The sequence below is a fragment of the Carassius auratus genome, chromosome 48, assembly GCF_003368295.1.
Source record: "Carassius auratus strain Wakin chromosome 48, ASM336829v1, whole genome shotgun sequence".
In the NCBI taxonomy this organism is placed as follows: domain Eukaryota; kingdom Metazoa; phylum Chordata; class Actinopteri; order Cypriniformes; family Cyprinidae; genus Carassius; species Carassius auratus.
Genome location: NC_039290.1, coordinates 4,227,716 through 4,288,663, shown reverse-complemented (window position 1 = coordinate 4,288,663; position 60,948 = coordinate 4,227,716). Strand labels below are relative to the sequence as shown.

Genomic DNA, 60,948 nt, shown 5'->3' with positions numbered 1-60,948 from the left:
TAGATTTAGTTTTTTTCTATTAAATAATCTTAATTTTTGAGCTTGTCTGCTTTATAAAAAATAATATTGTGAAATGTTTTTTAGAATGCAAAATAACTTTTTTATTAGAATGTTTATTCAAATTTAGCTTATTGCTGTGATGCAAATGTGAATTTTCAGCATCATTACTGCAGTCTAAATGTCACATGATACTTTAGAGATCATTGTGAAATGCTGATTTGGTGCTCAAGGAACATTTCTGATCATCGATGTGGAAAACAGTTACACTACATATACAAGCATGCATATATTTTTGTGGAAACCAAGGTTTGGACTTGAAAAATTGATAAAACAAGGGCTTTTATTCAACTAGGACTCATTAAACTGACCAAAAGCTACAGTAAAGACATGCATAATGTTAGAAAATATTTTTGTTTTGGATAAATGCAGTTGATTTGAACTTTCCAATCATCAAAGTATCCTTAAAAAAATGTATCACCATTTCGCCAAAAAGCAACGTTGATAAGAAATGTCCCAAATATCATCAATTTAAATAAATTCAGGAAATATAAACAGACTGTAACACACTGTAGTTTCACCAAAGCTCCTTCAAATTCTCTCTCTCTATATAAATATACAATATAGAACATGTCACTACAGTTCTTTATGTATTCATATGTGTGTATTAAATGTGACTAGTGATTTTCAATGTTAATGAAAGCTTAAGCTCTTCATTAAGGCTTTGAAACTCCAGCCTCATAACAAACCTCATCACAGACATCAGCATCCCCCCACAACCTCCAGCAGAAGATAACAATAACCACACGCACCTTGTGAAAACTTCATCCCTTCGTTTATTTATTTACCTACTTTTCATCTCCCTTTGTCATGCAGTCTATCAGAGAAGCTCAGTGTGAGTAATCCAGTGTAGCGAGAGAGAGAGAGAGAAGAGAGTCGGTCTGGTAGCAGAGTCCTATCAGTAATTGTAATCTCAGTTCTGACATCGTCCTGCATGCAAAGTCATTAAGACTCCTGCGCTGTCTGAGCTCAAGCCAGGCCAGAGCTCAGGTAATTGCCAGCGGGGCCCGCGGCAGGCAGGTGGAGTGGATAGATGTTATCCGGTGCTCCCTGCACCGTTTCTTCCGTTCTAGCGTCCCTGTTCAAGCAGGAGTTTGGGATAAAAGGGAATTAGGTGCAGGATTAGGTCTTGTGTTGTCTCTGTGTTTGTAAGTGTTTCCTTATCACTCTGTCGAAAGGGCTTTTTTTGAGTGTGTCACAGGTTGTTCTGGTAAGCATCTTTGTGTCAGTTGAGAATGATTTTGTAGTTTCCATGTCAACCTCAAAATGAAAGTGTTTGAGCAGTGGGTTAAATTAAACTTACTTCTACTTTTTGTGACCTTCATTGAACAAACAATTAGAAAGTTATTTGTCGAGGAAGGGGCAGAGTTAAAATGGAACAAAACAAAGGCTGGATTCAAACCTGTGTTTCCTGTGCGGGCACCTAGCCTCAACATGAACCGAGAGCATTTTAATAGAAATGCTGAGATTTTTGGACTTTAATGACAGTGAAATTATCTTGTAATAGACAAATAATTTTAGCTGCTTTCAAATGTGCATGATCACCAAGGCTCTATGTGTCTGAAACGTACTAACACTAACTTTTTTTTAGACCGCCTGAAGGAGGACTAAAAAATTAGTTTGGGAGAGAAAGTCTTGACTCTTCTTGTCACATAAATTGAGTGCAAGGTTAGAAAAGAAACGGAACCAGAAATATTGAAGCAGAGAGAAAATAGGATTGTGGATGGATTTGTACCTTTATTTTATATACGAGCACCAAACCAACAAAGTTTGTCTCTTTTTAGACGTTTTGTCACCCTTATTGATGTCAGAATTTGAAATGGGCCTTATTTTGACACCATTATGGACAGTGAAATGAAAGACATAATCTTGCAAAAGTCAAATAAGTTTGTCTGCATTCAAACCTGTGTTTTCTTTATGAGCACCAAGGCTCATCAAGTCTGAAATGTGTGATAGCCACTAGGCCACAACTCCTTTTTTTCCAGGCTGCCTTTAAAAGAAATAGAAAATTAGTTTGAAAGATAAAGTTTTTTTTTGGACTTTCTTTGACTTTTATTGATTTAAGGATTAGAACGGAGACAGGTCAAGAAATTATTTGAGCAGAGGAAGGAAATAAGATTATTGCTGGATTTGAACCTTCATTTCCTATATGAGCACTAGGGCTGGTCCGAATACCAATTTTTGAACTTCGAAGCTTCGGTAGTAATCAACACAAAATATTCGAAGCTTCGGAAGAGAGGCTGAACATTTTTCTCTCTAATAAAGACAGGAATCTTTGTGTGTCTGTCTGTCTGTTTGCATTTTTATTATGTCGGGAACGTTCATCCAATTGACTTCCTATGTGCTGGGTGTATTGCTGCAGACCCAAGGGGTTTTATTAGGGGTGCTCCGATTGCGATCGGCCGATCGTTAATGCGCATCTCATTTGTAAAGCCGGTTCTCTAATCAGCGGTTAATTCCATCAGGTGCGTGATTTCACATAGAGCAGCTGTTACTACACAGAGCCGTTGTTAACTGAGAAGATGCGCCAATAAACGCTGAAAATGAAGTGGATTTGCGCATCTTCTCTATTAACAACGGCTTTGTGTAGTAAAAGCTGCTCTATGTGAAATTACGCACCTGATGGAATTAACCGCTGATTAGAGAACCGGCTTTACTGACGAGACGCGCATAACGATCGGCCGATCGTGATCGGAGCACCCCTAGGTTTTATCATGTGTAAAATTACTGATTAACATGGAGGATAAAAGCAGCTCGGTTTTTTTTTTTTACCAACGATAAACTATAGGTTTATTACTTAAGCCCCTTTCACTCTGCACGTCGGACCCGGCAAATTGCCGGAACATTGCCGGGTCGCCTTCTGTGTGAAAGCAAACTTTCCGGCATTGAACCTGGGGTCGGGGACCTAGTAACATTGACGGGTTCAATCCCGGGACGAGCGCTTTGTGAACAAAAGTCAGATCTAATGCCGAGTCGTAGTGATGACGCACGTTATCGCGTGACTCTTTTACCAGCTCTTTTGAAGGAAGATCAACGTTTGCTATAAAAAAATATGTGCAAACTGTAATGAAGCAGAGATCAGTTAGTTCCGCACTTTCCGTGCTGAAGCTGAGATCGTATAAGTATAACAAAGTATAACAAAGTATAACGTGCCTAATGTTTTCGACTCGTACACTACACGTTACGCCCTGATGACATGCGTCGTTACGGAACCTTTATAGGTTGTGTGTCATGGGATGCCATTCAAATCTCAAAATTGAAAATCGAATGCCAAACCACCAAACAAATATTTGAATAATCCAATATTCTGGTCCAGCCCTAATGAGCACCAAAATTTCACCTCATATGATAACCACTAGCCCACATCTCAGACTGTTTTCTTAAAGGTTATTTTGAGTATTTAAAAATAAATTTTCCACTATTTTGTATCTTTAATTGAACTGAAAATTTGAAATGGGAAGGAAATTATTTTGGGAGAGAGAGGAAATGGAACTTGGACTAAATATAAACCTACATTTCCCATGTGAACACGTGTGAACATGGCAATGACGTTCCTTGAGCTTTTTACAAAAAAAAAGGTGCCACTATGATAGATAATGGAGAACGGTATCATTTAGGGGCAGGTGATCCCTGAAGGCAGTCGGTATTATGGGTGCAAGCTATACACTTTACCTGCCATTCAGTAAAGGGTAGATGAGAATATAAATTTTTTATACCTCATGAGCACTTGTTCGTTTCGGGCTGACTCCTGTGTGTCTCCCTCTGGCACCGGACGAATCCCAACCCTCCGTCAAATAGTTTTTTTTTGATTTGTCTTGTTGCTCTAATCTCTTTTCCCTCATGTCCTCAATATCACGTTCGAGACCCTGCTGGAAAATGACATCGGCTCTCTCTGACACGGTGGTCGGATCAGGCTCAGATAAGAGGCGAAACGCCGGCAGAGAAATTATTCATGGCAACGGCACGAGAGAAGCAAGTGGCCCTTCCTTCCCCTCCCCAGACAACCGCAGCGGCGGGCACTCTGGGTAGTCAGTTTGAATATTAAGTGCTAATTTATTGCGTAGCCGGAAGCTACGTGTTAAATAAACGCAGACAAGTAAATAGACGAGGAAAGCGGGAGGGAAGCTGTGCCCAGATATCAGATGGTAACGCAGCACATCCAACCTAGAGGGGATGACGGAGTATAAACACACACTGCAGGACACAACAGATGCACTGTGTGTGTGTGTGTGTGTGTGTGTGTGTGTGTGTTTGCAAGAGACAAATCTGATAATATACAGCAACTGTTACTCATAGCGTGTTTCAGTCATATTTCCTCCAATAGTTGAAATAAATCAAATCAGTTTTTCATAAGACCCAGGTTAATCAATAGCCGTCTGGTAGGAATGTTATCTAAAGTTTCATACGGGGAGAGCATTTAATTGCGGATTATCATTACTAGAGGCAGTAATAAACAGAAATGAGCCATTTTAATTATGTTTCTGAATTATGTGGTGTCTGACTGAAACATCTTAACATCCAAATCTCATTTTAGTTCGAACTGGTAACATGTAATGCTGAAATTTGTAAGTGTAACTGAGATGCTGTAATGTTTCTACCCTATAATATATATATATATATATATATATATATATATATATATATATATATATATATATATATATATATATATATATATATATATATATATATATATATATATATATATATTAAGTTGGCATAACTGTAAAATTAAAAATTCATTATAAAAATGCCAATAAAGTTTGTATTCAATTTTATGACTTTCCCAACTTTAGAAATGAAGGTTACAACTAGTCGAACTTAAACAACTACACTTAAAACTGAAATAAAAATTTATAAAAACAATATAGACATAAGCTAATAAAATTTTATATTTTTTTTAACTAAAATTAAAACACTTACAAAAAACATAATTCAAAAGTCTTTGGGGTCTGAACAACATTAACTTTCATTGTTTGGACAAAATAACAAACAGACATTTTTCAAAATATAAATTTTTTTTTGTTCCACAGTTTAATTGGTAAGCAGTATGTCTTACTTAAAGATGTTTTTTTTTTTTTTGAAAAACATGATATTTGAGCTGTTTTAGCAACTTTGTTCAAACTACATGCTGAATCTTTGATGGAGAAAACAGTGATAATGTAGCCTGACTACGTCAGACTTCCGCTCAATTTCATTTCGCTTCTGTACTCAGTCTGATACAACGTCAGAGCTTTCTGTTCGCCACCGGTCTGGAAACAGCCAGGCCAATCAACGAACAGAGGGCGGGCTGAGAGCCGTGACGTAGATGCGTAGATTAACTTCCCATAATCTGCAAAAGTCGTTTACAGCCATGTTCACTCCGGTATTTCGCTCGCATCATCATGTGTTTACAACAGTGGAAGTTCAATCATAGATTTGAGTTCGATGCATGATGTCTGTGCTTCGATGCGGCTGTACAGGCGCATAACATACATCATAACTAAACGTATCTGATTGGCTTACGGGTAACCAATGATTTTAAACTTCAGACAAGCGCCCCCTAGCGAGAGAGAAAACACTTCTCTATTATGCCATTCCAGACTCTATCTACGAAGCAAAGTGAAGTAGCAGAGTCTGGTATTACCAGGCTAGTGATAATGCTCTATAGCTGATGTAATGTGTTCAGCAGCCTTCAGTTCATCATTCCTCCAGTCGCATCACTTCTTCTTGTGGGTATGGCCTGTCACTTTGCATCTATCCTGGCCTGGGTGCTGAGTTACAGCCTAACACACATGCATCCACCATTGTTTACGGTAAACCAACTCTAAGCAGGGCTCATTTCTAGACTTATCAGTGTAATTCATGCTTGCCTGAGTATTATCAGCCTGTTCCAGATTCCAACAGAGCGTAACATGAGTGCAGCACGCCCATCAGATTGGCTTTGTCACCACAGAGAATTTAAAGAGGATAAATAAAGAAATGACAAGGCGTGTGTGTAGGCAGGAGCTGTGTCTCTCTGTGTGTGTGTGTGTGTGTGTGTGTGTGTGTGGCTCTCAACAGGCTCTGTGAGTGATGAGTTTGCCGTCATCAGACCAGCAGGGAGCAAACTCTTGATTCTTCAGCTAAGAGTTGTAATAAAGTCTCTAAGTTCCTCGAGAGGCTATTTTAGGCAGTCTGCATTCTTTTGGCATCATGGTAACAACCTTTGTAGCTTTGTAAATTTACATTTCATAAATATGTAAAAAAAATAATAATAATAATTTTGTGTTTCAAAATAGCCAATATATTTATGCCCGTGACTGGACATCAGTTGAATTCTGTTTTAATGTGCCGGTTTATATTAATAGCCAACAGCTAGGCGGGCAAACTATATTACTTGTTTAACATAACATGTTTATTGATATGAATACATTTAATTATTTATTAAACATGGATGTCTCTTTTATCATATTGCCGTTTTGCTGTTTTAGAAAAGCGCAGCATCTGATCAAAATCTTATAAAGATTAAAAAAAGCAAAAACAGCGACATTTTCGTAATATGTTGCAGTTGAACAAGCACTTAAAATATAGACATTACAAATTAAATGCATTTCAGACACGTGCAAAAATGGTATGCAAACAGCAATTTCATCTTTAGTTTTAGCAATTGTAGTACTTAAAAAAATTATTTTAGGTAGATGCCGAAGCAATATAATTTTTTTACATTTTTTTATTCTTTTTACTTAAATAGTTTGTTAACCCAATTTTAATATTAGTTTTTATTTCAGCTTTATTTCAATTAAGGAAACGGCTTTTATTAGTCTTAGTTTTAGTTATCAACACTGATTTTCATAAATGCAGCAAAGAAATAAAATGGAAACTGAATGATTAATTAATTTGAAGTTGATTTCTGTTAACAGCATGTGCATCTCCTCATATGCTCAGCTCTAGGTTTTAACTCCGCCTTTTCTTTTGCTTATCGCTGTAGATCCATGTGAGCCCTGGCAGTGTTGAGCACTTGGCTTCAGCAAGCAGTCCAGATTACCCTCTCCTCCATCATCATTAAATACGTGTGAAACGCCCTGCTGCTGCTTCTATAATGAGGAGTGATTCCATACCACATCATACATTTGTTAGCACCCAGTTTACAGTTGCAGTTAGGATCCCTTGGAGATTTATGCTTGGCCTTTTACAGTCTCCTTTTCATGTTTGATATTTAACTGGTCAAGCACAAAAAATAGACATAAGATGTAAACCGTTTGTTGAAGTTGTCAAAGAGAATTCTGTCATATTTTAACTACATTTTACATTAAAGGTTTTGATTTAAAGTCCACATTAAATCAAAATTGACCCCATTTACTTAATGTCTGAAACAGATTTGTAGAGCTAAAATCGTTAACCAAAACGGTCATGTTTAGGAAGTAATTTTTCAGTAGCACGTTTTGACTATGTCAGTGTCTATTTAATGCAAACATCATGGATCATCTACAACTTGTCAGACAATATTTATTTCTCATTTTTAATTGATCTTCTTTCCAATGAACCAAGATATTTTAGTCTGTGTAGTTTTTTTGTTTTTGTTTTTTTTTTCATTTGACAGTTCATAAAAATTCACTTAACGCAGTTTGTAGTGCACCATCCAATAATCATAATAAGCTTTGTGCTTTGCCACTTGCGATATGAATGTAATTCTGAGCTTTCAAACTATTTTATAACAAAATTTAAGCAACAATAGTTTATATTCCAACAATGAATTGGAGTAGAAACATAATTACATCATTAAAAAGTTGATATAAACCTGCCTTATGTGCAGTTTAAATGTTTATATGCAACTCAAGTGATTAATTAATTGACTATTAAATAAAGTTTATTTTGGGTTTTCAGCTAAATGAAAATTGTCATATTGCATTTAGTATTTCTGAAAAAAATTAATTTGTTTAATCAATAGTTATAGAACTCTAACCTTAGTTCTAAGCAATAATAATGGAAAATTTGCCGGCCACCATTTTCCACCATTTTAGCCCTGTTTTTATATTGACTAGAAATATTAAAAACATACTGCTCTCCTAAAACGTCCAGTCAAGTCTCAATAGATACAAGTCCTGCACCTTAGTATTTCCCATTGAAAATAGAAAGAAATATATTATAATCGGCCCATAAATGTGCTTTCATGTCTTCTTTAAACGTAACATTTCAAATATGGATGTAAATTATTTCAAACATGATGTTACATGTTTTTCCTGTGAACCATTTTTTTTCCCCTGTGGCTAAGTGTTAAGTGATGTTTTCCTTTCTATTTCCCTCATTCTCTCTCTCTCATGCCTGCCTTTGAACTGGATGCCTGGGTAAGCATGACATATTCCACAGCCGTTGTCACATTTCTCTCATTCATTCGTTCTTTCTTCCTGTCTCTCCGCGTCTTGTTTGCTCTTCATTTGAACATGGGGTTTTGGTTTTCGTGCAATAAGCCCCGATTGTGAGCATGCAAACCGTATGGGCCTCCATGGCGGTTTCAGAGCTACCCAGCTAGAAAATTGCATATGATGCTCGTGCTGATGGAGGTGATTTACTGCTCACCCGAGACAGGAGGCAGAGGGAAGGGGGTGATTATGTATGCCCGTAATTTGGGGTTGTGCTTTGTTGTGCACTGTTGTCTGGCGGCTGCAGTACATGTGCCTCTTTCCCGGTCAGCGCCACGGGGCGTCTCTCCTCTACAGCATTCATGCACGTGTGTCTATGTGAGAAAGCACGTCTGTGTGAATGCTGTACCCTGCTGGGCTTAATGTATCTGTGCCACGTACATAGTTGCGGAATGAGGGAAGCTAATTACAGGGGAGATGCGTGCATGTGTGCTAGCGTGTCGCTTACTGCGTTCCCTTTGATCAAATATTGTTTGAATACTTAGTCTTTTTGCAGCTTTGAACAAATTTTAGTATATTTGCTTGTGCTTGTGTATCTCTCCGTGTTGTGAAAAGTAATCGCTGCTTTTGCTTTTCAGTGGCATAGATGTTTGCATGCTCACAAATAGTCTATATCATCTCAGAACGCCAGTTCAGAATCGGTGCCAAACAAGCCGATCGTGTTCAGATATTGCACTACTGTTTGAGCGTCACATGCATGGAGGAAATCACCTACGAATAAGTGTACATCGTTATCTTGCGTCCTCATTTTCTCTGTTTATTTTTGGAATCCCTCCGTGTTGCGAATCCCCCTCAGTGCTTTTTTCGAGGGCTGAAAATCTTACACCAGCTGTCCTTTTCCTGAAGTCTCTGGCAGAGTCCGCTGATCAGTTTTAAGAGCTTTGGTCCATGCTGTTTGAGTGAAGCTGTACTGTGCAATGTCCTGCATCTGGCCTCTCTTGTGTATGGCTTTGGTTTTGGACCAGTTTTGGACCAGTAGGGACATATGCTGCAAAAAAGCATTTGCTTATTCACTGCCCAAAAATCTTGAAAACCTTGACAAATCTTCTGAAAATGCCAACAGATAGTGAAATTCCAAAAATGACAGTTGGACTTTCAATGTCCTAAGCTTATAAGCCTTATGGTATAAAAATTATTAATATCACCCACTAGATCCCAGGGCTTGATTTTAGCCATTGTGTCACTTTCCGTTTTGCCACACATTTATTTCTAAGTAAGAAGTTCCATCAGCACATTCTGGGCTCTTCTTGATGTCCAGTCAGGCCAGTAGTTCAGATTTTTACATGTACTGGCAACATTTTCACTGGCTGCATCAAGATGAATTTGTAAAAAAAAAAATTGCTAGTAATATTAAAATGTAAAAGTTTTTTATTCACTAAATTGTTACTTTATTTATTTTTTTAAATCCTTAATGCTTAATTTTTTATTATTTGTTTTAATATATCTTTTTTTATATTTGTAATTTATTGTTATTTTTTCTATTTACAAACATTTTATTTATTTTGCAATAAGCGTCCTTATTTTTGGAATTGGTCAAGATTCGGGAACAATTGACTGACCACCCACTGACCGAAAATATTTTTTATTTTTGGCGGGTTGTTAAAACACATTACTTCATCAATACTGTCATAGTTATTTGTTGACTAAAGTGTTTACTTGTTATTTACTGATTTTATTTATTATTTATAATTTTACGTCTTTTTTATATTTTTTATTTACAAAAGGAAATTTTGCAGCTGCTCAGCTGTATGACACAAAACTCTTCATTTACTTCTTTCCAGGGGAAACAGCTGGAGAAGAAGGAGACGGAACTGAAGGCGCTGGAGGCTTTCTACAAGGAACAGATCACTCAACTAGAGAAGAAGGTTGGTGGCTTTCTGTCAGTTTAACCCAATTTATCTTTGATATTTTTCCCAGTTTCAGTTTTTTTTTTAAACCTGCTTAATGCTGATAGGCTTAAAGGGATATTCACACCAAAATGAAAATTTGGTCATTAATCACATACCCCCATGTCATTCCAAACCCGTAAAAGCTTTGCTTGTGACTGTCCCATAGACTGCTAAGTAAGTTAAATTGTCAAAGTCCAGAAAAGTATAAAATATGTCATCAGAACAGTCCATCTGCCTCAGTGGTTCAACTGTAATGTTACGAAGTGTTAAGAATACTTTTTGTAAGCGAAGAAAACAAAAACAACTTTATTCAACAATTCCTTTATCAGTCGTCTCCTCTGTGTCTCTCCACATCACTCAAACTGCCAACGCTCTTCTGTGTCAGCTGCCACAGAGTAGAATAGGCAGTAAAGTCGTTATTTTTGTTTTCTTCACTTACAACCAGTATTCTCTTGGCTTCATAACATTACAGTTGAAACACTGATGGCAGATAGACTATTCTGACAATGCTTTTCATACTTTTGTGGATCTTGGCATTGTATTTTACTTGGCAGTCTATAGGACAGTCATAAGCCTCCTGGTTTTAATCCAAAATATCTTAAATCATGTTTCGAAGGCGGACTATGCTTTATGGGTTTGGAACGACAAGGGGGTAATTGATTAATGACAATTTTCATTTTGGGTTGGAATATCCCTTTAAATAGCTCACAGCTACTAATGCTTTTAGTGTGTAAATGCACAAATACCATAGTACGGCATTTGTGGCATTTCTCTGAAGATCTTTGAAATGTTTGGCTTTTAAGTTCTCTCTTCCCATATAATTTTCACAGTTGATCCCTGACATTTTTGAGAAAAAAAATTATGCCGCAGAGCCTCAAGGAAAGGTATGCATAAGCAGACAGCAGCTTCAGGATCAGTGGGTGGTTAAGAACTTGTTTCCATGCTGTTGTCAGTTTTTCTGCTTAACGCAAGGTGCCTCTGTTTGTACACTACTCTCGTTACGCCATAATATTTGAGGATGAAAGCACCGGTTATCCTCTACTGCTGCATTCAGTCATTTTTAGAGAGAGATAATGCCCAAACGGGGCTATTTTCCACTGCCCTACCTTCAGCCATCTATCCTTCGTAAATGACCGGACAGAGATCATAATGGTTTATACAGCACTGAAGTGGGAATCTGAAGTGCATTGGCTCCATTTGGATGGGCAGGAACGCCGACTGCATTTATCTGCTGTGTTCACACCTTGATTGATGCCCAGTGGTATAAAAAAAAAATGAATAAAGTTACATTAAATGGAAAGAGCTTGCTCGGCGAGGTGAGGAGCAATGGTGCAGAAAGTGCTTTCGCCAAAGCCTCAAAACCATTCAACTATTGGCAAATGAAGTCAGTCGCTCTCCAAGATTGTGATTTTCCTCAGTCCCCACTCTTGTTCTCTCTCTCTCTCTCTCTCTCTCGCTCTCTGAGGTCTTATCGACTGCATGCAGCAGGCAAAAAAGTGAAAAAACTTCTTTCCCCTCTTTACCAACATGCCGTAGGAAAGCAGCCCTGCACGTAACAGTGGCCGTGTTGTATGGAAGTGGGTGTCCAAAAAAAGGCATTTTTCACGTGGTTGAGTTACCTTATTTCCCAGAATGCGAAGCAGAATTTGAATGACCACCAACAAAGGACCATTATAACCTAGTAGTGTAATAATGTCAAATGAATTTTGTCAACTTTAGGGGAGTCACACTATTTCCTAGAATGCAAAGCAATATTTGAAGAGTTTCTGATAAAGCGACATTGTAACCTAGTTGCTTAGTAATGTCAGATGAGTTTGGTTTAATACATTAAACAGATTTGACTGTCTATGATGATATTGATTTACTTTATTTCTTAGAATGCACAGCAATATTTGAAGAACCACTGCCACAGAAATGTTTAACGTACATGTTTGTTTATAGCAGTTAAGTCTTAAGTAACATTAAATGAATTTGCCTTATATGGATATATATACATATCAAATTTTAAAACATTTTTGAGGAAAGTCAACTAAATACGTCACAATGTCCTTTTTTCACGAGATTCTTAAAACACTGTTGTGCATTCTGGGATGTATCTCTGATGAACCAACATTGTAACATAACCATATTGTGTAGAATCATTGTATTTCAATGATTCATTGTATTTCCCAGAATGCGCAGCAATATTTAAATGACTGTCAAGGAAACATTTCATCCTAGTTGCATAGTAACACCAAATGAATTTGGTTGACCACTGTGTTTCCCAGAATGCACAGAAATATTTAAAGAACCTCAGTCAAAGAAAAATTCTAATCTAGTTACATGGTAATGTCAGACAAATTTGGTTGAATACAGTGCTTGGAACAAAACGTATGGCAAGGCTGTTCCTCCATTAATATTAATGTGAGGTGTCATTTTTATTTTCTGTGACTAAAGAAAGTCGCATTAAATGCAATATTTGTATTCTCTCTATCAAACGCTGTATTCAGAACAAGAGAGTAACCCAGCCACCTTGACAGCTTTAGAGAGATAAATCCTCTCTATTTGACTCCTCTTGCTTTGTTCATATAAGCTGTACTAAGAGGGTTGCTCACTCACTGGCTTGAAGAATTGCCTTTTTGTTTATTCACTTTGGGCCCAGTGATTCGGGGGAAGGGGATGAAGATGAATTTTTTTGGTACATGCTTCATTATGATGCAAAAACAAAGGATTGCAAAGGGAAATATTAACACTGGGACAGCATCCATGGTGGCTTTGCCGGGCTGATAATTTAACGCTTGTGTCTCTCAAAAGAGGGGATTTGTTCCACGGTGTACAGTTAACAATTTTCGCATGCAGCAGATTTACACCCCACTGTCTTTCAGACTTAATTCACATTTCATTTTGCTGCAGACTGAGTCATATTACACTTCCAAGCTCCGTTTTCCATTTGTCTGTTTATATTAAATCAGTGTTACTAATATTTCACCAGACGTTAACTGAGTCCTTGTATAGGAAGGTATGAAGTGAATACTGTTGGTATTGAATGAATACGAATAATTTCCACCACTTAATCAAGCCACTAATCTTTAAAACATCAAGTCTTATTTCACGTCATTTATTTGCGTTGGGCTCTCGTGTTGAGAAACTTTGTCCGCAACCATTAAAGTATTCAATTTCTACAGTGACTCATTTGGCACATATCATTCTCTTTCTATGAAACCTGTTACTACATTCACCTGTTCTAACTCTATAGCGACGCAAACTCTATTGCTTGGTTCGCCCGAGCATTGCAATTATTTCACATTTACAAGAATTTATTCAAATGGTTTTCCCCAACTTTCACCATCTGTCCTGTCTGTCTGTCTATCTTCCATTCATTCTGTCAATCTGTTGGTTGGACTGTCTGTCTGCTGTTTTTTTGTCTGTCTGTCTGTCATTTCTCACTCTGTCTGTCTATATTGACTTAAGATGTTTTTCTCATTATTTTCTCAATTTTAATTCTACTTCCTATTATTCAAATTCGACTTACAGATGCCTGCAGCTTGTTTGCTATCTCAATTCAAAGTCAATTCAGATTTAAGATTAATGGTGCACAGACTTGATTTACAGTCATTCTCAGACAGGCGGTATGGAAGCGGTTAACTACATTTATGCCACAAGAATTCCCTTCAGGACATGAGGGGGTGGTCCGCATAGTGTCAATCTCCGTCGCTGGCTCAGGGCAGACACAGGCTGTGAGGATTAATGGCGACCCAGTGCTAATTACTGTGCGATCATCATAAATAAACATTCTACATCGGGAGCCCCCCTCCCACCTACACATACACACACTTGCTGTCTCACAAGCATTGAGGTTACAGGCGAGATATCTTCTGTCATATAGCAAATAGGATCATCCCAGTGTGTCAGATGCCCCAGTATTTATATTTACCTCATTACAAGGAAGCGCCGTTTGCCAAAGGGATCAGAAGCTGGCAATAAAAGGCACACAGAGTGTTTGCAGTCAGGCTTTAGTTGCCGTGTGACACAGTCAGACCACGGGAGTGGGATAATGCAGGCTCTTGGCATGTCTGCTCACACTGCTGTTAACCCAGCAGGGGGGTTGGGATGGGTTCAGAAGGGGGGTATCTTCATGACAGACCCCTGAGAGGTGTGGCATATCCATCCCGCTTCTCCTGTTTCCCGTCGATGGCAGGTGCAGCTGAAGAAGTATATCTCAGCAGCGCAGACGAGCCACCACAGGAATGTTTTCCACGGCACAAGTGGCGAATGCCTTTTATCACAGCAAACGTTGCTTTTTTTCATCCCCTTCTTTTTGAAGGTGGCTCACATAATCGCCTAGCATCCATAAATTCTGCCAAAAGTGGTGAGTTAGTGCCACTGAAAGCAAAAGCTGTAAACAGCAGCATTCAGCTACCGTTTTGAATTAGCGCTGGCGCTCCCTAATCCTGCTAAAGCTTCTCCACTCATGTCTGCGTCCCGCTCTTAGCTGCTTCGCACTCTCTAGACAAGATTTTTTTTATTGCCCTGCCGTTTTAGTCCCCCCCGCTCCGCGTCGTTCTTTCTCCCCTGTCACTAGTTGCAAAGCACTTTGAAGCACTTGAGCGTGGGTACGAGATAATAATCCTCCTGAAAACCTGGCAGCCGGGCTGACATGCTGTCAACGGTAGCTCTTGTTCTAGAAATTCCCTAAACGGATACAGCGGGCTTCACCTGGACAGCATGGAGAGCAGCAGATCTATAGCACTCTCTGGCCTGGGACACCAGCACCAGCAAATCTGAAATTAATTTACTTCAAAGCATTTCAAATTTCAGTTGTTTTCTTTTATTTCTAAAGCACAATTATTCTTCAAAGATTTACCATTCTGTGTTGGGTGTACGTTGATGTCAGGGGCAGCAGGAGTGTAATAGCTCGCTGACTCTGTAATGGTGAGAAGCAAGGAGGTGGAGCAGCATTTCAATCAAGATGAGGGATGGTTTTGCATTGTTTTTTGCTATGTTGCATCTCTGTATGGTAGTGTTCAAAGTAAACGCTGATGTATGATGAATAAGTTGCATCTGCTTATTCAGCCTTTATAAAATTTTCATATTTATGTTTCTTGCTTGATCCGGTTCTTTAATTGCCCACAGGAAGTCTGGACATGGCTTTTACGTTGTAAAAAATGCCTTTTCTGACATATTAAATCAGTATTTTGCTGTTCTAAGAGAAGACCATCTCCTACATATTTATAGTTTGGCTAAAGTCAAACAAATTCTGGCGTGGTTGATTGTTTGTTACCCACAATCTTTTGCAATCAGTTGCACACACTCTTAAAAGCAGGTAGGGTTGCATTAGCTGTTCATTAAGACCTTACTTAAATTAGGAGATGAAGTTTATACTATGGGCTTAGTAACTCTTAATTCATAATTTCTGTATTATTCAATGTTTGGGATTTGTTCGATTTTTCTATGTTTTTAATAGAAGGCTCTTATGCTGTGTTCACACCAAATGCGAATAGAGCATCAGGCACGCATGAATTATTTTAATGTTAAGTCAATGTAAAGACGTGTTTACGTGCGTCAGGAGGTCTAGCAGCACGAATTCGCGCAAACTAGACGTGTGAATGAGGTGAATTCGCATCCACTGCACCGTGCTAAACGCATTTACAACTATTTTCCCCCTAATATACAGCTACTTTTTGCTAACAAGATAATGTGTTTATTAGAGCTGAAACAACTAATCGATTTAATCGATTAAAATCGATTATTAAAACAGTTGTCAACTAATTTAGTAATCGATTCGTCGCTAAATAAATTTTATTTGCCATAAGCGGCTCATTTCGTGCATATTTCAAATCTGCGGTGACCAAAGTGTGGCAGTAATGAGCCACCGGAGGTTTTACTCAGCCAGTACAGCAGGTGAAGTAGCGAATAGCCAATAGCTGGCCTCGTTTTATGTCACGTGCTTCCCGAACAGCGTCTCTGCAGCATTCAGCGGGAAGTGGGAGTACTTTACTTTGAGCCTTTAAAATGAAGAGTAACCTGTAAACTCTGCACTACTGAACTGTTTAAGGGGCCGTTCACATATCGTGTCTTTTGCGTGCTCAAGTTCGTTATTTCCTATGTAGGCGCACAGTATGCACTCTCATAATGGAAGCGACGCGGTCGCGACACGCACGCGGTGCGATGCGCCCGTTTTTCCAGGCGCGTCCACACCGCATCCATTTATCCTTTGCTGAAATTTCCGGGTCTTCATGGAGAGGGCACGTCATGGAGAGAGCACGTCATGGTTGCTTAGCAAAGGCAGACGCCTCAGGGGCACTTCTGCCCGAGCGCTTTGGAAAGAAGGAGAAAGCGGCGCGACTAGCGTTTTCCACGCGTTTTTAGGTGCGATATGTGAACGGCCCCTAAGAATTTTATTTGTGCAGATTCTCCAGTACAAGGTTGTTTGCAAATGTTTAGTCGTAAAAAGCTGATAACATTGCTTTTTAACAGTTAACATTTAAAGCTTTACAAACATGTTATGTGATCAGTTTGTCGTTTACCAGTTCATAATTCAGACTTGCAGCCTAATTATGACTGAATGAGAGAGGTAAATGTTTGAGTATATTTAAAATGCACTTCTTTTCTAAGTATTCACTGCTCTTTTTCACACAGCAGGTTTTTTTGTGTGTGTCCCATTTTTTTTTTCTGGACAACCTTCTGATGGATTTTACTTTAAATTGTGAGTTCCATTCAGGTTTCATGCCATTGGCACTTTTTTTCGAAGGATTGTTTACAATTTCACAGCATAAGCTATAAAGCTTTTTCCCAGTAAATAATAAAATACAATGCACTGCAATTTTATTCTGTTTTATCCTTATACTTCGTGAAAATATGTTCTCAAAGATTCCTTAAGCTTTTTTTTGGGATGTTAAACTACTTTAGGAGCTCTAAGGACTGCCATGGTGAAAACAATATTTGAAATCTCCTTGTGAATTTTGCTAGAGTATGGATCAGTGTTTTGATTGCAGAAGAGTTCGACAAAGGATTACTAACATAATAAAACAACTCCAGGTATATTTTTGATGAGGATATGACAATGCAAAATGGTTAAAATCTCTTAAAAATCTATGCTGAATGATAAATACCCTTTATTAATAATTTACTTGGGGAAAAAATGGAAAAAAACAAAAATATAAGTACATAAATCGATTAATCGTAAAAATGATCGACAGATTAATCGATTATCAAAATAATCGTTAGTTGCAGCCCTAGTGTTTATTCAGAAGACCTGTGCAGGAAAAAGTGGAAAAGCCTCGAATGCTCGATCAGCATCAGCCATCTTGCAAACAGACAACTGCCTAGCACAGTGGATTTCGCCTCGGAAGCATGTCAATTTCACTTCAAACTTTTGCTTTTTACACGCGTCAATTTCGCTCTAGATGCGTGAATGCATTCAAAATGTTCAAGCAGCAGACTAGACGCGGTAGACGCAAATTTGACGCTCTATTCGCGTTTGGTGTGAACGTTACAATTTAAATGTAACAACTATTTTATATTTTGATATATTCCAAATTGTAAAGTTAAAATGTAAATATGTTTTTTTTCTTTTAGTGCCACATGATCCTTTAGAAATAATCCTAATCAAATAAGATTTCTGTATGATTAATTTTGAAAACTAATGTTCTGCTAAATATTTTTATTTAAACCATGATCAATTCTAGATACTTTGATGATTAGAAAGTTTAAAAGAACAACGTTTATTTGATTAAAACTGAAATCTTTTGTAACTTTCGGCACTTTTGATCAAACTCTTGACTCTTATTTGATCAAACTATTAATGCAGCCTTTCTGGATAAAATTATTAATTTAACAAAATTCTTAGTGACCAAAAACCAAAATATTTAATAATATAGTCATGTTGTTCTAACATGTTAGCTTTACCGCCAGCCACATATCTTTGAAAAGCTTGTGATTCGATTGATGCAAATCATTTTAAGATGCATTCAACACAGCAGGTACAATCAGTGTCTTTGTCAGACCGCCAACAAGGCTTCATGCTGTGATCCCATTGTGTTTTCCAGCTATAGCCACTGCAGGCTTCGGTGTACAAAAAACAAAAAAAAACAAAAGAATTTAGGCCGAATATTTTTTTTCCTTTTTCAGTATGTTCTATTACTCACCAGTAATAATATATAATTCTTACAGTGAGGTGAATGGTAAACAATGGCATCAATATTGCCTTATAAATTTGAGCCTGAATCAGATACAGAGCATATTAGTGAAGAGGATCGAGCAAAACCTGTGCAAGCACTGCTCTTGCAGGATGTTGCATGGTTTATGTAAATTTCAGAGCTGGTGATGTAACAAACCCAAGAAGAAGCTCGTTGTAGTCCCTACCAGCAGTGTGTTGTAGGCCTTTAAACATGAATTCTGTAAAAGAAAAATATCGCCATAACAGAGTGTCTGAAAAATGTTCACTAACCGCATATGCCACGGCTCTAAAATTGACGTTTCATTTTTTTTTTTTCTAACACTGGTTACAGTCTAACATTGATTCCCCAGTGCTGATCCCTGTCTGTCACGGGAAGTGCTCGTCTTTGGGAGGAAGTCTTGCAGCAATTGCACCCTGTAGTGAAGCATAGCTGCCTGATACAGATTAAAATGCTGATTGGATTAGAAATGCAGCGGATGTGACAGAAAGGCGAGGGTGTCAGAGATGGGCAGTGCCAGGTAAAGTGGAGAATGACAAAGCAGTTGCCAGCTATGTGATTTTAATGAGAAAATCCCTTCCTGTTGCGATGCTACAGGAAGGGCCACCCAGCGCTAATGTATGAGAGGATGCGAGAGGTTTTTCATTCGGTAACCCTTATCTTTTCTCTCTGTGCTCTCGTTCATTTGTTCATTTCTAGCATAAATCCATCTGAATAGCAGCTGTGATGATGGTCAGATATCATTATCTTGCAATGAAGACTTGAAAAATGTCATAAAGGCTTTGAAAGTATTCAAAGGCCCCATGTAAATCTCAACAGTTGCTTCAGATCTGTATGCAAGTGTTTTTCATTTACAGAATTCGGGTCCTAAGCTCACTGGCCCCAGCAGGAGAGTGCTTGTTATTGAGGATTAGTTTTGTTTTACAGCATTAAGTGTTTCCTGCTGGCATGAAAATGACCCTGAATTGAAGATCTGTCAGGGATCGCTGCATGAAAGGATAAAGGGATTCAGGAAATGTATTTGGGTCAGTGTGTCATAATCCTGCAAGACTGCACCATAATACGAACAGTTTTCCCTCTTTATTTTGCATATGATAAAGGGTCCGCCCACATGGTATTTAACACTTTCTATAAGCTTCAAGATGCATGTAGAATGAGGTTCAGTCTTTTGAACCCGAGAAATTTGTTGAATACATTACCGCATAACCTCCCATATTCACATAGCAACAGTTTGGCTTTTTTTCTATTTCATTTTTTTTTCTAGGAGAGGGGAAATCAGAAATGTGACCACTGAGTTCTTGATAAGTGCAAATATCAAACATGAAAAGACAGGATAAATTGGTGCAACTTTTCAAAAGTGCCATTGTCTTATCTAGGGGTGTCACGATTTCGATTTTAAATCGAAATCGATCGAAATTAAGTCACAGTCTCGAACTTCGAATTAAAAAATGGAATCGTCGATGCTGCCACGCCCCCATGTTGTAAGACGGCAAATCAATGACAAAAATAACCGAGCATTCAACTGATGCTGGCGCGCGCGCTATATGGCTTCCGCGAGAGGAAAACTGAATCGGATGCGAAGAAACTGGAGCCCGCAAGCTCATTTCAAACTCTCGCACGCGCAGGTCATGTACTCTGCGCGCAATAAAAGCCCTCGCGCGCGCATGCTCATTCCCCATATCCTCGCGCTCGATCATCTCACCTCTGCTCGCGCGAACAATTTTATTTTTGTCAGTCGTGGGGTGGGGCTTGCTGTTTTAGTTGTTATCTCAAATGTCATTGGTTATTCCCCTTTTCCTAAAGTCAGTATTCGACGCCTGTTAGAAAATGAGTAATAATTCACTTGACTTGACCCATGACTTCATCAGTGGACCAGATACATGCGAGTAATCATTTCTTTTGCTTGTTTAATTAATTTTTGTCTTTAATGTAATTTAATGCATTGTTTATAGAGTAGATCTTTTGTAGATACTTGATTAACTGGAATTCTTCTGATTGCTAGTGATTGCAGTCTTGTAATAAGAGATACACATATTTTACAGACTGTAATGATGCACACACACACACACACACACACATACTGTACATACATATATATATATATATATATATATATATATATATATAAATCTAAATGAATGACAGTGAAGTGTTTAACAAGCGTTTTATCTTTAATCTTTTAAATAGATACATCGTAATATTTGAAGGTTAGTTTAGTCATTTTTTATTGTTTTTGTTTGTTTTGTTATGAACTGGAATGCCATCTTTTGTGACTGCACTTACAAAAGAGAAACTGGATTGCAGTTTATTTTAAGTTTTCAATTGACTAAAGATATAAGTTGTTACATTATATTGTTAATAAAAGTTTTAAATTTGACAGTGTAATGTGGTACATTGCAAACAAAGGTCAGATATTATATTACATAACAGTCTAGTTTGAAAAATGACAATCTGTGCTTTAAAGAGAATAAATGTAAAAATCGAGAATCGAATCGAACCGTGACCTTAGAATCGAAAATGCAATCGAATCGAGGATTTGGAGAATCGTGACACCCCTAGTCTTATCATGATGCATTTTAACAGCATTTTAAAAATATATACACTACAAATGTTTGGAATCACTGTGAAATCTTAATATTTTTAGAAAGAAATTAATCAAAGATTACAAAATAAGGTTGCCAATAATTGTAAAAAAAAAAAAAAAAAAAAGTCTATTCTATTCTATTCTATTCTATCAGCTCTATGGTCATTGTATAATCCCGTGCTTGCATTTTTGCAGTCTGTTTATTGAGATATTCAGGTGAAAGTTGGTCATAATCAGTATTTTTATTGTTTGTGTTTCAGAATGAGGAATGCTTCAAGACGTCTGCTGAACAGTTCCACACCGCTGCAACCAGGAGCGAAGCCAATATAAAGTAAGAGATTACAAAATTGTCCTTTAATTATAATACAAACATTTTTAAGAATAAAATGAGTTCTAACATCTACTTGAATTCAAGGCAGGATGTAGCATTGAAGAAGTACAAGCAAAAGTTTCTTGCAAGTGTTTCTTTTTTCTTTTTTTAATTTAATGATTAGCTAGGAAAATTGGTCACCAGAATTTGAAGACCTAAAAGAAACTTCTTTGGTTAAAAGTGAACTGAGTTTCTGCTTCCAAAAAAAGTTGATGCAAACCGTTACTAGACAAACATGGCTGAAAATAAAAGTGGTTCTTTTGTTCCGGTTGATCACAGCCTCATAATAACTTTGACTTTCTTGAAAAGAGATGAGATTTTTTAGTGCCTTGAAAATGTTTCATTAAATTAATGATGTTGGTGTCATGGTAAGCCTGTTTGCGGTCTTCTAGTTTACTTCATGAAATAGTCTATAACTGATGATAAGGTGAAAAGCAAGGTACTGTGGCAGGCGTGCTCTGGTGGTAGAATGAAAGTAAGTTCATGTGAAAGGAACAGGACATGCCAGGATTGACGGCTGGACTCTCATTATCTTAAATACAACATCCGAGAAGCCCCTGCCAAAACATTGATTATTATTCTTTGCGATCAGCTTCATGTTGTGGTTGCTGTCTGTCTTTCTCCCACCTCTCTGAAGCCAGGCGTGGAACTGGTGAGGTTGAATTGTATTTGAGATTCATTAGAGCAAGTTTCTTTTCTCCTCTGCTGGAGAGACAGGCATTTTGTTCTCTCTGGGTTCGAATGAATCTCCAGCTGCTGTACTTAATGCAGATTGTGTGTAGCTCGCCACGACCCCACCAGCGCCCAGAGCTGCTCGCCATTCACTGAGGCTGAGGATCTTTCACAATTTTTTTTAATCGCTTCTCTCTCCTTGCCCCTTTTTCTTTCATCTCCACCACAGTACTCTCTCTCTCTACCTCTTTCTGGCCACTCTTTCTATCTGTAGTTCAAAAGTGCCTGTTCACATTTCAGCTGTCTGGTTTCCGGATGTATTTTTCTCAATCATTTTCTCCTTAGGCATTTTAGTAAATTCATTGAGTTATTCAGTATCATGTAGTGATGCACAAAAAATGCCAATTTTGAATGCACTGCTTTAAAAACTCCTATCTGTTTCCAATATTTAAACACATTTTAAATATAAACTACAGTTTTAAAGTTTGGAGTTGATAAGATTTAAAAAAGAAGTGAATACTTTTATTTAGAAAAGATGCATTAAAGTGATCATTAGCAACAGTGAAGAGTTCTTCAGTGTTAACACATTTTTATGTGTCCAATTTTTTTTGATTTCAAGTAAGTAATGTTCTTTTGAACTTTCTATTTACCAAAGAATCCTGAGAAAAAGCTTTACATTTTCCTAAAAATATTGAGCAGCACAAGTGTTTTCAGTATTGATAATAATAAGAAATGTTTCTTTTGCCGAAAATTTGCATATTCAAATTATTTCTAAAGGATCATGGGACACCGAAGACTGGAGTAATGATGCTGAAAATTAAGCTTTGTATATAATAAATTTAATAAATTTATTACTTTGTATGTAATAAATTGCATAATAAAATATATTAAAATAGAAAACACTTATTTAAAATTGTATTCATATTTTGCAGTATTTTTGATCAAATAAATGCAGCTTTGATGTGCATAGGAGACGTCTTTCAAAAATATAAAAAAATACTGACCCCAAACTTTCAAACCTAGGGCACAATCTATCGTATACATTTTAAGTTATAAATATTATTCATATAATAATAATTAATATTTTTCAGGTGGTTGTGGACTTAAAGGAGACATAACACAATCATTGCCCATACAAGGAATTCCACCCTTTAGTATGTCATACAGGGCCACACTCTAAAAAAAATAACAACAAAAAACTTTTACAAAACCTGAAGGAGTGAATTTGGCATCGAAATACTCCATCAGATGTCCAGCTCATTGAAATTTTGTCTTTGTTTAGCATGAAAATCCAACTTTTTAATTGTAAATAAGTCAGAATGCATGAAATAGCATAGACCTTCCCTTTCAGAATATACAGCCAATTTAAACCACTGCAGCCTCTGCATTTCAAAGGCTAGATTGAATATTTTAATCACAGTATGCTTAAAGGCTTTTTATATAAATATATAGCAAGAATTTTGGCTGAATTTTTTTATATCTGAAATTTCTGTACATCCAGATTATATTACTTACCTACATCATTACTTCAGACTTATGTGCCCTCTAGAAGCTTGTGTTCTGCAAGTGAACATCGCTTGATTGTGCCATCCCAAAGAAGCAAAAAGTCACTTTTATGTACTTTTAAATTAAATGTTCCCTGCTGGTGGAAAGACCTGCCCAACTCAATCCGAGCTGCTAAGTCCTTAGCCATCTTCAAGAATTAGTTAAAAACACATCTTTTCCATCTTTATAGAGTGGCCTCTTAAATGGTGGCCAGCCTAAGGCACACCTGTGCAATAATCATGCTGTCTAATCAGCATCTTGATATGCCACACCTGTGAGGTGGATGGATTATCTCGGCAAAGGAGTGCTAACTAACACAGATTTAGACAGATTTGTGAACAATATTTGAGAGAAAGTCCTTTTATGTGCATAGAAAAAGTCTTAGATCTTTGAGTTCAGCTCACTCAAAATTGTTGCGTTTATAATTTTGTTCAGTGTGCATGTGTGTATTGTGTGTGTGTGTGTGTGTGTGTGTGTGTGTGTGTGTGTGTGTGTGTGTATATATATATATATATATATATATATATATATATATATATATATATATATATATATATATATATATATATATATATATATATATATATATTTATATATGTGGTTTGCATTGTCTTGTTGAAATATGCATGGACGTCCCTGGAAAAGATGTCTTCTTGAAGGCAGCATATTATGCTCCAAAATCTCTATGTACTTTTCAGCATTAATGGTGCCTTCACAGAAGTGGAAGTTACATTTGTCAAGGGCACTGACACAACCCCATACCATGACAGACCCTGGCTTTTGGACTTGTTGCTGGTAACAGTCTGGATGATCCCTTTCTTCTTTGGTCCGGAACACACGGTGTCCATTCCTCCCAAAAAATACCTGAAATACTGATTCATCTGACCACAGTACATGTTCCAGATGCCTCCGAGCCCAGAGAAGTCGACAGCGCTTCTGGACACTGTTAACATAGGCTTCCTTTTGGCACAGTACAGTTTTAAATGGCATTTGTGGATGTAACTATGTATTGTGGTACTTGACAAAGGTTTGCCAAAGTAGTCCTGAGCCCATGTGGTGATATCGCTTATAGATAAATGACGATTCATGACGCAGTGCCGCCAGAGGGATCGGAGATCACGGTTGTTCAGCTTAGGCTTGCGCCCTTGTCCTTTATGCAGTGAAAATCCTTTAGATTCCTTGAATCTTTTAATTATGTTATGCACTGTTGAATGTGAAATATCCAAATCTCTTCCTATCTTTCTTTGAGGAACATTGTTTTTAAACATTTCAATAATTTTCTCACGTATTTGTTGGCAAACTGGCGATCCTCGGCCCATCTTTGCTCCTAAAGGATTAGACCTTTCTTGGATGCTGCTTTTGTACCAAATCATAATTACAAATCACCTGTTGACATCACCTGTTTCAAATCACATCATTATTTAACCATTTTGCTTCATTACTAGCCCTAAATTGCTCCTGTCCCAACTTTTTTTTAAATGTGTTGCAGGTCTGAATGACAGGAAAGGATGCATATTTACAAATGACATGAAGTTGACCAGACCAAATATGAAATATTTTGTGTTCATGTTGTCTGCAACGAAATACAAGTCAAAGTAAATTTAGAAATCACTACTTTCTTATATATAAATATATATATATATATATATATATGTGTGTGTGTATGTGTATATATATATATATATATATATATATATATATATATATATATATATATATATATATATATATATATATTAGGGGTGTAACGGTTCACAAAATTCACGGTTCGGTTCGATACGATACACTGATGTCACGGTTCGGTTCGGTTCGGTTCGATACGTTTTAGATACAGCAAAATGTAAAAACATCTCAACTTTTCAGAATGCCGCAAGCGCACCGCGGGTCATGTGACAAGAACTAACCAATCAGCTTCATCCTTTCCCGTAACAACGTTGAGAGCTCAGCCAAGATGAAGGATCAGCTGATCATAGTTGTATATGGATTGCAATTTTGAAATAAATTTAGTAGCAGAGCTACTGCAAGCGATTTTTAGAGCTGCAAATCCATTTATCCTTCGCTGAAATTTCCGCGTCTCATGGAGAGAGCACGTCATTGTTGCTTAGCAAAGACAGACGCCTCATGAGCGCTTCTGCCCAAGCGCTTTGGAAAGGAGGAGAAAGACGCGCTTAGCGTTTTCCATGCGTTTTTAGGCACGATATGTGAACGGCCCCCTAAGGCGCTCGCTCACTCAGCACGCGCTGAAGGCTCGTTGCAAAATGTCGAATGCCTTTAACAGACCAGAAATATAAGATCCTAAAATAACCAACAGGTCTGGTGTTTGGGTTGGATTCCCTGTAAGCTATAGTTTCTAAATGCTGCAGGGATAGTTTGATGCGTGCATGTTTCTCCTTTTTTTCGTCTTTTCCCAGATAGTACTGACGCATATATCCCAGATATTCCCGCTGGTGTTTTTTTTTTTTTTTTTTTTTATTCCCGCTGGTGTACCCTGTCATGTTGCAGATGTGACATACCGTTGTTTTTTTATCCACCACTCTCTTGCCATCACCATTATAGCTTAAAGGGAATCCAAAGTGCACCCAAACACCAGACCTGTTGGTTATTGGAGGATCTTCTCATTTCTAGTCTGTTAAACGCATTGGCTATTTTGCAACGAGCCTTCAGCGCGTACTGAGTGAGCGAGCGCCTGCTGAGTAGCCTAACATAAACATATAAGATGGTGTTTTTTTCTTCTTCGGGAGTGTCAGGGGCGTTGCCTGTTACGTTGTTTGGGTTATTGGGCTACCTTGTTGAACGCATATCATTATATTTCTCTCTCTCTCTCTCTCTTTTTTTTCTTTTTCAAATATAATTAATTACTCCAACGAACCGTTCGGTATACATAATGCGTACCGCGTACCGAACCGAAAGCGTCGTACCGAACGGTTCAATACGAATACGCGTATCGTTACACCCCTAATATATATATATATATATATATATATATATATATATATATATATATATACATACACACACACACACACACACACACACACACACACACACACACACACACACACATACATATATATATATATATATATATATATATATATATATATATATATATATACTTGTAAACATATATATATATATATATATACTTATACATACATATATATATATATATATATATATATATACATATACATACATACACACACACACACACACACACACACACACACACACATATAATATACTATTTTTGATCAACTCCAGAGTGAGTGGTTGATCTGTTTTGAATTGCATGTACATAAAAATAATTTGCTTTATTGATATTTTTGAAAGTCATTTTTCTTTTGGAACCCTTCTGTTAATTCTGGCTTTTCATCCAAACCCCCCACAGAACAAAGCACTGTGGGTATGTGTGCGCTTGCTAATTTTTTTGAAAGAAGGGCAATCATTCAAAACATTAGAATCCTGAATTCACCAGACGACTCTTAAAAATACATTTTTGTTTGACAATACAAAACTAACACTTTTGACCATTAAACCTGCAGATGGCTTGTGACTAATTCTCTCCCAGCATGCTTTGTGTTAGATTTAAAGAGGGATTTGAAATGATAATCCCAGTGTGTGAGTGTGTGAGCATCGAGATCAGATCATCTGATTGAGTGTGTGTGATTTACGTGTGTAAGTGTTTGTGTTTGATTGTTTCCTCTTCTGTCCTCTTGAGTTTCACAGGTTTCGTAGCAGCTGTCGTTAAGTGCCAGTCGTAGGTGCAATGATGGCTAAGAGTCGAGTGCTTTGAGGTTATACAAATGATGTTGGGACTTGGGTAATGAGCTTCCCCCTGGGGATGTCTCATCTGCCAATCAGAGCACAGAAGAACATCTGTACATGACGACTTCAGTTTTTGTGTGTCTTTGTTGCTAGTGTATGACCTTATTCTTTTACTAAAACAGCTGAGCTGAAAGCACACTAAAGCATCTCTTTAAAGTCGACATGATATGGTGTTCGCAAACCTTTTTACTTTTGTAATGAGATTTTGTCTGTGTGTGTGTGTGTGTGTGAAACGTGGAAAAGTGGGCGTTTCATGACAGAATAGAGCCAGATGGCTGTTATTGAAAGGTTGACACTTAAAGGGTTAGTTCACCGAAAATTTTTTAGTCATTAATAACTCACCCTCATGTCGTTCCAAACCCCTAAACACAACAGTTTAAGATATTTTAGATTTAGTCCGAGAGCTCTCAGTCCCTCCATTGAAACTGTGTCCAGAAAGGTAAGAAAAACATCTTCAAAGTAGTCCTCGTTTCTGTCGGACGCGTCCGATTTGAGAACCGAGGAGCTGATGATAACTGCGCATGTGTGATTCAGTGTGAAGCAGACTGACGCACAGAGCGTGTTAACCGAACTGATTCTTTTGATAATTGATTCTGAACTGATTCTGTGCTAATTTTATGAGTGTGGGTAAACCGAAGGCTTGAATGAAGGGCAATCATCGCCAATGACTTCATTACGTCGAGGACAAAAGAACCGGTGAACCGTTTTCTTCAACCGGTTTATTGAATCGAATTGTCCGAAAGAACTGGTTCGTGGAAAAGAACCAAACTTCCCATCACTACTGGTGATCCGAAAACCAATGCAACCAGTTCTTGACTCGACTTGACTTCTTGACTCAATCTTTCGTTCGTTATCTGGCTCGGCTCAGTGTTCATCTTCAGTTCTCTCTTCACAGCAGTTCAGTCAGTGTACTGTTTGAGTACATGAATTACAATGGGATATTGGTTTATTTTGACTTGGAGGGAGTGTCCGCTACATTAAAAAAGTTAACAGCTTAAGTCATTTGTGGATTAATGCGTATTGGAGACGCGAACGGTTTCAAACGATTCAGTTCGATTTGGTGAACTGGTTCAAGAAGATCCGGTTACTTTGAGTGATTCGTTCGCGAACCGGATATGACAAACTGCTTTGTTTTGAACTCTCTCACAAAAGACACAGAAGTGAGGACAATGGTGAATAAAGTCGTAGTTTTTGCTATTTTTGGACCAAAATTTATTTTCGATGCTTCAAAAAATTCTAACTGACCCTCTGATGTCACATGGACTACTTTGAAAATGTGTTTATTACCTTTCTGGACATGGACAGTATACCGTACACACATTTTCAATGGAGGGACAGAAAGCTCTTGGACTAAATCTAAAATATCTTAAACTGTGTTCCAAAGTGAACGGAGGTTCACTATTTTATGTGCATTTCTGTTCACTCAATCCACTTGTTGGCAGTTATGTTTTGGGGAGCTTTAGCAAGCATTTTTTGCTTTTCTACCTGCGTGGAGTTGATGTTTTAATCCTGGTTTTAATCCTTGAGGTTATGGCAGCCTCCAGACCCCCGTCTCCTGGAGCATGACAAGGCTGCTGTTTAATCCCCAACCGCTTCACAAGCCTCGGGCAGTTCAGGATCTTTCTGTCATTCACCTCTTCAACACTCTGAGCTGTGCGACAACCACATTTTCGTGGCCATCCTGCCCTGTTCCCAAACGAGGAGTGCGCTGGATCTGATAATTCAAATTGAGAATTCCTGCTGAGGAACTGCGATCCAGCCAAGATGAACTACCGAACCTACAGGGCTGTTGAGAAACTGATTGGGTGCACTACAAGATGTTTGCTAATGCTGTTGTTGGTTATTCTATGTGAATGAATCCATCATCCATCTATCTGCCACTTTATTAGGTACACCTGTTTTGATGAAAATATCTAATCAGCCAATCACATAGCAGCAACTCAATGCATTTAGGCACATGGACATGGTCAAGACAGTCTGCTGAAGTTCAAACTGAGCATCAGGATGGTGAAAAAAGTTAATTTGAGTGACTTTGAGCGTGCCATGGTTGTTGGTTCCAGGCAGGCTGGTCTGACTATTTCAGATATTGATGATCTACTGGGATTGTAATGCATAACCACCTTTTGGATTCTCAGAGAATCGTATAAAAGGGAAAATATCTAGTGAGTGGCAGTTCATTGCGGGCGAAAATGTCTTCTTGATGTCTGAGAGGTTAGAGGAGAATGGCTTGACTGGGTTGAGCTTATAGAAAGGCTACAGTAACTCAAATAATAACCCGTTACAACTGAGTTATGCAGAAGGGCATCAGTTAACAAACAACAAAATAACCAAACCTTGAAGAAGACGGGCTACAGAAGAAGACCACACCTTGGCTCACTCTTGTCAGATAAGAACAGGCTGTAGCTGATCTTGAATTCCTCAGTTTATTTGTGTGTTCCACAGAAAACGTACAGTTTTGGAACAACTTGAGGGTGAGTAAATAGTCACACACACACATAGTTTTTAATTTTGGGTGAACTATCTCTTTAAGAATAAAATATTTTTGAAGTAAAGAAAAAGAACAGTAAGAAATGCATCTGGCCAGCATCGTGGTTGGTCTCCCTTCCCAGTAAACTTTCCTGCTCTATGGCAGCCAATTATATTGCCGTAGTCAGGCATTTGTTGATATTTTTCTTTCTCAATGGATGTTGTTTGGGGTCTCTCAAAAGAAAGGCCCTCATTAGAGGAGCTGTTGGCTGGAAGGGTGGGTGGAAGTGTGGGACGACTAGACTGTGGGGTCATGAGGTTTGCTTTAGCAAACAGTATATGTTCAACCCAACCCTTATAAAAGTAAAAACTTTTTTTTTCACACATGCTAGGTTTCTGGTTTGAATATTGATAATTATCCTGTAATATTCTCTTCTCACCATGCTCTCCTTGCTTTTGTTTACTCAAATGAGGAACTTTATTTGACCTTGATGAGCCATTGTCATCATGGGTAATTTCTGTATATTTTTTGCAGATGCTTTGCTTTGAAGGATTTGCATTGGGATTTTAGACTCTTATCTTAACTTTTCCTCTGTAATTGGGGGTAATGTGGCCTAGGAAGATCTGAATTTAAGAATTTAACTGAATGTTCCATCCCAAGAAAGAACGCTTGTGAAAGAATGTACATAGAAAAAATTGCTTCCTTGTGATCATGTAAACATTCAAATTCTTATTACCATACAGTCTTTTTACTGAAGACTTGTTTTAGTACCCATTATTCTCAGTGGTGATTCTCATTACAGAAATAAAGTAACTAATTGCTGTAAAAAAAAAAAAAAACTGTACTAAATTTTTCCTCAATTTAAAGAAGTATAAGTTAAACCACCCTGATCTAGAATACTAAGGCTGTCAATTTAACCCAGTCATTTTGTAAGACTTGTATTAGCATTAATTATTAGAGACCAACTGAAGTCAAATAAACAGTGGTCATAATTTGACTGTCCTTGCACAAGCAGACACACACACACACACACACACACACACACACATGAGAATAAGTGGAGAATTCCAGTTGGATTAAACTGACCTCCTGCCTTGATGACAAGTCAGATCATTCCCATACCCAACAAAACTCTCACTTTGTCAAACCAGAGTAACATCTCCTCTCTACCCCTGTCTCCACGCGTCCGGCCGAAGGTTACAGAAGCACGCGTGACTGTTGAGCTCCACGCACTGATTGACTAGAGGCAAGAGAAGTGACAACACAGCACTCCAGAGGCCGTTACCCCAGAGAGAGGTGCAGAACTGTGACCGGCCAGTTTAGCAAATGTGGACTCCGGCAATGGGAGTAATTATCAGCTTTGTCAGATCCCTCAGAGTGCCTCTCTTCTCTTTTCTCTCTCTCTCTTTATCTGTTTCTTCCTCCCATCCTCCTTTCGCCTTGTCAAGTTTAAGTGGGGCCCATCGCTGCAAAAAACCGCCGACCCCTACAGGTGAGATTGGACGGGAGGCTGGAGGGATGCGGTCGAGGAGGCTCAGTCAATTGTAAAGCTGTCAGAGTGCAAGCGAGCCACTGGAAGGAGAGTCGACGAGATAAGACGAGGTTCTCATCTACCAGCTGAGCTTGAGCAAGGTCAAGGCACCGGCGCTCTAATCTAGTTAATTTAAGACTCTAGACTCGGGAAAACATGTCATGCTGAACTCTTGAGCTGATAAAGCCTTGTGACCTATGTGTTATATCAAGTTTGATTTTGTGTTTTCTGTTCTCATCTAGCTATTATTTGTTTATCTTGCTTTCTCAAGAATTCAGATGCTAATCCAAGTTGGAGCCACGGCTTGCTGAGATTTCCATAGTGCGGTAATTCCAAAGTCGTGTTTTCTCTTATCAGCAAGAGCTGATTGGAAATAATTAATGAGCGAGCGGAAGCTAAACCTCTGTGTGGTCTTTGGTATCTACCAATTTTCAGCTAGCGCTGCTCCTTAGCTTCAGAATAATTAGCTTGTCTCTTCAAGTTTACGAGCACATGCTCCTACACGCAGAATGTGTTTTAAGCTAATTTAATCTTTTGTAGCTGCTTTTTTCTTTGCATTTCATTTTCATATTTTTGAATTGCGCTTTGTGCGTTTCCGCCTCGGAAAGGTTTCTGAAGTCGCGCTTTGTTCTGTAGTACTCTGCTCCGTTAAGGAGATTACAAATAATAGACTAAATTCTGATAATTAACATTTAATCTTTAAGCGCCGTGTTATTTATTTACAGATGTGAAATGAGGAAATGAGCATCCCTTAAACAGGCACGGCTTGTGCTCTTCAAACAGAGCAGTTAGTAAGCAGCTCGGCTAATATTTTTATTAAAGACCTCACCTTCAATTTGGTTCAATACAGTTCTGCCTGGGTTTGAGCAAGCCAATTTTCTGCTTCAGACTGCTTTAATAAACCCTCTGCTCTATCAGAAGCCTTTGCCGTTCCTGATGAAGGCAGTTTATTTTAAATTAGAGAGTTTCTTATCTGCCGGAGAAAAGAATTTGACTACAGTAGTCATTCTTCCTTTCGCAAGGTAATTAAAACAAAAAACGGTTTCGGCATTCTGAGACGTGGCAGCCCTCTATGTGCTATTGATGGAAGTTTTTTTTTTTTTACCTTCGCCCTTCTGCTTTCAGCCATGTCTGGTTTTTCCGAATGACGATAAGATGTACAACACAGCTTGAAAAGAGATCAACGGATTGAAGTATCTCTACCCTGCATCAGATTGATGGCAATTGTTGATGATTTAATTGAACGTGCAAGTGAAACCTAAGCCCGATTGAGCCTTTAAATCGCCTTTCAATTAAGCAGGATGTCAGTCGATATTTTGAAAGCCGCAATTGTGGTGAAGCTGGAGGTGGATGCATGGATTCACTTCGCTTAATCAGTCCAGTGATATTCAACATGACTCCTGAGTAGCCAAGCTTTCGTCAGCATGACCGCCAAAGTAATTATATTGGATAAATTACACTATAAAGCCTTGTTTTGTTTGTTTTAGGATATTATTGAACAAAGATACAGTTTTCCACAAACATTATCTATTTTATCAGTCAAGCCATCAGTAGTCAATACATTTTTGTGGTGTGAAGCCTAAGTATTGTAGCTCACTCTTTTTAAGTTTAAATTTAATGGTATTTCTTTAGATTATGTTTGCATTGACTACCCCATACATCTTACCTTTTGTGATAGTAGCTTGATTGGGTATTTATAATAAATATTAAAATAATAAATAATAAAATGAAACCCATTTTTTTCCGCCACTTTGCTTTCATTTTATCGCTTTAGAATTTTTTTTTCTTTTTGTAAAAAAAGTTGCACAAGTAAAACTTTATTTTTGTAAAAGACAAAAAAACAAACAGCAGACTGATTGCATGTCATAAATTTGTTGTGATGTAATTAAAGCCATTTCAAATTTGGTTTGTTAACTGTTAATTTGACTATGTAAATGTAATATTGTTACTTTAAGAAATAGTTATTTTAATTATTATTATTATTATTTAAAAATTATCATTTTATTTTTTACAAAGTTTTCATTTATATATATATATATATTTTAATTTTTTTTATTTTTATTTCACCACATACATTATCTGATTCAGTAATTGTAATAATTCTACAATAGCTGTTTGGTTGTGCATTATTAATTTGATGTCAGATCTAGCTAGTCGATCTTTTTGTTGACTTGACAACCAGATTGATTAGCTAGATGGATAAATCTCTTTATTAAACCTTTTGTTGTCGCTGTTTTATTTTAATAATTTAAAAAACATTTTGAGTGGCACATATATTATCCAAATCCATACTTGTATTAAAATTCTTTTAGCTTTTAAACTGACATTGAGAATGATTAGCATGATTGGGTAGATTGTTTTATAAACACTCATTTTTGTCTTTTAGTACAATTTTCTTGCACAGATTACATAATCTGAGTCAATAACTGTCATTTATACAATGGCCGTTCAGATTCGCATTATTAGTTTGAGTGAAGGTGTTTGTCTGAAGTGAAGATGAATGACTATTTTTTGCCTTAAGGATCTACTGTACAGATGTACCAAAGATCTTTTTTGTCTGTTCACCCCCTCCACCTCCTTCCTGCTCGCTGGGTTATTTATCATAGTTGTTCTAGTCACTGCCACTCTTGACACTGGTGTTATTAATGAATATCCACTCTGCCAGTAATTCAGTTTAACCTGTCTCCCCGCATTCATTTATTCTACTAAACCATTCACAGGAAGAGCGGAATTGAGGGAGTGGTGGGAGAGAGAGAGAGAGAGAGAGAGAGAGAGAGAGAGAGAGAGAGGGAGGAAGGAAAGGAAATGAGTGAGTGAGTGAGTCATGCGACAGTATTTTACAGCTGAGTCTGTTTTTTGGTTGTGCTTCATATAAAATATTTACTGTCACTGCATGTACGATCCTGCCAGGATGTGTACAGCAATATCTCTCTGCAGTTAGATAAAGTTAGATAAACACTTATGCCCTCATGACCCGCCTCTCTCAGACCTCTGACCTTTTCACAGGCAACGTAATGTGGATCCGGTGTGTCCTGAACTGCTATCAAGAGAACCGTGAGCAGACGCTTCAGTGCTCAGACCTGGCCAAAGAGTACATGCAGTGCATCAATGCAGCTAAGAAGGTAAGAAACCATGAAGATTTAGCTGGACTCTATGGTAACATTTTTGTTAAGAAGCATTTGTAACCTCAGTTGAACTCTTAGGGGCACAGTCAAAGTTAATTGAAGTACTGCAATGTTAAAATGTCAGTTCAGCATGCATATACTTGTCCAGCAGGTATTAAAAAAACTAAGCAAATTTACAAATATAAGTGAATATAAAAGAATTGTTTGGTATAAATGTACTCACAAAAATTAATTTAAATATAGAACTGACATGATTTATAATAACTTTAATTTAAAATGTAATCTAGTTATATAAAAATAAAAATGTGATCAATAGTTTGAAATGAGAATATATAAATATAAGATTTAAAAAATACCAAATATCGGCCGATATATCGGCCTTGGCAATATATCAGTCGACCATTAATGAATATTAATTACGTTTTATACAAAATTAGTTTAGTGAGGGTGTTAAGTTGCTGTAACGTTTGTTGCTAACAGCCTACTCCTACATAACAGTTGTATCCAACTTCAAGAAGGGGAATGTGCAAACTTCACTTCCGCTTCCATTGCTAGTAGGTGTACGTAAAGCCCAGTTGGTAGAGCATGGCACTAGAAACATCAACATCATGGATTTAATTTATTGGGGAATCAAAACTGATGACATTTGTCCCTTGAATGCACTGTAAGTTGCTTTGGATAAATGTGTCTGCCAAATGCATAAATAAAAATGTAAATGCCCATTGGCATCAGCATAGCATTGCAGCGCATTTGCAAAGAGTTGGTCTCTCACCACTGGTCTTTAGCCCGTCACCTCAAAACGTACTTCGTAGTTATTTTGTTGTTATAAATCGCTGTCAGTGTGAATGCCCCTAAAGATCAGAAAGAGAAAGTGGAAAATTTTATTTACTGATGCAAGAAACCTTGATTTAAAATAATTTGTTGACTTAAAGGGCACAGTTCAACAAAATATTTAAATTCTGTAATCATTTAGGGGCTTTCACACTAAGCACATTTGCAGTGGTCCGTGCCAGAGTGTGATTGTTACAGGCATCCCCCACAGCGTTGGTCTGGTTTCACACTTACTTGATTCTTTCGAACCCTGGTGTGTTTGCGTTCATCTTGCGTCATCACAATTGTGCACGGCACATGATAGAAAACAGCTTTTTTTTCTTCTGTGGAATTAAAAAAGAAGATATTTTGAAAAATCAGTAGAAAGTCCAATGTTGTTTGCACCTGAATATTCTTGAAAATATCCTAATTTTCACATTCTTCATTTGGATTCTACAAAAGAAAACAACTATACAGATTTGTAATGACGACATCAGGCAGCGTAAATGATGTAATTTGTGAACTATCCCTTTAAGTAACAAAATAAATTACAGGGTTCCAGTATTTTCAGACTTTACGATCACTGAAGTGTTTTGTGTTGGTCGGTGGTGCCCTCGCTGCAGTGCTGTCGGTGAAAGTGTCCTTTTCAAGGTGTTAATTCTCCAGGATTTTTACTTTTATTGTTCAGTTGTAGCCAGGCAACAGCAGCATAATGGATTCACTCCATTGCACCTCCAGTCACAAGGAGAGAGAGAAAGAGAGAGTGTGTGTGGATGGGTTGCTGGCTCACTAGTACACACTGCACAAAGATAGTGTGTAATAATCACTGCTTTGGCGATGGCTACCAGTACCAGGATGTGTATCTGGCCTACCGTGTGCTGCTGCCAGTGGTTTATCTCTCTCACTTCCTCATTCCCCTCACCTCCACTCATCCGTGCTGTATTGTAACTATTAAATTCAAGTGTCGACTCAGTTTGATTGCTATTAGCAGCACAGGTACCGTATTTTTCGGACTATAAGTCGCACCTGAGTATAAGTCACATCGGTCCAAAAATATGTCATGGCGAGGAAAAAAACATATATAAGTCGCACCGGACTATAAGTCGCATTTATTTAGAACCAATAAAAAAGAGAAAACATTACCGTCTACAGCCGCAAGAGGGCGCTGTATGTTTTCAGTGTAGACTACAGGAGCACTGAGCAGCATAGAGCGCCCTCTCACGGCTGTAGACGGTAATGTTTTCTCTTGGTTCATTTCTCTCGGTTCATGTCAAATTAATTTGTATAAATAAGTCACACATGGCTGTAAGTCGCAGGACCAGCCAAACTATGAAAAAAAGTGCGACTTATAGTCCGGAAAATGACTTTGAAAATGTCCTTGTTGTTTGGCCAGTTTTTCTTTCTGAATTGAGAGTGTTGATAAAGGGTTTTCAATGCAGTTTGATCGAGCAATTTTGTGTGTGTGCAGTTTCATGCTGCGTCTTTGTCCAACTTTTCACATTAGCTGGGAATAGCTATTGCTACAAAAGCAGGAGGTGGTAAACACGAATCCGGATTAATGGGATTCGTTTGACTGACTAATCGAACATTGTTCTCAGTGCACACAAAGTCTCTGGATTTTTGTGTTCACTTTGTGGGCCAGAGGCAAGGCTTTACAATAAGTCTATACCTGCTGGAAAGAGAGGTTGGCTTTTAATGTGGCTTTCCTTTTTCCAAAAAGTGGGTGAAGTGAACATGAAAACAAAACTGACCGTAAAAAAAATGTGATATGGAAGAAAAGTGAGGAGTGTTTATTGTTGTTCAACCAAAACTGGAAATTCATTTACTTAACCTTTTCATGTTCCCAAACTGAATGACTTTCTTTAGTCATAAATGTAGTTTAGCTGAATGTTATTGTTGATCTTCTTCATACAAATAAAAATAAAAATAATTATTTCCCTTCATTTTAGTTCAGTTCTACTATACAGCAGGTGAGAAGATTTTCAGTAATTTAATGACTTTCTTCACAGAAAGTGTTGCAGGGCTTCGGTATCATATAATTATATTCTATGTATAAAAACATAAAATATCATCTTGTCTTGTGTTTACAGAAAACTCCAAATGAAACAGGTTAATAATTACATGAGGGTGAGTATATTATGTATAATTCCTTTAAATGATAGACTTTTCAGTTATTATTATACGTAACACTTGCTTAGGTGAGCCACCTCTAGATAATATTTTTCTTAGTTCAGCATTTGTTACCTGTCAGTTCTATAGAACAGACTTTGCTTGCTAGAGGTGTGAAAAATAACGCAGTCGACCTTGTTAAAATCGGGCTGCATTTAATTAGACTCCAGTAATTAAACCCACTAAGCTGTGGCATTGAAGACAATGATTTTAACTAAATATGGTTTTAGTATAAGGAACCCTATATTTGCATATAAACTAAATGAGTTTGAGGATTTTACAGATGTAAAATTCAGCATTGCCGTTACAGGAATAAATAAAATTGTAAAGTATATGAAAATAGTAAACGGTTATTTAAAAAAATTATTATAGTTATTCATTATTACTGTATTACTGTATTTTTGATCAAAATGGCTATAGACCGACTTTTTAAATCTTGATTGCAAGAAAAAAGTTATAGCTAAATTTAAATTAATTTGTGTATAATACATGTTTAAGGTAAACAAGCATTTGTAACACATAAACCATCTGCGAAGTCCGCTATTAAATGTCTATTTAAATTCAGCCTGATTGTTTTATTATTGTAAATGTTGTTTAATATTTTTCCTATATTTAATGATAGTAACCCAGCCTGATTGTCCATGAAGACCGATTAGTTGACTAGTTTTCCAGGCAAGCCTCAATTTTGTAAATGTGTAAATTCGCCCGTCTCAATTTTAAGTACAGATCAATGTTGGGTCTTCTCCTCATAGCAGCTCCAAGACCGCAGTTTGAAGCTATAGAAGCTCTTATTAGAGAAACTCTCTCTTGCGCTTGACACACTTCACTTTGAGAAAGCTGCATGCCCTGGAATGAAGGGAGACGGAGAGAAAGAGCGGGAGACGGGCGATCCATTTGTGCTGAGAGCATACCCCGTGCTCTCCTTCTGAGGGGGCATCCACGCTTCTCTGGGCATTGTCTGGGATAATCACTCCAAGATTGGCTTATTCCTCCGTCCTGCACCCTGCTCATTTACAGCCAGGGCCAGATGCACCGACTTTGATGGTGATTGATGTCTCGAGCTCCCATGCATTTAACACTGAGGGGAGGAAGAGAAAAGAGAGGTTTGTGGGCGACTGCTGAAGTAGAGATGGAGGGGAGCAGATATAGAAGGAGATTAAAAAAAACACAACGATGGAAGGGAAGAGAAAGAGAGAGTGGGAGAAGGGAATAGGCTAGTTAGTCCTCCATGTCTGATGCTGGATTGATGCTGTGGGGCAGCAGGGGCTGTTGTGTCAAGGCTGAACTTTTTGAGAGGCTGCCTAAAACTTTTAATGCTGTTTCTCCCAGCGCTAAATTTGCCCCCAAAGCCCCAGCCCAGCTCTGCCATCAGCATCACTGCAGCCTCAAGGGCTAATGCCCCATGTTTGTGTGTGTGTGTGTGCATGACAGTTCAGGCCAGTGCATGCTCTTCTAACACATGTTTCAGAGTGCCTGTCCACATATATTTATATACATCAGCACTCATATGAGCTCTGAGATACTATAAATATGAATATATGTAGTGCCGTTTGAGAGTTTGCGGGGTTGCGTTGCTTAATAATTGCTGCTGTATGTAGTTTAAATTATTTTCATTTAAAAATATAAGAGATCCATACACACATCAGGGGCCTGTACCATGAAGCTGGATTAGCTGGCTAGCCAGGTAAGTTTCAGTTTAGTTTGCACCAATCCTGGTTTTAGGTACCATGTATGTGGCTTGGCTTTTAGCTGCATTCATTGCCTTATTAACTTACACTCCACGGCTAACCTGCTCCAATGCAGGTTATGTTCTGGGTTAGAGATCTCAAACTGAAGTTGTTTCAATCAGATGTGAGAAAAGTGACACATGTCTGACACAAAGTCACTCCAGTTTATCTTGATCCAAATTAAATGTCACTAATGCTAAAAAAATAAAATAAAATACAAAAATAGAAGTCTGGCTTTAATGATAATTACTCAGTCATTTTATGATTTATATAATTATTGTGGTTCATATTATTATTATTTATCTTTTACACACAAGCAATTTTAGTTAAACAGTTATTATAAATCTTTTATTTTAAATAAATATAAATGTATACCGATCATGTGATATAAATAAGCTGTAATATCAAAAGATTGCACTATTTAAAAAAATAAAAAATCTGTCTCTGACACTATGTTCTAGTCTCTACCACTATATATTTTCAAATGTATGAACTAAGTTAACAAGTTTCACTTGTGACATCACTGATAAAGCAAAATGATTTATTTTATTTGTCCCATTTAAATTTGTCATATTCTTTAGTCTCTTAACCTTTAGCAAAACCTTTAACCTTTAGTTTTGAATCTCTCTGGGTCTCTCACGAGAAGTAAATCAAACTTGCTTTTTGTTGCAAGGCTCGTGATTGGTTGTTCGCCAGTGATGTCACACATTCATGTGCACGCGCTCCACAAACTCAGGATCAAAGCATCATGGTACCAACAGAGCCGGATTGGAGAGGTTTTGTTTTGTCAACTCAAAACTAATCCTATAACTCTGAATTTGTTCAGCTACCATCATGGTACAGGCCCCAGGTTTGACTTAATCAAGATTTATTGTTATTATTATTATTATTATATAACTTTATATTTAATTATAATTATAATAAAATATAAACTTTTAAATTGTAAACTTCTAAATTACCACTGCTACTAATAATAATACTATGTAAATATTAAAATATATAACAATAGTAATAGAAATAATACAAATTACAGTAAATAATTAATAATAATTAAATGTAGTATTATCATTATTATTATTAATAATAATAATACAATATAGATCTTTATATTTAATAATAATAAATATGTTATGGAAAAAGTTTAAACAATGCATCTAATTATGCATATAATAATTATATAAATGTAAATTATATAAATTATATAAATGTTTTCAGAGCAATCATAAGTAAAATAAAACCACTAGTGTTTAAATAATTAAATGTATTACTAATATTATTTTTACCACATACATTTTATATTTAATAGTTATAATAATAAATATTGTAATACATTAATAAAATGCAAAAATATTCAGATAACAATTCATTGTAAATTAATTGCCTTTCCATGACCCTCGCTGTCCCAACTCAAAGCTGTGTGTGTTAACGCAAGTTCTCAGATCAAGATGATGTGGATATTGGCTCGTTATTTATAATGAAACGTGTTTTAAATTTGGCATTTGCATTATCTTTCATTGCTAACAAGTCTTTACTAGCGTTTATGCTTGTGGTTGCCAGATGTGAAAACCTTTAAGCCCCAAAATAGAGCTTTTCTCCTTTAAGGATACACTTTCTGCCCAGTGTTTTACTTCATTTGTGCAATCTGGAAACCCTGTGCATGCTCACTGATGGTGGAACAAGTGCTGATAATGATATGAAAACATTTTAGCGATCTCTACACAGCGATATTCTGCTTACATGAAGGTGTCATATAGACAATGTGTGTTTTTTCACAAGCCATTTGTACTGTTTGTGTTCCCAAATTTGCCATGATTAGGGCTGGGATAAACAATTATTTTTTAAACGATTAATCTAGGGATTATTTTTTCAGACCGATTCGATTTCGATTATGTCCCCATTAATTGACTACTAACAATTTATACATGTTGATTTACATATCTGAATGAAAAAAACATGAATTCCTTAATATTGCAATATATGTTTATTGCTCTTAAAATTACAAAATAAAAGACTAAGAATGCATTACTTTTCACTTGTATAGAGATAGCATTCAATAAAACCTTGAAGCCTTGAAAACACATAGCTTACTGAAACAAGCTTACTGAACACATAGGGCCTAGCTTACTGAAAAAAAGTTCTTCTTTCAGATGAAAATAACAACAACTTGATGTCTAGCATTCAATAAAAAAGGTCACCCAAAATACCTGTTTAGAGCAATTGAAAGAATATAGTAACCAATGTAAACTTGAGGGCTTTAAGCTAATACAGAGAGTGCTTTTCCCCCCCAAAAAAAAAAAAAACAGTGGGAGCCAGCAGACTGTCATGGAGAAAAAGAAATCTCCGAATGCTCCACGTGAAACTTTGGCGTTCCGCCCTTTTTCTATCGTGTCTAATGAATTTAGTTAAAGAGACACACATATGGGAAATCAAAAATTACCTGTATTACAGTTTATGATGTCCATCAATGTAAACAATGTGCAAAGTAATTAAACCAAAAAGTACATGATTTATAAAGTTATTGGCTTCTAAAGTAAGGAGTCGACTCTGAATCGCTGAAACGAGTCGTTATAGATTTCAAATCCTTTGCCCATCTCTATGTACGTCACTAGAACACTTTGCAAAATAATCTCTGCCTACCGTCTTGGGAGAAACAAAACTGTGACCTGCCCCACCCCCCACACAGACGCTCTGGTTAGCAGTTGGTGTGATGGCATCATGTCGAGGAGACAGTGTGTTATGAGTCATTTTCCCCTAATAACCCAGAAAAGAACTTAAATTACACTTTCAGATTTAATCGTACAGATAAGAGCAATACATCAATCGAATCTGAAAGGGTCTACCTTTTTTTGGATACAGACATAACTTTGTGCACTTAAAAAATAAAGATAACAAACAAGGTGTGCTGTCTGCAGCCTTTGTCTGCACTGATCTTCATTTACAAACACGTCATTAAAATGAACTGATACTCAACAAAGAGACATGAAAGAGATATCTATAGAAAGCGTGTCATTGTCTACTTTAAAACTAAACAAGTGCTGCCTGTTAGGCGCAGCAGTCATTCTATTCTACATTACTCACCGATCAAATAAGGTTTTGACAGCTGTCAAAAAAAAGATCAATGCAGAAAAAACCCTGGATTGGTTATATAACGTTGGACAGAATGTTGATCCGGCCATCGCGTATATTCAGCGCACATAAGGTAAACGTTTTGCAAACATTTTTAGAGAAATAAAAACATGTCGATGAATCAATGCTCATATTTTGTGTCGACGTATTTTTTGCGTCGACGTCATCGATGACCTAGATGACCTCGGTGCGTTGTCCCAGCCCTAGCCATGATCAAACTTTCACAGAGTTTCAATAATGGATCTATTGTGTTTGAGGAATAAATGTGCTTTTCCTACCTGTGACAATACAATGGGGAAAAACTTACATATGTACAATTTATATCAAGAGTGTCGAAGTGTTTTTTTTTTTTTTTTTTTTTTTTTTTTTTTTTTTACCAGTTTTCGTGTTGAAAATGGGATGGCAATGTTGGTTTTAAGTGTGTATTAACGATCTTTGAGAAAATTTACTGTGCGATCTGAGTGGCTTTTTCCCATTCGCAAACAAATTGTCACTTAGAAAATGTAACGTGAATACAGATGACAAAACACTAACCAAAACCAAGAGTTTTGTATTATTATAGTTGGTTAAATGAAGTCGGTCTATAGTCATTTGAGGTTGGTTAAAGGACACATTAAATGTTATTGCATTTCCCTGCTGAATTAAATAAAAATAAAAAAACAAGAAAAAAAAGTGCTAAAACCAGCCTAACCTGGTTGACTGATTTTAGTTGGTCATCCAGCCCAGTCTTTGCTGGTCAAAGCTGGTCAGAAGGCTGGTTTTAGAGGGGTTTTGACCACTTCCTTAGCTGGTAACCAGCTAAAACCAGCTTGAGCAAGCTTGGAGACAAGCTTAAACCAGCTAAGTTTAGGCTGGTTTTAGCAGTTTTTTTTTTCAGCAGGATAGAATAATCATTATTAATCATCGTGATTTATAATTTTAATCAAAATAATTTCGATAATCAGTTTAACCATTATCGTGCAGCCCTAACAATAAACCTTTACAATACCTAAAACTGCAGAAAATTGTTGTGAAAAGTTGTGACCTGAATTTTAATTATACAACAGATCCAGTTCCAGTGCTTGAATTTGATTGACCGAGCAGCATTTCAAGAGCGCTTCTATACACTACTGGAACTTTGTACTGTTTTCATCACTTTTCTTCTTTGCAGTCTGTACATTAGTGGTGTATAATTGATTTATTCAAAAACCCTGATTCATTCAGTAATGAACCACCACTGTGTTTGGAGATGTGCAATGGTTGATTCTGCTTTGACTTTTATTGGAACTATTTTCAGTGTTCGAGCATTAATTGACAGTGACCTCCCAAAAGTTCCTAAAAGTACAGTAGAAATTATCCAAATGAAGAAGGAAACTCACCTATTTTGAATGACATGAGTAAATTATGAGTTTTTGTAAATAATTTTTGGGGAATTACTTGCACTGATGAATCTTGAACAATAAGACATTGAACATTTATTAAGAAAGCAAATAGCATTATTTTTTGTTGTTGTTTGATGAAGATTTTTGTTGTTATTTGATGAAGACTGATTACTGTTACAGCTCCGCTGTGAAGCGGTGTCCCTATGGACTGTCTTTTCCTCCAAAGCCCTTGTTACAGAATGTAAGAAACCGTGCACAGCAACCTTTTAATCACCCGACACAACTCCACCATGGCTTATTGAAGCACGACCGATGGCGTGAAGAGCTCTTCGTAGCCTAATTCAAATCCCTCTAGCTAAAGGCAGGTAGCTCAGATGTGACTGTCTAAAACCTTGACTGGGACTTTCCCCTATTGTACATTAAACAACAACTGCACAATATTTTTTTTTTACAGTTTGTGCACTGAATTTGTTCCACATTTTAGTACAGAACCTACAATTTAGGTGGGGAAATTACCGTAGTATGTATGCATTTAATAGGGTAATCAATATTACATGTTTATTAATTAATAAATATTACATAGAAATAAGTATTAGGAAGTAAACCAGCTGAAATTTATTAAATTAGTAGCTTAATTTACTTGTGATTAATACATTTTTCCATAGTTACAAGTTCCATGTTCCTTATTTATTTATTAAATTCCATCATTCAATAATGCAAATGAGTTCACTTTTGTTAAAGTGAAAACTTAAAAGAAAATTGGTTATTGTCTTCTTGCATTATTGACGAACTATTTTCCTGTTTGACACTACAAAGCTGAGTTGACAATCTGTATTGTAGTAAAAGCTAAAAAAAAAAATTGATAATTGATTGAGAATAACTTAACATTCTCCTTTTATTCAGAAAAATCACAGAATAAAATGGTTGTTGTCAAATGAAATAACAGTGTAGAATGATGGTAAACCTTTTTAACTATTCGCATACTTTAACTTCTACAGTCCTGCTAAAAATACATGCCTCAGTGCTCAATGGCAGTCACAAGGCTTATCCAATATCGTCCTTCCTATTTTTTTATTATTATTTTTTGCCGCTTTCTCATGTAAGACCAGACGCCTCGAGCCTCCATCCATCCATTCTTCACAGTGGGATTATTGATTTCATTTTCATATTGCTGCAGGTCTTTCGTTGTAAACAACCTTCCCCTCTTTTCAAAACGTGAATTGATCCTCGGTCTGCCTGTGTTAGAAGGAACCAATCAAAGCGAACACCATTATCTTTCTTTTTAGCAGCCGCTTCCCTTTCTGTCCTCCTTTTGTGTCAGGAAATAATAGAGCTTGCATTGACAAACAACATCAAGTATAATGGCGAGTTTGTTTGCAGCACAGATTTGAAAAGTTTTACGAAAGTGCCAAGCTAAAATGGTTTGAGTTCAGGACAAACTTATTGTTCCAGCAGCACATTTACACAATATAATAGATGGCGAGGATTATCTTGTTTGCAGTAGTGACTCGAAAAGCTTCACGTGGCCACACTGAGAAAGACCTGGAGGGAAATGGATGGAGGGGCTTTTTCTTTATTTAAATTTTATTGCACATCTATAGAAACGTGTGGGGTGGGTTTGCAAACTAGAAAACTGTGATTTGTGCTGTATTGAATTATACCACAGAGACATTGCCTTGCCATTTCTGAAAGCCTTTACATCAAAAAGGTGCACTGCTGTGTGGACCCAATTACATGTGTTAATGTATTCAGGCCTGGAGACACAACATATGCATGTAGATTTATGGCTCTCGATCATTTAAGGCATTCTGCCTTTATCAAAGCTGTAGAAGGAAGTACATTAAATATAATGGAAATTCTGTTATCATTTACTCACCCTTAAGTTGTTCCAAACCTGTATGAGCTTCTTCTGTTAAAAACGAAGGAAGATATTTTGATAAATGTTGATTGGCACCATCAACAGTTGATTGGCACCATTGACTTACATAGTAGGAAAATACTCAAAGTCAGTGGTGCCCATGAACAACAACAACTTCAAGTTTCCTCTTGGAATGAATCTGATGGACGTGTTGGGTATTGATTGAAGATTTGTGTGTTCCTCACAAAAAGTTTTTGTATGACTTAAGCCTTTGGAATGTAGATTGCGAGTTGTATGGACCACTTTTATGATAGCTTTCTGGTACTAGCGTGTCTTTTTTCAGGATTGAAAGATTCAGACCCCATTCTGTGTAATTGGATAAATCAAAATCTTTAAGGTTTTATCTTAGCGTTAAATCTTTACAGCAGTTGTGTTAGTTAGGCCTTTGTTGCGAAAATAGATTAAATTTGCACCTACAGTTCTCCTTGTGTGGAAGAAGGATATTGGAAACAAGCATGATAATACATTGTGCTTGTACTACAAAAAGATCAAATTAAAAAAGTCTGACTACATGTTTGGCTCACCGCTCTTTGTAGTCGTAATACTCCGTTCATCTTTCAATCTATACTTCTTTTATGCCTTGCTTCTGTGCTTCCCCCTCTAATTGGTCTATCGCTATTGTCTGCACTTTGCACTATCAAACTGCATATCAGACCTATTCTGAAGGCTTCTTTTTGGCTCAGGTGTGCCACATGGCCTATGAACATCTTTACAAAGCCCTGAAGCAACAGTCAGTGGGGAACCCGAGGTCAAGAGCCTGAAATACAGTGGCCGATGTGACCTTTCCACAGCGGAGCCACAGTTGCACCACTATGCCTTCTTTCTGATAACCCCGAGTCCATTGACCAGTCTAGACTTGAACTATAGAATCTCTAAATTTTCTTGTGTGGATTTCACTGAGTAGCACTGCAGTCGACTCTCTTTTTTTCCCCAACACTCACCATGTGTTAAAAGTGCATTAGGAATTGCTTTCTTGCTTTGTTACCCCAAAAGCATCCGTGTGCTGTTTCCCATTCGGCAGCTGAACAAGGCGGTTCACTTTGTCTGTCTGGTCTCCAGAAGGTATTTTCTGTGTTTTATTCTATTGATGCTGTTAGGAGCAATAGAAAATACTGTTTGGACCAGCCATCACTCTTTCCACAAAGGCAGGTTTGAAGTGCCTCCATGGACTGCCTTCAAAAACATCATAAGGAGAGCAACCAAATTGTGGGTTCCTTTACTTGCAACAAATAGGGGTTTGTTTGCCTTTTTGTTTTCAGAATAAGCTTATTGTGTTACAGACAATTCGTACGGAAGAAATGTCTTCTCGTTTGAAAAAGCATTTTGTGGAATGTGAATGCTCCCATCATCTAACTAGTACAGGCATATATTGTTTTTGCTGTTCTTTCCAGTGTTGGGGTTACAGGTATTACCTATTACAGGTAATGCGACTTACATAATCAGATTACTTTTTTCAAGTTACTAGTAAAGTAACGCATTACTTCTTTAATTTACAAGAGAATATCCAAGTTACTTTTTCAAATAAGTAACACAAGTTACTTTTTTTTTCAATTTATTGATTGACAGCTCTCCTCATGTTGACAGAAATCAAATGTTACTGTAGTTCTAAAATAAATAAGAATATACTGTACAAACTGTATATTCTATCGCCCTTCACCAACCCTAAACCTAACCCTAACCCTCACGGGAAACTTTGTGCATTTTTACTTTTAAAACTCTTTCTGTATGATTTATAAGCATTTTGAAAAATGGGGACATGGGTTATGTCCTCATAAGTCACCCTCTCCTTGTAATACCTGTGTCATACCCATGTCATTATACAGAGTTGTGTCCTGATATGTCACAAAAACGAGGACACACACACAAAAAGATTCAATATTCCTCAAAATGAATAAAATAATGCAACTCAGAATGTGACGCAAACCTGCACTGATGAAAATGGTAATGTCAAAATTTTCCTTTGATTCATATATATCCACTGTGAAATTATTGGTGAAATGAAAAGCTTGTTTTAAGAGAGTTTACTTTCTAAAAGTTCACAGGTCCATATGTGACCATAGTTCAAGAAATACCCAAATACGGATCTTTGTTATTCAGTAAAAGAGTATTTGACTTATCTAAAAATAATTCATTTATATAAACTCATATAGTCCTTGTGCCATACAGTACATCTTGTTATTGAATGAATTGATATTGGATAAGGGCTGCAGGCTGAAAATATAATATTGAGTTTCCTCTTCCATATTTATGTTGTAAACTCAGTGTATTTTTTGGAGATTTTGGAAGCGTGTTTTGTTTTGTTAAAATGGGGCTTTTGTTTGGATGATGATGATGATGATGTCAGAGCAAAGGGCATTTCTAGCTTATTTCCAGAGATGAAAAGGGCAGAGGTCATGCATATATTCGTTCTTCCTCACAATGTCCTGTCACACCAGACATGATGTAGTGGCCACGGAGCTAGGGGTCATGAAACCCACCTGACCTTTGAAAAAGAAAGTAACTGACATTGTGCTCGTGTTTGAAAGATAAAGTGTGAGTGTGTTTGTGTCTTCCAAATGCTCTGATGCTCCGAAGAGTGCAATCTGTTTTAGTGTCAGCTTCAGTTCTATGAACCACCGTTAGGGCCTTATCACACCAAGTATGGAACAAATGTTCATTGTGAAAAAGATTTTAAACAGAAACACTAAACATAAACGGAAGCATTAGTAAAATATACTTTGTACTGAGGTTTAAAAGTTTGGATCAATAAGATTTTTGTAATTTTTAGTTTATTTTGGGAAAGGCTCTCCAAGCCTGTATTTATTTGCTCAAAAATACAGTAGAAATTGTAATATTGTGAAACATTATTACAATTTAAAGTAACTGTTTATTATTTTAATATATTTTAAAATGTAATTTATTCCTGTGATGCAAAGCATAATTTTCAGCATCACAACTCCAGTCTTCATTCTTAAGTGTCACAGTATTCTTCAGAAATCATACTAATATACTGATTTGCCATTCAAGAAATATTTCTTTTTATTATCAATATTGAGAAGAGTTGTGCTGCTTAATAATTTTGTGGAAACTGATGCATTTCTTTGATAATCACCTATTTGTACAAAAATGTATTTAGTTTTAATGTAGCCTGATGAAAATTTGTTTCACTCTTGAAGTGAACAGACCTTTTATTGGCGATTTGTTTTGCATTTTAATTTCACTTTTGTTTTGAATAGGCCTTTAAAGTATTTTGTCCATGTTGGCTTTTTTTTAGAGAAAGAAATTGACATACCTCATTGAAACATCCCGCCTAATAAATGATAAAGTGAGAAAGAGGTAGATCAGCTCTTATCAGGCTCATTAAATGTCTTATTCAGGACATGCTTTATGCCAGATGTCTCGTGGAGTACTTCCTCACGCATATTTGATTGCCCGTGACTGTGTGGTTTATCTGACACTGAAATGAAAGGAGCAGACAGATCAGAGAGCAGCACATCATAAGATGAAATTAAAATCAGCAGAACCTGCTCCTAGATTGAAATCACTGTCGCTGCTGCTTTCTTTCTCTTTTTTTCCCCTCATGTGCTCTGCTCATTGCAGAGGTCAGAGTTGAGCTCCCTTGGCCTTGTTTGTTTGTCTTGTTTGATCGTTCTTCTTTATCTGCTTCTCTTTTATTTGCCGTCATAGCATCAGCAGCTGTTTCTCCCTTCCCTTAATGGAAAGGGTAGTTTAGACAACACCTCAGAGAGGAGAATGAGACATTGGCAGCAGCTCACATCTAATTGAGTAGTTATAGTATTATTATTATATAGTATTATTAAGTATCCAGCGCTTCTTGAAAACTACAGACCGGTATCCCTTCTTCCATTCATTGCAAAGACACTTGAGCGAGCTGTGTTCAACCAGCTTTCTATGTTCCTTGTTCAGAACAACCTCCTGGACAGCAACCAATCTGGCTTCAGAAGTGGCCACTCAACTGAGACTGCTCTGCTCTAGGTTAATGAAGCCCTGCGACTAGCAAGAGCAGCTTCAAAATCCTCGGTACTCATCTTACTGGACCTGTCTGCTGCTTTTGACACTGTTAATCACCAGATTCTCCTGTCCACCCTCAGAAAGATGGGCATCTCTGGAACTGCTCTCCTGTGGGTTAAGTCCTATCTCTCTGACAGATCCTTCAGTGTGTCTTGGAGGGGGTGATGTTTCAAAGTCACACCACCTTGCTACTGGGGTTCCTCAAGGCTCAGTACTTGGACCACTTCTCTTCTCCATCTACATGACATCTTGAGGATCTGTCTACTTCTACACCCAACTCTACTTCTCATTCCAGCCAGATGACCCGACGGTAGCTGCTCGCATTTCAGCCTGACTGACATTTCTAGCTTGATGAATGACCATCACCTTCAGCTTAACCTTACGAAGAATGAATCCTGGTGATTCCAGCTAACCCATTGCTTCATCACAACTTCTCTATACAGCTGGGCTCGTCAACCATAACTCATTCGAGGACAGCCAGAAACCTAGTTGTGATGGATCATCAGTTAAGCTTCACAGACCACATTGCTACCATGACCCGGTCCTGCAGGTTTGCCTTCTACAACATTAGGAAGATTAGACCCTTCCTGTCAGAGCAAGCAACCCAACTTCTTGTCCAAGCTCTTGTTCTCTCCAGACTGGACTATTGTAATGTTCTCCTGGCGGGCCTTCCTGCATGTACTGTCAAGCCTCGGCAAATGATCCAGAATGCAGCAGCGAGGGTTGTCTTCAATGAGCCAAAAAAAGCTCACGTTACTGATCTCCTCATCAGGTTACACTGGCTACCAGTAGCCGCTCGCATCAAATTCAAGGTACTGATGCTTGCCTACAAGACGACCACTGGCACGGCACCAATCTACCTAAACTCACTGGTTAAATCTTATGTGCCCTCCAGAAGTTTGCGCTCTGCAAGTGAACGATGCCTTGTGGTGCCATCCCAAAGAAGTTCAAAATCACTCTCACGGACCTTTTCCTGGACTGTGCCCAGCTGGTGGAATGACCTCCCAATCTCAATTCATACAGCGGAGTCTTTACTTATTTTCAAGAAACATCTAAAGACTCATCTTTTTCTCACCTGCACTTAACCAACTAACACCAGCACTTTTCCTTTTCTTGTCTTTTCATTTAAAAAAAAAAAAAAAAACCTGGCTATGCGTTCTATACTACACTAACTGAGACTTGTCATGGCACTTGTATACTGTTGTTGTTCTCTTGTTGACCTGACTACTTCTATTGTTCTCATTTGTAAGTCGCTTTGGATAAAAGCGTGTGCTAAATTATTAAATGTAAATGTAAGTATTAGTATGCTTTTATTATTCTCTCTCTCTCTCTCTCTCTCTCTCTCTCTCTCTCTCTCTATATATATATATATATATATATATATATACATATATATATATATATATATATATATACAATATTTTATTCTGTGTTCTTCACACAAATAAAATGAATCTTGCTCTGTAACTCTTGACTCCTGCTCACACACTCGTTTTTTCTTGCTAGCATTTGTCCTTCATGCACTGAACATTATGAGGAATCCATCAAAGCTGTGATATTGATCTATCAGCTGTCTTATATGTGTTATACGTTTATCAGCTCTCAACATTTTTATGACTCCCACTCCTCACCACACCGCCATCAACCACAGGTCAATGCAGCACACTGGCAGAGTTGGTGCCATTGGCGTTCCTCAGGTCTCTGTGTTGGGCCTATTGTAATTATCACAATATCCCGCACTCTTAGTTCAGCCTCCCCTCCACCACCAGTTAGTTCCCTGTTTTGGTCCAGGAGGTCCTCAGGAGAGTTATCAGAAACTGGCTTTGGCTGCTTTCAACCACTGGGAAAGACGGTTCAATCGATAACAGACTCAAACATATACAAGCCTGCTGAGCTGACTGTGGCCTTGTGCAAAAGCCGTGGAAGCCAACCACTGTGCAGTTTCTTTGTGATACTCAGTTATGTAGGTTGTGTTAATTATAGAGAATGTGCTTTAGTGAATTAAAAGTATCTCTCCTGATTTATGTAGCCTGTATTTGAGGGTTTTTATGTCCCAGGGGTTGAACTTTTTTTCTTTTTGTCACACAAAGGTCATATTAAAACATCTTGGAAGCATTTTATATTTAACTTTGTTAACAATATTTTAATGATTATTAAATGTCTAATATTATTATAATTTTTTCACTTTAAACCACATCAATTAAAACTTCAGTACCACTTTTTTTTTTACTAAGGAAATCGCAAATTTTAGATGTGCTTTGTAAAGAAAAAGAAAAATGAAGGTTAATATAATTTGTGAACAATGTTTTTTAATTGTTTACATTTTATTTAAACTAATTTAAAAAATATTAATATATTTGTTTATTGAGGATGCATTAAATATTAGTTGTTACATTAAAACTTTAGCAAGTTGCCATTTTATTTAAAACATATTTGAAATGTCGTATGCATAATTTTTAGATGTGATGGAAATGACATTGTGGTGCAAATGTGCATGACTTCATGACATGTGTCTAGTGTTGAACTTTTTTGTTAGACAAATAAACTTGTTAGATTGTGTTGAAAGTGAGTTTTCCAAAATTCCACATTGCCAAAAGTGTCCATAGTTGAAGAAAGATCTATTCATGTGTAGGCTACATCTTTTCCATGATCTCTTCTTTTACTAACACCCTTACCTTTCAGAAAGCCAATTTTATATTTGTTTGAGTCTCTTCGAGGATCATGCACAGTAATTGGTATCAAAGCTGCAGATTTCCTGACCCAGGCTGATTTTTTACCTATGGGTTGAAAAACATAAATCCTGCGAGGTTAAACTGGTCCTTGGTGTTGCTGACAGGTTGCTTTAATTAACTTCCACCCTCTTCGCTTGCAGCCTCTTCGCTTTTTCTGCATGTATGCCGAAGAGCTACGGAGGTCAGGGCCAACATTCAGAAATAATAGTTATGTGGGTTGCTTTGAATCTGGGTGATGACATTGCATTGTCCTCCCTTTCTCCTAATCCTCTTTGTTTCTCTCTTCATCTCCTTCCTCTTCTCATGGCCTGTCCTCCCTCTATCTCCTCCTGCCCTCCTCTCTGGCACACACCCATTGTAATGTACGGAGCACATCTGAATGACTGGAATTAAGTGCCCTGACCTTTAGTCGGTGATGGTTACCTATGCAATGTAGTTCCCCCCCTTACTCATGTGGGCCCCAGTCCCACAGGCAGCGATGGCATAATACACACACACATACACTGTTATGTACGTGTTTTGTCTAACATTTCAATTATACATTTAACCGTTTTAATTCAGTTTTTGATTGTTTATGTGTGTAAATTAAATTTCCTATGGGATGAATAAACTGAACTGAACAATTTTGAATGTATTTTTTTAAGTGTTGTGTGTATTTTATTTATTCATATATATACACACACATACAAACACACACAAACACACACACTATTGTACAATAAAAAAAAATACATTCAAAATGTTATCTAATATTTTATCTAAGGCAAGCCTTAATGGCATACACCAACCCAAAATGAAAATGTTGTCATTAATCACTTACCCAAATGTTCCAAACCTGTAAAAGCTTTGTTTATCTTTGGAACACAATTAAAGATATTTTGGATGAAAACTGGGAGGCTTGAGACTGTCCCATAGACTGCCAGGAAAATAACAGTGTCAAGGTCCAGAAAAGAATGAAACGCATCGTCAGATTAGTCCATCTGCTATCAGTGGTTCAACTGTAATGTCATGAAGCGACGAGCATACAATAAAGTCGTTATTTTTGTTTTATTCGTGTACAAAATGTGTTCTCGTCGCTTTTTTATTTTCTGTAATTATGCATTGTAATATTGAATTTATTAATTGAATTTATATTAAATAAATACTTTTGATTCTAAAAGACCTTTATCGTCTCCCGTTTTTGTTATTCTCTCCATTTCTGAACAGAATCTGTTGGTGAATCGTGGATAGAGAGCCATTCATCTGTGTGTTGGATTTCACGGGCCGCTTCATCTTTAGCCTCTCCAGTCTATTACCATCTGATCCCAGGACTCCAGTGTACTGAACAAGCTGCATATTACAGGCCACTATGAGTATTCCATTATCTGTAACAGTGCTGAGAATGGGATCACAGACATGCAAGGCTTAATTTTATAAGAGTACACTCAGGAAATTCTGATACTTTTATTTGTTGGGATTTTATTTATGCATTGTATTTTGGCAAAAGCATATCTACATAAATGGATAACTGCTAAAATCTGGGCCTTCCCTTTAACTTTTGTTGTTCTTTATCAAATATGGTCAACTCGAGATCCATTATGACAGTAGCTATGTTTTCATAACTATGTTTTTATCATTAATTATTATTATGTATTGCATGGATGGAAACGCCAAATTTCGGAAAAAAATTCTTTAATTCACCCAAAACGTTTTTACGCTTGTTTGAGGTGGTTTTTGACTTGTGTGAAAAAGGGTTAATGCGAATAATAAAGATCTCGCTGTAGAGCATCTCAAATGTTATGGTCGTTCTGAAGTGCCCGAGGAAAGTTTGTCGTGAAACTGTTTCTGTATAATTGCCTCCCTGAACTGTCTTACACAGCTGCGTTCCCAAACAGCAGCATCCACCTCTGAAAGCAATGAATAGATTTGTGTTTCGTCTGCTGGCTCTGAGGCACAAGTAATTTATTATTTATGATTTTTTTTTATTTTATTCAGTGGCTTCTCCTACTTTTCTTAATGATATTTAGTGTCAGTTTATCAAGAAGTGACAATTTTATTATCTTTGACTTGTTGGACTGAAACAGTGCTAATTTGCAAATTTTTGTATGTGAAATTCCAATTTTGGAATTTATATTTGGAATTTATATTCGCAACTTTGGATGGAAACCCAGCTAGTGTCTGTTATTAAATATTTTTATTTTTTATTTTTTTTATTTTTTGTATAAATAAGCCTGACATTGGCAGTTAAAGGAAGAGGTAACCAAAAAAACAAAAAAAACATTGTGTTTTTAAAATCTCTCTCATATCGTTCTGAAACACAAAGACAAAGTACTCTTACATTTATAATAATAATACGTATTATTATTTTAATTATAATTATTATATCTTTAATCAGTTACAGAAAGTCAGAAAACCTTGAAATTACTTGGAGCTCACAGCAATAAAAATAATAGCTATTATTATTTTATAATATAATATTTATATTTAGTATATAATATAATAATATTCATATTTTTTATAATATAACTATAAGCATTATTATTATTATTGTTATATAAAATGTTAAATACTTTTTTAAATTATTAGAAGCATTATATTATATTATATTTAGAGTGCACAAAATTTTGTGGTATGAGTTAATGAAACTTATTTTTTGAAATCAGATTAAATGATTCATCGCAAGAGGAGAGATGGAGACGTGATTGATCTGTGACTAGTGACACAGTTTCAGTGTCGTACACACACAGACATACCAGCTCAATTTGTTGCTTTTGACATGGTCGGGTCTCCCATGTGAGCTCAGGCAATTGTGGTGAGATGGCATCACACACACAACCCTCAATTATCCAGCTGACACACACTGCATCTCCACACTCGCTTCAGATGCGCACACACACTACATGTCAGAAGGCACACACCTCTCTGTCAAGACTAATGAGGTTCTCAATCCATGCTAGCAGGATTGACTTGGGAATTTCCTTGTTAAGAATACAGCCGAGCCGAGGCGGGTTGCCTTGGCTGGTGTGGAGGGCAAACAAGCATACAATGTTTTGGGGCAGCTAATGTTTAAATCAATGCAATAGCCTAAAAGTCAACCAAAAAATCAAAACTCACCCTTTCTTAACTGTAAAGGAACTTCTTTTTCCCTTTAAATCTTTAAATACATTTCTTATGACAACTGGTTCATTAGTGCTTCCCACAACTGGTTCAGTGCACCACCATTTATCTTTAACACAGAGATAAACAGAAAAACACTTTGACACGTTGTAATTCTTTAGAAAAACAAACCGCATGTAATTAGACAGGGTGCTAAAGTCTAAGAATGTGCAAAAACCTCTAGCACAAGAAGGGCCAAAGGTTAACATAGTAAGTCCGCCATCACACACACACCAATGATGTCTGACAGCTCGGCCATACACAGCTCACATTAAAGCAATTTCTGATCCCTAATACTGTCACCAAACTATTGCATATATACTCTAGGGCAGTGCTTTAAGTGGGCCGCTACTCACCGGTAACTTTACTCCGCCACTTCCAAATATAGCTCTTGAGCTTACCACTACCTCTATGTGCGCCCAGAACGTGCTTTTAGTTCAGAGTATGGAGCGTGAATCATTTGAACCAGTTCGGGAGTTCGGAGCGGGGTCGCGAATCATTTGAGTCAGTTCGGGAATTCTGAGCAGCTTCGCGGATCATTTGAGTCAGTTCGGCAGTTCGGAGCAGCTTCGCGGATCATTTGAGTCAGTTCGGCAGTTCGGAGCAGCTTCGCGGATCATTTGAGTCAGTTCGGCAGTTCGGAGCAGCTTCGCGGATCATTTGAATCAGTTCGAGAAATCGTAACGGGTTCGCGAATCATTTGAGTCAGTTCGGGAGTTCGTAGCGGGTTTGTGAATCATTTGAGTCAGTTCGGGAGTTCATAGCGGGTTCGCGAATCATTTGAGTCAGTTTGGGAGTTCAAAGCGGGTTCGTGAATCATTTGTGTCAGTTTTGGGATCGCGAATCATTTGAATCAGTTCGGGAGATCGGAGTGGGATCGCAAATCATTTGAGTCAGTTCGGGAGTTCAAAGCGGATTCGCGAATCATGTTTGGGGAACGCGAATCATTTGAATCAGTTCCTGAGTTCGTAGGGGGTTCCCGAATTATTTGAGTCAGTTTGGGATCGCAAATTATTTGAATCAGTTCGGGAGTTCGGAGCGTGATTCATGTGAGTCAGTTCGGGAGTTCGGAGCTTGAATGCACTAATACAGTAGCTCTTTCTAAGGGTATTTTTTCCAAATCCTTTTGCACATTTTATTTATGTTCAGTAGTTCTTTCTAGCTCAAGCAAATCCACAAACTAATAAAAGGATTTATTATTAAGGTTACCTGTTGACTGCTGTATATAAAAGCCCTTCAATATAGTTGTTGTCACCTCAGGGGATGAGGGGTATCATAAAAAAAAAAGAATATATATATATTTTCTGGGCTATAATAGAGTACTGGCACCTCTTTTGGGCCACTTAAAGCACTGCTCTAGGGGAAAACATGGTACTTTGTGAATGTGAATTTAAGTTTGCAAGAATTGGTTGTAACTAGACCTCTCAGTAGAATACGATGTGTCAATTTATAATCAGAATTAATTCTGTGAAAGTAAATCATGAATGTGTTCTTCCTGGGTTATTTATTCTTTCTTTAACTTTTGAATGTCTACACCAAATTGTTGAATCAGGTTGATGTTTTTCTAATAAATAGTGCATGAGGTCACTGTTTGTGTGTGGTTCACAGTTCACATTCACAGTGATGGTAGCTATCTGTGGGCATGCCTGATAGATGAAACCAGAAACCAGATTCTGCACTGCAGCTGAGACTTGGGACATCTCTATGAATTCCTTCTTCATGAGGCTACAGCAGAAGGTCAGTGTTATACAGGAGGCATTTAATTTCTCTGCCCTCAGGGTCAGACCAGGATATGAGGACTTATCAAGTGCTGATGCTAATTCAGTAATGTAGGTATTAAATAGAGTTGGGCTGAGGCTTCAGCCTTGATGGACTTCTTTTGACTGACTGAAATAATCGGGCCGTATGTCATTGATTTTGACAGAGAGTTTATTCCCATTGTGTATATGTCCTTTATGATGTCATATGTCCTTCCTCCTTTTACTTTGGATAAGTTTAAGTCAATTATGTCATTCTCTCTCTCTCTCTTTCTCTCCCTTTAAACTTCCCAAAATAAAATGGTGATTGTGAAATCAAATGAATAATGAATGTAAGAGCCAGCATACTGAAATTAGATCTTTTTTTATGCAAAAAGTAATTAAAGAAAAAATATGAATTGCACATTTTTTTTCCTGAAAGATATTGATTTGTCTGTTACATTTTTCATTAAAATTGTTATGCTCATAATATCTTTTGAGCGTCAATGAAAACGATAATTATTTAGAATCTGTATTTATGCTTGTAGGGGATATAGTACTTTTATCACTGATAATGATTCTGACTTCTTGTGAGGGAAATGTTTTCTTTTTGAGCTTCACTGATTTGTTTTTTTTTATGTTACATTTTCTTCGAAGTGGATATTATGTTATTTTTGCACATCAGTGCTGTTTTTTAACATTCTATTTTTGCTGGTAGAAATAAATATTATATTGTAAATTGTATTATTTTTGCACATAAATAATTAAAATTATTTTATTTATTGTTTTTATGTGATAATGTGTTCCTTTTGATTCAATAATAATGATCATTATTTTACGTATATTATTTTATACCATCTCTATGCCTTAAAGATGCTTTTTGTGAGATAAACAGCACTTTGAAAATGGAGTGCCTGTGCTGCTCCCCTTCTCAAAAAAACAAAACAAAAAAACACACAAAACAGAATCTGCATTTAAAAAACAAAAGAGCACTGAGTATATTTAATAAACCACGTAAGTGAACACCTTTGTCAGTCCTAGCTGAAAGAATGCCCTTTCTATCCTGAGATCCCCTCAGTGTCCATCCCACGCTCTCTGTTGATCCACCCTCTCACCCTGCCTGCTCAATCTCTGTCCTTCCCGAGCATGTGCTCCTGACATTTGGATTGTGCTAACGGCTGGCCCCTTTGGGCAAACAGAGTCTGGCTGAGGATGTGCTCTGTTATTAGCATCATGTTATGCGCGCCATCATTGTGCCACTCTCTCTCCTCACAGGCCTGACCTGCACACTGCACAGACACACATGGGCTTCCTGCACTGGAGCCGCAGCACAACACTGATTTAGAGAAATATATAAACACACCTAGCTGACATTACATTACCATACACACACGGTGTCTCTCACACTCACTCACACACGCACTCACAGCTGACATTTATCTTCAAATACCATGACACTCTTCCTATTTTATTAGATCCCCTACACTGTGCAAAGATGAGAGTAATTAGAGAGGAACAGACCCCGCTCTCTTCCGTCACTTTTTATTGCTTTTCACTCATCTCCTTTATGGAAGAGTAAGAGATCTGGTGGCATTTGATGCCATAATGTCCCCACAGGAGCACTGCTGAGACTGGAAAAGGGGGGACGTGTCTCTCTCACACTGTGAACCGGTTACAGTTGCCAGGCTTTTAGTTTTTCAAGCCAAGTGAAGGGCAACTTTTGCCATGACTTACAGCATTACTTACAGCAAGGTCCAAAAGTGTGAGACCATATTGAAAGTGAATTTAATTTAATCTAATTCTTTGTAAACCCTAGAAATGGTTGTGCGTGAAAATCCCAGTAATTGAGCAGATTGTGAAATACTCAGACTGGCCCATCTGGGACCAACAACCAGGCCACGCTCAAAATTGCTTAAATCACCTTTCTTTCCCATTCTTACATTCAGTTTTGGAGTTCAGGAGATTGTCTTGACCAGGACCACACACCTAAATGCATTGAAGCAACTGTGTGTGTGTGTGGGTGTGTGGGTGTGTGGATGGGTTAAATGCATAGCACAAACTCTTGAGTATGGGTTACCATACTTGGCTGAATGTCACATTCACTTTATTTATTATTTATCACTTGTGTATGTATATATATATATATATATATATATATATATATATATATATAGCACCAGATAAATATATGTGTACTTTATTCTCATAATATATTTAGATATGAAAAACATTGGCATGTAAATACTGCTCAAGAGTAATACTTGATGCGTGGCACTGATTCTTTAGATGGTGTTTTGCTGTTACACATCAAGATCAGTTGTTGTTATTTCACCATAAAGCCATGTTGTCGGCACATTTACTAGCACCCCATAAAGCATCGCTGACAACTGCAGCTCTCGTTCTAAATCAACTTAGCATTTCAGATACTCATATGTTTGGATTGCATCTCTAAGAGCCTCATTTTAGTTCCCAGAGCAATAAGTCACAGGTTGGTAGTTTCAGTGCCTGCCTGTTCCAATGATATCAGAGCGGTCCTGTCAGATGGGCCTGTTAAGTGGGCTTTTGCTCCTAATGCCCCTCTTATTGCCTCCATCACCATGCTACAATAGCTTTATTTGCTCTGCTAAACTTTCACATGGTCTTTTAATGGCAGTGGAATTGATTATTAACTGCTGTGACAATTCAAGGTTCTCCAGAGGCTCTCCAGAGCGTATTGGCAGCTGAACGGTGGTGGGTTAAACCCTGAAATAATTAGTATTATGACAAGGATCAAGACACTTAGTCATTTACAATGGCATTTATAATCAATTTTATGCCTGAAATATGACATTTTCGAGGGAAGCGGAATATATGAGTAAAAAAATAAAGTTTTTTTATTTTTGTCTGGAATTCTTTGGACTGTGAGAAGTAAGCTTTCCATACCAGGATCTACTCGTTGCTAAACACAACACAGTTCACATCCACTCAGAATAGGGTGCTGCAAAGATTAGCTCTAAAATCCTAAAGAGAGTGAGAGTATCTTGACTTCTTGTTCCATTGTCCCAAAGTCAATTGCTGTGTGCAGTGGCGCTGTTAGGTCAAGTGACTGTAACACCATAGCAGATGTAGAACATATGAATTTCATACCCATATTCATAACATATAGAAAATACAATTTTAACAATCGTAGAGTAAGTTTCAAATCAATTGTAGTGCCTCAAGTATGCGATTTCGAAAACAACGAATGCGATGTTAGGTTTGAAAGTTCTGTGGTTCACACAAGCTCAAGATACAGTATTTTCAGTATTTTACAGTATTTTATTCTATAGGATAAAAGACATTAATAATAACAATTTGCAGATTTCATATAAAGACTGAAAGTGTAGTCTGAATCTTAATAGTGGAGACATTTGGGGTCATGTGACCGTGGTGTAGTTTGTTTATAACCTAACTTCAGCTTTTAACATCTGGCGAATGGATTTAGGTTTCTAAATTTATAAAAGCTGTTTTCATTTGTAAAGATTACCATGATGAACAAAGTGTAAGAATCATAAACTGTTGTTGGTCACAAAGCCTGTTTTCTGCAGTTTTCCAGGTCACTGAAATATCTTACCGTTTTTTTTTTTTTTTTTTTTTTTT

At 37.2% G+C, this 60,948-nt stretch overlaps 1 long non-coding RNA gene across 1 annotated transcript; it reads left to right on the top strand.

Moving 5' to 3' along the window:
• The first annotated feature begins 10,267 nt into the window (after positions 1–10,267).
• Positions 10,268–34,528, top strand: LOC113065554 (uncharacterized). Its single transcript, XR_003279056.1, has 3 exons — positions 10,268–10,303; positions 21,328–21,398; positions 34,487–34,528. It is a non-coding gene; the product is annotated as an uncharacterized LOC113065554 (long non-coding RNA).
• The last annotated feature ends 26,420 nt before the right edge of the window (positions 34,529–60,948 follow it).